Source organism: Micromys minutus (assembly GCF_963924665.1).
Source record: "Micromys minutus genome assembly, chromosome: 10".
In the NCBI taxonomy this organism is placed as follows: domain Eukaryota; kingdom Metazoa; phylum Chordata; class Mammalia; order Rodentia; family Muridae; genus Micromys; species Micromys minutus.
Window position 1 is genome coordinate 34,171,725 of NC_137979.1, and position 72,089 is coordinate 34,243,813.

Genomic DNA, 72,089 nt, shown 5'->3' on the forward strand with positions numbered 1-72,089 from the left:
AAAAAACGATTCTAGAAGACCACTAACCAACTATAAGCAACTGGTAAGCAAGTTAATGGGCACCACTGTATACATTGTATACATTGTAATTCCTTTCATGTTGTTGTTTGAAACAGTGTTTCATAGAGCTCAGGCAAGCCTTGAACTTCTGATTCTCCTGCTTCTACCCCGCAAGTGCCACTGTACATGGCTTTGGAATAGATTTTATTTTTCTAATTAAATTAGGATTCATTTGCAGAAATGTGCACAAACACCCAGAACAATATGCACACAGCTCCTACAGATGCTTCTTGAGTCCATCAAAACATGGGACCATCTTTACTCCCAGCGGGAAGACAATAGAGTCAGGTAGATCCCTTGGAGTTCAAGGTCAGCCTGGCCTACATACTGAGTTTCAGGTCAAAAACAAAAACATAGACTCTTCGGGGCTTCAAAAGATGCCTCAGCAGCTAAAAGCACTTGCTCTTGCAGGATGTCTGGCTTGGTTCTGAGCACACATATGGTGGCTCACAACTGTTTGTAACTTCTGTTCCAGGAGATCTACTACCCACTTTTTCCTCTAAGGGCACCAAGCACACAGATGATATACAGACATATATGCAGTTAAAACGCTTTTGCACATAAAATAAATATAAATAATTTTGAATGGGAGCAGGAGAGATGGTTTAACAGTTAAGAGTGCCTGCTGCTCTTGCAGAGACCCAGGATTCAGTTGCAGCACCCGCATGGGGCTCACAACCACCTGTAACTCCGGTTCCAGTATCAGACGCCCTCTTCTGGCCTCCCTACACACTGCATGCGCATGCTACACAGACATTCAGGCACACTAAAATATTAAATTTAATATTAAAATAAATTAAGATTTTATTTTAATATTAAAAATAAATAAATGGAGAGATGGCTTGATGGTTGGGAGCATTGGCTATTCTTCCAGATGACCCACGTTCCCAGATTTTATTCCCAGCACCCACACGACAGCTCACAACTGTCTGTAACTCCAGTTCCAGGGCATTTAACACCCTCTTCTGTCCAAGGGCGTCAGGCACACATGTGGTGCACACACATGCACGCAAGCAAATCACTCATACAAACAAATAATAATAATAATAATAATTAATAATAATAATAATAATAAAGTACATGCTCATGGCTGTCACATCTGCTCATACATCTGTAATTGCAATTGCTTGAGAGTACCCGATATTGCTCTAAGTAAATGAAACGTGTCGGTAGGACAGTGTCAGAGTATGAACACCTAGCAGACCTACCTGCACACTCATAAACTGTTCTCTGAACTCCAGTTGCAGCTTCTTGTTCATTCACATGGGTGGCTGGGGCGGCGTGGGGGGGGAAGAAGGGGTTAATACCAGAGTTTTTTGAGAGAGGGAGGTTTGGGTATCTGGTGACACATCACAGTTAGGACTACAAATCACAATTGTGTTGATAAGCGGGCAGCGGTGGTGATGGTGACTTTTTAATGGGTTTTCCCAGCTCAAGACAGAAACCGATGTTCATCACATTTATATCATGATATTGGGTAAAAGACAGGAAACTACAAAACATTTATTCTGAACACTTTATTATTCTGTTTGAATGGAGCTGTGAGGAAGAAAGGGTACAACCATAAGAATCACGGATCTGTCACTTGTCACAACAAACTAGAAAGCAGGAAGGTGAAATGAAGGGTCCCATTTCTGTGAACTTACAACCCCTTTCTCAGATAAACGGTGAGAGGTATAAACCTTGTGCGGGATCCCATGAATACAATTACCCCTTTTTTTCTCCCCGAGTCCCCCCACGGGTGATCCTGGTACCTAGCACCTGTGCCCGCTGTCTTTCAATGAATCCTCACCATTAGCAGACTGCATCAAAACGAGCAGTCTAGGCACCGCCAGGAGGTCTGATGCTGTGCCTGGCAGACAAGGGCTGCTGGCCTGTCCCTCCTTAATAGTCATCTCTATCTCTGACCCAGACACAATTTCCTCCTAACTGGTTGTGTTTGAAAGTGCACACAGTAAGAGAATGTACTTAGAAGTTCCTTTGCCCTCCTGATGACTCTGAACCTTTGCCCAGTTCTTCCAACCCCAACGTCCCTGATTCTGAGAACCCTAAGCTTCCAACAGACTTTTTGGAAGATTTTTACCACCGGGAACCGGCCTCCCATCTTTACAGACCGGGAAGTGTGTACACAGGTGTGAGCCAGCTTTGCACAGGTGGTCTTCCTCTTTTTTTTTTTTTTTTTTTTTTTTTTTTTTGCATCCTGGAGATTGGGAGTATATTTCCCAAGTGAGGGTGCCAAGGTTCAAAATGGCTTCTACCACTGGAGTGTGAGTGTGTGTGGATCTAAGCAGTTCCTTCCCCTGCAGGTCAGGTCCCAGCCTGGAGGTCTGGGTGCGGCCTGTGCCTCCTTCCTTCCTCTCCGGGTCCCAGGGGAGATGTGGCAGAAACTCCTGCCGCGCCAAAAGGCTCGGGGCTTCCTTCCGGGCCAGACCTGGGTGGGAAAAAAAATTTTCTTTTCTTCAATGGCTATGGGGGTGCCTGCTTTAGGTTGCACACAAGACTCCTGACACCACCACAGTGAACTTGTGTTTATAGAGCGCGACTCTAACTCCCAGCAAAGCGAACATCCTAGAATTAGGAACCTGAAAAAGTGGGCCTGGGTAACCCACCGCTACTATAGTCAGTCCAGCGCTGCTCAAGCAATGCATTCACTACTAGAAAGGAGGCTCCGCAGCCCTAGTTTTGGGTGCAGAGCCCAGGGCGATGTTATGTTCCGGGTTTAGGCAGAGGGCGAGCCCCAGGTGTCCTGCTCCCCTTGGCTCGGTGGGGCAAGTGGCTGCTGCAGCCCAGCAGCGGCAGAGCTCCACTTTCGCTGCTCCCTCTGGCCATAAATGAACCGGTGTCTCCTTTCAAGGGTCCCGCGGGCCTCTAGCACACTAACAGCGCGCGGTCCCGGTCAGGCAATCCTGCGAATCCAAACTACCAGGCCGATCGGAGGAGGGCCTGGAGAACGGTAACCGAGGTAAAAAAGAAATGGGGTACCCCCAATTCGTTCTAAGCGCGCCTAAAGTCACTGTTCTTCCTGGCGCCCATTCCCAAAGGATTGGATTCGCCACCATCTGGCTTGCTACCTGCAGACACCCTGGAGGCTCTCTGCTCCCCTCATCCTCCCCCATACCCCTTTTCCAAGGCACCCCAACTTTCTCCAGCTCTCTCACCTGAACCCCAGCAGCGCAGTTTCTTCTTTCGGGACTAAAGCCGAACCCGTCGCCAATGGAAAGCCCCCCACCCCCACCCAGACTTAGCTGCAAGCCACTTGCTTTACAAGTCCAAAGGTCACCTAAAGTTTGGCTGATAAACAGAATCAGTAGAGAAGATTTTGAGCCCCCCTGCGCGAGTACAATGGGCTCTGGCAAGTCCCAATCCCGCCCAAGTCTCTGGCTCCGTTGGACTGTCCCTAGGCTCTCCCACTTTCTCGGTTTTCCCCCCTCCCCACCACCATTTGCATCTTGCCGAAAGCCGAGCCCTTCCCACTAATTTGCATATCTTATATGGCCTAATGGTGGCGATCATGGCAAGTTAGAAGTTTTCTGACTCCTCTCGGAGGAGTCTCCGGGACCCCAGAGAGTAACAGGTGTCTGAAAGCTAAAGGGTGGAGGGGTTCCAAGACTTGGGGTTCTCTTGTAAAACTCCCCTCCACCCTCCTCTCTCACACCCACCCATCCCCTCAAGTCCTTCTTTTTCCGTCCTTGGAAAATGGTGTCCAAGCTCACGTCGCTCCAGCAAGAACTCCTGAGTGCCCTGCTGAGCTCCGGAGTCACCAAGGAAGTGCTGATCCAGGCCTTGGAGGAATTACTGCCGTCCCCGAATTTCGGGGTGAAGCTGGAGACACTGCCCCTGTCCCCCGGGAGCGGGGCGGATCTCGACACCAAGCCGGTTTTCCATACTCTCACCAATGGCCACGCCAAGGGCCGCTTGTCTGGGGACGAGGGCTCAGAGGACGGCGACGACTATGACACTCCTCCTATCCTCAAAGAGCTCCAGGCGCTCAACACGGAGGAGGCCGCGGAGCAGCGGGCCGAGGTGGACCGGATGCTCAGGTAGGCGAGAGAGAGAGGTACGCGCCGGAGCCCGCGCAGTCTCTGGAGTCCCCGACCCCGCGCCGGAGGCATGCGGTGCAGACTGCTGTCCCGCAAGCCCCCTTTCCACGGGAAAAATATCCCGGGGGCGCTCCGCTTTTCTGCTAACAATTGAACCTGGCCCTCCACCGGGCGACCTAGAACCTTGAGGCTTCATCTGCCTCCACCTATGCGGGCACCCTGAACCCAGGCACCTTGTTGGTGGTACCCAGGCACAAGAACCGAAGGTGCGGAGCCTTAGGTCACATGACCAGAGGGGCAGGTGGGTGCAGCGAAACAGCTGCAATTCCCCCAAGGACCCATCAAATTCCCCAAACCCCCAAGCCACGCATTTCTCCCAGAGAACTGCAGCTCTTTGCAGAGGGTCCCCGCAGCATCCGAGGCCGAGGCCTGGGAAGCAAGTTCTCTGGTTGGGTCCTTGCAGCGCCGGTGTGAGCTCCAGATTTAGAATTATAAAGTGGAAAGTTTGGAGTGGGGTCACCAGTGCCGGGCAGAAGAAACCACGAACGAAAGGGAGAGTAGGTGGGGTACGTGCTCCTAAGACCACCATCCTCTTTTGCAGAGGTGGGCGTGTACGCGTCTTGCTAGCGACACCCCAGCGGTCCTGGGGGAACCCAGGCTGCCTGGCGGCCTCTCGGGTGGCTGGGATCACTTGCAGGTCCTCTCGCCTGGGCCTACGCTTTGACAGCTAGTTACTAATTATCCAAGGAGCTAAGCGGCTCCCTTAGACTACACGTCGCTCCGGGGCCACTTGGCTTCAGAAAGGAGCCCCCTCGCGTGGCCTCTGACTCTTAAGCCCTGCGGCTTCAAAGTTTCAGAGTTCCGGAGTGACTGAGGCGGCTTCAGCGGCTCGGCTTCCTCTCCCGCGGCGCGCGTTTGGGGTGGGATATGACCTTGCATTTGAATTTGCGCTTTGGAAACCCGGCCGCTTGCCCTCTAGCTAAGGCAATCTGGAGGACTTCTAAAAAATTTTTTTTAACCCCCTAAAATGTTTTTGCTTTAATTCAGAAGTTTGGGTTTCTTCCGTTGCTGTTTCTCCATGAGGCAAGGATTTCTCTTTGGCTGGGTTTAGGGGCCTGGACGGTGTCAGGCATAAAGGGTACAGACTGGGGTACGGAGCCCCTCGGAAGGTCTGGGACTGCAAGTTGGCAGGAAAGTTGTCCTGGGGCCTGGCTCAGAAACCCGGCACCCCGTTGCCAGTCCCCTGGGGCCTAGGTCTTTTCTCTGGAGAGCCACCGTCTTGCTCACCTCCAAGCCTACTTAGGGAAGCCTGGGAGGCCTGGGGCTCCTCTCCATCGTGGTCCCCACGCCGGGCTGGACACAGCGGAGATGTAACATAAACTTCAGCACGTGGAGTTGGGGTATTATTAATTTATTCCTATAAATCATCAACAGAAAGTACACAAAGAACGTGATTAGGTTGAAAAGAGAGGCGGGTTATTCATTGGTGAAGTTGTAAACTCGGCTTAGAAAGGGAAGGAAATCAAAACGCAGGAGGGGGTGCTCTCAGGGCACACGCACGGAGCTACGAGGAGCGCCCCAAGGTCCCCCGCGCTGCTCCGGGCAGCCGACACCCGCAGAGCTCTGAGGGCGGGCGCAGAGCCTGTCTGAGTCAGGGGTCTTAGGACCTGGGCCTTCTTCCCACCCCCAAGCCACAGGGAGAAGAAGGAGAGGAGCCCAGACTGTAGCTGGGGTGAGGACCCAGGACACACCCTGAAGCTTTGTCCCGTCCGCAAGCTGGTGCCGCTTTCCCTCCCCTGGGCCTGGAGCGTCCGACTTTATTAAAGTAATTTTTCAAGAAATTGCTAGCGGCTCTCAGGTCACCGCACAGCCGACTGCAGGCTACCAGGCACTCTCTTTTGTTTTTCTCTTCCCGCTCCACCCCCTTGTTCCCCTGTAAGTCCGAAAGAAAAGAAAGGTGTGCGGGGGGAGGAGGGTCACTCGGTGGCCTGCCTGGTCGCCTTCACCCGGGCTGGAAGAGCCTGGTCCGAGAGGAAGGTTGCAAAATGCGGTGTCCAGTGCTCCCCGGCTGTGGCCCGGAGGCTGGTGTGCCCCAGGGGTTTAGGAGACCCGTGGACCACCTAGAGACCAAGGCCTCTGGTTCCCGCGCGCGAGCTGGGGCCCAGGGATTCTCTGCTCCGGGGCAGCAAAGTCACCTTTGAGGAAGGAGCGGACCGGACATTGAGGCCGCTGTGGGTTTGCATTTGACACCTGCGCCGACCCTACAAAGGCCGAGCGCTTCTTGCCACCGCGAGTTTATCCTAGCGAGGAAACTGTGTTTCCTAATAGCTCCTTACCTGGGCCTCAGAGCTCTCCCCTCGGGAATACGCACAACATTCTGAGATCCCAGACGTTTTTTAGTTTGTTGGGGGTTTTTGTTTGTTTGTTTGTTTGTTTTATTTTTTGTTTTGTTTTGTTTTGTTTTTTTAAGGTGTAACCACGCCACCTTTCCCCCAATTCAAATCTTTTAATTCCGGGCCTTAAGGTTTTGTCTCAGTGGTTTTTTTGTTTTGTTTTGTTTTGCTTTTCTTTTTCTTAACCATCTTGCAGTTAATTCCCCTTTTCACGGAACCACGCACACTTAGAACACACTATTACGCTGGGTTTCTTTTTTTAGGCACGTAGAATAACCGGTAAAGAAGCTAAACAAAGGGAAAATGGCCAAATGATCTGTTAAACTGATACAGTATTAACCTTTAAAACGCAAATACGGATTTCTCTAACCTTTGAAGCTATTGTTCGTATCTGTTAAAAATGTTTTTTTTCCACTCTTAAAAACGTCTGTGGAAATGTTAACCAACAATGAGCTTTTTAGGCGATCGCTGCTATCTGCGTGGTTATGTCTAAAATGTTGATCGCCTGTTTTTCTCCTGCTCGGGATGAGTTTTCCAGGTCTGATACTGGAGCGCATTTCTTCTGCTTTTGTTGTAACTATTTCATTATGTTGTTTTACTTTCTGGGCCTTTATAAATGCTTGAGAAAATCGTTGATTTATGTATAAATAATGTGAACGTTTACAATTTTCTCAAAAACATCTCATTCAAAGCCTGGCTTTCTCACGAATCCGATAGCCAAGGCTTTCTGAATAGTCACAATTCAAATGCCTATAAAATATTTCCCTTGATTGCTGGAGATTTTAAACACGTTAAACAAAATAATTGATTTTTCAGGCATCATTGAAAAATAATTGTTTTACCGCTGTATCTAATTTGGCCTCAGCTTTAACACCACATTTTATTGTTTTATCTGAACCCATTTTTCTCTTTGCTTTTTGATGTCTTGTTAAGTTAATATATTATATATACTATTTATCAACATGTAGTGAAGAATTGTTTCTATGGCTGCGTTAAATAAATCATACGACTACTTGTATTGTTCCTATAATACTTTTGATTTGTGCTGTGCATTATGAGACTTAGTCTCTTAGGACTCTAAGAGGCTTTCTTAGTCTCTTAATTTCAATGACAGTTCTCATTCTAAGTCACCTATTTAACAAGCCAGAAAAAGTAAGAGTAACGTTAAAAATGAGTTTTTTGTTTGTTTGTTTTTTGTTTTTTTTTTTTTAAGCCACCCTCCTGTTTATTTATAATGCAAGTTGTGCCTGCATTTGTGAGGAAGAGAAGCAGGTTTATTCTCAGCCCAAACATGAAATCCAGGAGAACTATGACCTCCCAGTGGCCTTCCTATATCCTATCCCTATATCAGAGGGATGAAATCATACAGGCAAACAGAGTATTGGGGACCATTAACGTCTTACTCACAATATGGAAATGCGTTTTATTATGGAGGCAGGGCTATGAATAATTAAAAAAAAAAATACCTGCTTTGTACGTGTCCTGTTCAACTCCAGGACAGCTTATTTGAGAACTCTTTTCTAAAACTCCAAAAACAATGTTCTATCTCACCACAAAAGGAATCACAATTATACACCTGCTTATGAAATATTTCAGTCTGATTGCTGGAGGTTTCTAGACACACCAAACAAAAATAGTTTTATTTACTATACAGGCAGTCTTTAGAAGACTGTTGCTTTTGTTCCCGGAAGTGTGCACACAGACCTGTTTTGACCGACTGGACCTCCTTTTCAGAAGGAGAATAATGTTGGAGAGGTTTGGACTAAAACTTTTTAAACTGCTCTGGTTCCCTGTAGGATCATCTCAGCCAACTTGGGCTCCAGGTATCTTGCACTCTCTGGTGTATGGGACTCTTTGTCTTTTAGTCTCTTAAAACCCACGGACAGCAGAACAAAGCAAGAGCATTTTCGTCCACAGCCTAGGAATGGTCTGGAGAGTGGGGAGTTGGGGTAGGCTTAACGATGAGCCTGTCTCAGAAGGAAAAGCTCTATCTTGCAGCTATTTGGTGGGAGGCACCTACTCCTCTAATTTAGTTTGCTTTTATCCCTCTACCTCTCTAGTTTTCCAGACCTACCTACTGGTGGGGAACTATGGGAAGTTTTTGCTTCTAGCAGGTGAATACTTTCCCTTGGGCATTTCGCACTCACCAGCATCCTAATGCTCTGGTTCTTTGTCTAGTGAGGACCCGTGGAGGGCTGCCAAAATGATCAAAGGATACATGCAACAGCACAACATCCCCCAGAGGGAGGTGGTTGACGTCACAGGCCTGAACCAATCCCACCTGTCTCAACACCTCAACAAGGGCACCCCCATGAAGACCCAGAAGAGAGCTGCCCTGTACACCTGGTACGTCAGGAAGCAACGGGAAATCCTCAGACGTAAGTGTTTTTTTTAACCTTGCCTCTACTTCAACCTACAGGGACTTTTGCCCTCACTCTGACCTCACAGGCTGCCTTAGTTTCCCCTTCATCAAGAAGGACTGTTAAAGTAGTTGGCAGTTCGAAGAAGTTGGCAGGTAGATCCGGCCTTACAGTTGCTACACAGTGGGTTATCTTGTATCATTTCTCTTTCACACAGCCCCTCCCTACACAGCTAGTCACACTGAAAAGGCTTTCAGCATGTGCAGTACTCTGAGTGTTTTAAGTCCTTCTTTCCAACACTCCTTTGCTTGTCTCTGGTTGACATACGAAGACAGTCTGAGTTTCCAAAGAAGAGATTACATGGTGGTCAACAATATAAATCTTCACGATTGTTATTTTCTTCCCCTTATGGAAAAAGTGTAAATAGCTAAGGTGTCTGTCACCTTATATATAGCTAATTTTATACTTAGCTACAGTATAAATCGCTAACATGGGCAGAACCTGGCCCTGTTCCTTGGACGTGGAGGTGGGGTAGTGGCAGGTGTGGGGCAGTTTAAAGCAGTTGGTCACATTTACCAAGATTAGAATTTGGGTTCAGCTGAGAATTACTCCACCTAGTGAAGACCTCTTTCTGTCTGAGGCAGGACAGTTAAAATGTCTGCACTCGGAACTCTGACGTTGTTGTTTTGTTTTGGACATATTAATTTCAATGAAATGTTATTCGTTCAGAAGAGATTGCTACAGAAAACCAACAAGGGATTCTGAACAAGTTTTGCAACAAGTTGTGTACACAACCCACAGGACCCACACCATCCATCCCCCACACTTTGTGTGTTGTAACACATTATTCCACACACTTTTCATGCAACTTCCAGATTTACCAGATTACCTTTGCAATGCTGCTACCGTGTAAAATCAGAACCCCAAGAATGCCTTCCGTTATAGCAACAGTGGTGTCTGTGGGGGTTAGATACCAAGTGACTGGGGCTGGTTCCCATCACTTCAGAGTTGTTTGTTTGTTTGTTTGGGTTTTTGTGTGTGTGATTGTTGATGTTGCAATCTTAGGGTTTTTTTTTTTTTTTCTTTAGTTGTTCCCCTACTTCCCCCAAACTCACTCTGTAGACTAGGCTAGCTTTGAACTCAGAGATCTGCCTGTGCCTGCCTCCCTAGTACTGAGATTAAACCTCTCTATCCAGTTTATACCTTGGTTTATTTCCATTCTTAACCCAAGGCTTTCTTTTTGTCCCAAGATTCCTTTCACCCAAGCTTGGGTCTTCACACTGAGGGGAGTTTGAACCTTGAGCTGTTTTTATTTGGGGAGATAATATCTTGCTATTACAATGACCTCTTTAGATCCAGCCCATTCTCTAGAACCGTTTTAGCTACCACCATCCCCACCTATTCTCCCCCACCCCTCTGCTGTGAGCCCCTGTGTCTCTGCCTTGAAGCTACCTGACATGAAGCAGCTCTGCAGTTCCTGCATAGCCCAAAAACATTCTCTGGAGACACCATCTGCAAAGGCCAGACAGCTCTGGTGGAAAACTGGCTGAGCAGTCAGAATGGTATTCACTCAGCAACCCCGGGACACACAGGGAGACACAGAAGACACTGGACCATCTAGCAGGATGCAAGTCCCAGGGTCTCAGGATGCTCAAGAAGGGATAATTGACCAAGTGGCTGGCTGGCTACAAGGGACATTTTTGTTCAGTGTTATTATTGGTTGTTACTGGTTTATAGTTACAGGAGACAGAACTTAAGGTCCTATTCCTTCTCCTGTAATTATCACACATATGCCTTCCATGGTCGAAGCACTATGCTAGTCTGTGGGCTACACAGGCTCCCACTCTCCTCAAGGAGTTGAAAAACCCAACTAATTCAAGAGAGCAGCTTTCCAAGCCCTCTAGAAGGCATGCACTGGGCATCAGGGCAGCTGCTATAGCACCTGGGGAAATCCTGGAGGACTTACTAGAGGAGGTAGCATTTGTATCAAATCTTAAGGGATAAAGAAAAGACACACTCGTGGGACAAAAAAAATTGAGAGGTTAAATAAAAGAAAGACCAAATGAACAAGTTGAGTGGAACTAGAAGGAGATGAAAAATAAAATTATATACAAAAATTTCATGAAAAAAAATAAACCAAACTAAGAAATGGCTTGTCTATAAACAGAACCTTCCAATGCCATTTTTTATGAGCATCAAACGTTTTCTGTTCTGTTTAATTTGAAACAAGTGGAGGAGAGTCTGTGATAGTTGGAAGCCCTGTAGGAGTCTAGTTCTTCAGACACTGGGTGTGGCTAGGTCAGGTCCTTCGGGTCTGTAGGTTCTGACTGGACCACAAATGCTCTGGGTTACAGCCTCATATAGGCTGCTGTCTCCCAAAAGAGCAGCTCCTGTACTGTGAGATGCATGCAGCAAAAAGCCTCCTCCACCAAAGTCAGATTCAGGGAGCTTGAGGTTGTTTTGGAGTGGTTCATACGCTAGTGGTTAGGAACACTCTGACAGTCTAGGCGCATCTCATTTTGGATAGGTCACTCAACCACGTTGAGCTTTGGCTTTTCTTTGTCTGCTATTGGGAATAATGTTGGGCTGCGAGAATTAGGTGAAGGGTTAGGTGTAGAGGGTGTTGTGCTGTAGAGATGAACTGTCATCTGTGAAGTCTAATGACACCTGCGGAGTTCAAATAAAAATCTCAAAAGAATCCCAGACATTTGGGGTTATTCTCACTGGCTTTGGCTATTATTCATAGGGGATTCTATAGATGCCTTGCAGGGCCCGCGAGGGTGAACAGGAGGAGGAGGAAGCGGGAGAGGAAGAGGAGATATTAAATAGTCCCCTCCCCACTGAACAGGGGACTTCTGTCTCCACCTGCACCCTCAAGTAACAGCACTTAAAGAGTTGCCTTACTGTACTGTGGGAGGAGTTACCTGACTGTGGGAGGAGTTATCTGACTGTGGGAGAGGTTATCTGACTGTGGGAGAGGTTATCTGACTGTGGGAGGAGTTATCTGACTGTGGGAGGGGTTATCTGTCTGTGGGAGGGGTTATCGGTTTTTTTTTTTTTTGTTTGTTTTGTTTTGTTTTGTTTTTTTACCCACATTGGCCCAGAGAAGCTGGTGACAGTCTGCTTTTACATTTAGCAGAGGCCATTTAGGTTTCTAAGAACACCATGGGCTACCAAGCTACCTTAGGTAGCTTGAGGACCTCCAAATTAAAGGCTCCAGTGACAGTGGCCATCTATCCACCTGGGAGATGATTCTGAATTGGACATTGGCCACTGGTTCAACAAAGCCAGCCATGCCCACAGCTGAGATCTTAAGTTCAGGCTGAGAGGATGCCACCGATTTTTTTCTAATGGGCCAAAATGGAAAGAGAGACCAAGATAGGTCATAAAATCCCATGTATACAGTCTGGAGACACTAGAAAGGGTTTGCAGATGGGGGTTACACGTTAAGTAGTGAGGATCTGTAACCCATTTATCCCAGATATCATTTAAAACGAGTGTCGCATCCAGAGGCATTACTGTAGTGCTCCGGAGGCTGTACCTGGACACGGAAAACAACAGACTGAGATAGGAGAGCACCAAGGTCCAGAACAAGGGTATCAGGGACTAGAAAATGGATTTATGTGTCCTGCACCTCCATGCACCCTGCTCTGTGAAGAATGGGGAAGAAAACAACATAGTTCCAGTCTTAAAGAGGACATCAAACCTCAGTCCAACCATATGAGCTGACATGCTGCCTCTGGGCCAGGCTTCTGTGTGTCCCTTTCATATATATATATACAGACTCTTCTGCCTTTCATACACACACACACACACACACACACACACACACACACACACACATATATATATATATGCTGTATCTGTCTTCAGACACACCAGAAGAGGGCATAAGATCTCATTACAGATGGTTGTAAGACACCATGTGGTTGCTGGGATTTGAACTCAGGACCTCTAGAAGAGTACTCAGTGCTCTTAACCACTGAGCCATCTCTGCAGCCCTTAAAGTCACAGTTTTAAAGGTTTGGGGCTTCCTGGTTTTCAAAGAACCTAACATTAAAATGCAGATGCCCAGAGTAGATGAAGAATGGAGGGCAGGGAGGGCCACACGTGCTCTAAATATGGTAGGTAAGTGTAACTTGTACCTTTGAACAATTTTCCCAACCTGAGACTTGACTGTGCTCACCCCCCTGTCATCAAACTACAAGTATTCAGAGCCAGGGGGTGGTGCACACCTTTAATCTCAACACTCAGGAGGCAAAGACAGGTGGGCCTTTGAGTTCTAGGCCGGTCAGGTCCACCCAGCAAGTTCCCGGACAGCCAGGGACATACAGGAAACCCCATCTCAAAATAAATAACAAGCATTTGGGATTCAGAGTATTGCTTCAATGTCAGAAGGTCACCAAGACAAAGAAAAATAATTAATTTTTTTCAAAACATTGACATGGTGACATCTGTCCAAGAAAGGAAAGGGTGACTTTGCTGGGGGACACAAAACAAGCAGGGAGGGGCCTGTTGTAAGGTGTCCCCCTCTGTATCCCCACATAAAACTGGAGTGAGCTCTAAAGCTTAAGGGAGAGGAATTAAGGTGTCTTTGTCCATTGGTCCACCTGTCTGTCTGTCTAGTGTCTGTCTGTCTGTCTGTCTGCCTGTCTGTCTATAGAGTGAAGGCTACAGGCTCTATCAAGTCTACTCCTTTCTCTTTTCAGAGTTCAACCAGACAGTCCAGAGCTCTGGAAACATGACAGACAAAAGCAGTCAGGATCAGCTGCTGTTTCTCTTTCCAGAGTTCAGTCAACAGAACCAGGGGCCTGGGCAGTCAGAGGACGCCTGCTCTGAGCCCACCAACAAGAAGATGCGCCGCAACCGCTTCAAATGGGGGCCCGCATCCCAGCAAATTTTGTACCAGGCCTACGACCGGCAAAAGAATCCCAGCAAGGAAGAGAGAGAGGCCTTAGTGGAGGAATGTAACAGGTAACGCCAGGAGGCCCTGGAGCAGGAGGGCAAAGGTTCAGCTCCTTGGTCCTATGATGTTGAGAGAGTGACTATCCAGCTAAGTGTGGCTAAATCAGGGCCTCCCAATGCATATTCTGCAGAACCCCAGTTTAATTTACTAGCAAATAGGTTTGAGACTCATCACAAGAGGAATCACAGTGTATTTTAGTATTTTAAAAGCTCTGAGGAAAACTAGAATGATTTCAGAGGGCTAAGGCACTTCCTGCCAAGTCCAGTTGCCTGGGTTCAATCCCTAGGCTTTACATGATAGAGAGAGAGAACTAAAACTTGCAAGTTGTCCTTTAAACTCAGTATATTTGCTATAAAACACACACATACACACACACACACACACACACACACACACACACAAAAGTTCAAAAGAAGAAAAAGACCGGAGAAGCCTTCAACCATGGAATCTCACCTCTGTGAAATACTGAATTGTTATTCCTGTGAGTGCTTATTGTAGGTGAGATACTCTAGAAGTCCTGGCATAAAATATGATGCTGGAGAGATGTTTCCACTCCTCATAGGCAACATCAAACTGTTCCTTAACTCTGGCTTTGCCTAATTGTATCCCCCATGAGACCAGAAAGAATCTGGGGCCTATCACAGGGTTTATAAGACTGCACGGCACACTGGCACACACCTGTAATACTAGAACTCAGGAGGCAGAGGGAGGAGGAGGATCAAGAATTTGAGGTCATCTGGGGTACAGCTGCCTGAGACCTTGTCTCAAGCAAACCACCAAGGAAATTTGGCAGGCAGGTAAGACTTGGTTGGATCTGTTTGATCCTCTGTGCACACTGACTCAATGAACTCCTTTCTGTATCTTAAAAAATACAAAACAAACAAACTACACACACACACACACACACACACACACACACACACTAAAGCAAACACTGGAAGTCCTTGGAGAATCCTTTGTCTGTGTCCTTTCTCCATATTCTTTCATTCTTATATTGACTCTAAAAATCGTTTACTCCGTGCTATGGCAGAAGCCTGTGGAATCCTTGCTAAGTCTCCAAGCTGGGCAACCTTGGCAGTGAAAAGATAAAGCCAGAAGGCCATCTGGGGAAGCAGGCCAGGTTTGGCACAAGGTCTTCGGGTTGAGGAAAGCCTCAACAGCGTGTTGGGTGTGCAAGAACGGAGCTCATGGCGGTCTGCAGATTTCATTGGTGCTTATAACCAGAGATACTCCTCCCCTTCTTAATACCCTGCTCCTCTTTGCTAGTTCTTTGCTCCAGAGCAAAAACGTGGAATCTGGATTCTCTGCACCCTTTTAGGGTGTCAAATCCCCAAAGTCCAGGTGTCTCTCACTGTGCCTGGAAGAGGCTCAGACAGAGCCAGCAAAGGACTCTGCCTTTCGTGTAGCAGTGAAGGAGGAGCCCAGAGGCCAATTGTGGGGCTGTCTCTTGAAACTGCCCATTCTTGGCTTGTCCTCATTTAATAGGAGCCACATAGGGGCTTGTGCTCTGCCTTTCAGGAAACATAGCTTGCTCAGGGCCTACACTAAAGCTTCTGCTGAGCCCTCTCAAATACTGGACAGGCCTCTCCCCGACCGCAACCGACATTCAGGCTATAATTTTTGGGGCTTAGCGCACACAACCCCCGGCCCCCTCATTCACCGTCTCTCCTCTCTGTCCTTTGTAGGGCAGAATGTTTGCAACGAGGGGTCTCCCCATCCAAAGCTCATGGCCTGGGCTCCAACTTGGTCACAGAGGTCCGTGTCTATAACTGGTTTGCAAACCGCCGGAAGGAAGAGGCCTTCAGGCAGAAGCTGGCCATGGACGCCTATAGCTCCAACCAGACGCACAACCTGAACCCCCTGCTCACCCATGGCTCCCCTCACCACCAGCCAAGCTCCTCTCCACCCAACAAGCTGCCAGGTGAGTAGATGCCAGGCTCTCGCTGCCTCGGAACTGGCTGTCGCCGGCCTCGCCAGTCTCGCTGTTCTGTTCACCGCGCTTCAGAGGAGTAAATACTTCGGGATGGTTACACATGCTTTCTTCCCATTGCCAGAACAGGCTCGTGAAAGAGTGTGTGCCTCTGGTCAGGTTTCCTCCCATTTCTTGCTCAGCTGCTTGGCCCTCAAAGGAGCCCTTTGCCCTTTTCTTCTCTATCTTCATTCTCTCTGTGTGGCTGCTGATTCAGCCACACTGATTATCTCCAGAGAAAGCTGCCTTTTGGGAGATGCCAGGTCCAAGCTGCAGGCAGGGAGATCACAGTGATGTATCACTCACCGGTCACTATGACCCCTCTCTGCAAGTCGGGCCATATCCTATCAGCCACTCTCCAGTTTCAGCAGGAATCAAATGGTTGTTAGGGAAAGGCCACTTGGGTGGCAGCCTTGGCTGTGCTGAGCCAGGGTAAAGATGGGGTCCATCATTTGAGATCATCTGAGATGAGGTGACTAAAGAGTTTGTAGCATGTTGGCCTGGATCAGAATGTCTCTGCTATGGGCTTTGAATATGTCAAGATAGATGCCCATATCCTCAGATGAGGAAGGACCCCTATGTGCTAAGTATTGTGCCAGCCATGTCTTCTCCTAAGAAAGCTGGCTCACCAGAAATGAGGAGGTATTTTGGTATCCATGGTTGTTTGGTACCCATGTATACCAAACACAACACGGCTTTCTGATCTGGAGGAAAGCTTGGAGAAGAAAAGCCAGCCATTGTTGTAATCCATAGTCCTCTGAGGTCCCTTCCTCCCTCCCCTGCGAATTTTTTGGTGAGAAAGGCTCAAGAACTGCAAGATGACCCACATGTCATCAGGACAGGGTCTGAGCCAGCAGTTGGGTAATATGCAAACATTGGTTTCAAGCCTGCCATTCATAAGAGGTATGGTCTTTGAGACCTGAAATTGACAGGCACGAAGCCTAGGGCCAGGCTAGGGTTTCTCTGAGTCCTGCCCTGAGAGTAAGGAAGGCTCAGACACCCCAGAAGAAAGGAGGCTTATTCATAAAAGGCAAAGAAGCTGAGGGTGGTGAGGGGAGAAAGTGTTGGTCTGACCTAAGTGTTCCCTAACCCCCTTACAGACATACAAAGCAAGGTTCAGCAGGTAGGTGGCGGATGGCTGGTACTGAGCAGAGCTGGAGATTTTGCCCAGCATGGTGATCCATGGAACTGAATCTGGAAGCTGTGGGGGCGTGGTTGGGGCAAGGAGCATTGTTGAGAAGACAATGGCCTTTGTGCTGGGACCTGTGATCTCCACACCAAAGTCAGGGAGCCTGAAAGCCAAACAAAGGGCCAGCGGCTTTCTGACAAGCTGGGGTTGTGCTGAGGTCACCGCAGGGTCGCTAGTTTAGGCTCTCTGTGCCCTGGCTGGAGCATCAGAGAATGAAGGTGGCAGGGCCAGGTATTAGAAACAGAGCAGAGGCAGGGATGAGGGCCAGAGACAGTCTGAGAAGGGTATGGCCCACTGAAAATGGGATCTCTGAGCTGCTCTGAAACTCTGGATCTTTATAAAATTTAAAAAGGTAGAGGGTGGGGGGATAGAACCCAGAAGAAGGCCTTCAAAGAAAGAGACTGCAGCCCAGAAAGAGATGATTTGTTGAAACTCACATGATGGTGATTAGACATCAGGTCTGCTGATTCTTGCAACACAAACATACATTAGATGCTAACAAAGTCCTGGCAATGTAAATTGGGATGCAGCTCAGTGATGGAGTGTGTGCCTAGCCAGCATGTGAAGAATGAAAAGGAAAATGCTGGGGACACATAGCCCTGCATCCTCAGAATTTATATACTGTAGGGAACACCCAGAAACAGCTGGGCATCAAGGTTATCTCTGGGAGCATCACAAGCTTTTCTAGGGAGAGAGCTCCTACAGCTGTCTCAGGAGGATTCCTATGGGACACTGGATGTTTTCAGTAGCTTTTTAAACCTTCCTTTTCACTCAAAGCCCATCAAGGGACTCATGTGCAGACTGGATTCCCTGGGTGCAATTCTGAACCTCAGTTCTAAGTAGACATGTGATGAGTGTGACTAATTCACATAAGTTCTGGGTTTCTTATGTGTCAAACAGCTGCTGGGTGCGTGCAAAGATTAAAGGGGTGGACATCGTAAATACCACCTTTCCCCACAAACCCCAGTGAGATCCTTCCCATCCTCTTGGTATTAAAGAGGCTAAATGGAGCCAATGGGAACAAGGACAGGCACAACAACCAAACAAAAACTGTTTTCTTTTTAATTCCTCACTCTTCGACATCCTAACAGGCAGAGAGATGCATTCTCATTCTGGGACCGACAAAGAAGTGACCACTGTGCTTTGCAGTGCTAGAATTGGAACCCTAGATGTCCCTCTCATCTGCCAAGATGACTCTTAGGACTGTCTCCGGGGCTAGGCAGACAACATGCTCAAGAAAGGCTTTGGGATACAGAGCCTCACTGTACCATCTCTGTAGTGGGACCTCCTCAGTCCCATGCCAAAAACATCGCTGACTTGGAACCTGAAACTTGGAACCAACACTCAGTGTCAGTGGTTGTCTGTCTGTTTGCCTGTCTGTTTGCCTGTCTGTCTATCTATCTATCTATCTATCTATCTATCTATCTATGCCTTGCTTATTCTCTCTTGCTCTCCATGTACATGTATGTGTATTGGTGTGTGTGTGTGTGTGTGTGTGTGTGTGTGTGTGTGTGTGTGTGTGTGTGTTTGTGTGTGTGTGTGTGGTGTCTAAGCCACAGGGTTAAACATTGCTGCAAGCCACTAAGGAAAAATACAAAGGAAGCTAAGAGAGAAGTAGCAGATTGCTGCCCAATGTCTTTCTTGATGGCTTTGAGGATCCTCTGTATTCATCCCTCTCCTGATATGCCAGAATCACAGACAAACCCTTTGCCTGCTCAGCATTTACATGGGTATGAGGTTCTGAACGCTGGTCCTGTGCTTGTATAGTCCCCAGCCCCTAACACTGCTAATCTCTAAGGCTGAGCTGGGGAGGGACACGACCCCAAGATCTAACCCCCCTGCTCTACATCATTTCTTCTCCAAACTGCATCACCTGAGCCAGGAGGTCTGGCAGCACCAAAAAGAAGACTCTTCCCCAGAGCCCTCTTCCTGGCGAGTTGTACCTCCTTTTTCTATGCAAGCACCCTCCTTCCCAGCCATGCTTACTTGTGCCCCACTTGCCCACGATGACCACAATGTGACCCTGGTCCTGGAATGTCCTACACAATAGGGATGGCAGGAGAAGCACTTTGCCTCTGTCAGCGGCTGGTTGGTTACAAGGTACCCTACAAACACACTCAGCAGAATCAGCTGTTTTCAGCCTTACCCCTCTTTGCCTTTACAATCACACACCAGCATGCAGCCAAGGGTTGTCATGGCTTTGTCCCCCCCCCCCCATGCATGCTTAATTGACAATTAAGCTGGGGCTTTGAACCAGCCTGGCTGCTGCTGATGGGCCTTCATCTTTCCAGTGTGTGTCACAGGGGCACCCTTTGTCTCTTCTTCTCGGGGGCCTAAAGTTACTGTAGCAGGGCTGCAGGCGGCCATTTATCTTCAGACTGGAAGGCCTTTATCTGTTGCCCTCCCTACTCCAGCTCTGGCCAGCAGGAGCTGTCCCTGGTTATAGGGCCCCGTGACAACCCATTCTGGGGCCATTGAGCAGGCCCGGAGTGATGGCCTTTACCTCCATTCTGGAGCTGAATCAAGGAAAAGGCCCCCAAAAGGTCAGAGGGCAGGGCTGTGGCAAGAAAAAGGAGCAGGTTGGAGACTGGTGCTTGTATTGATTGCCTCAGAGGAGGCTGGGGATGGGAGCTGGGCTAGCCTTGGTCCAAGGCTCATATCTGCAGCCTGATCTGGGTGGCCTTGCTCTTTGTACACCTTGATCCAGTCTAAGTCACCTGGCTGCCTCCCCAAGGAGGCAGGGAGGGACATGAGGTTCCCATCAGCCTTTGCTCTCCCACACATGTTCTCACTCTTAAATGATCTTTTCAGAAGGAAATGGGGACTTGTTCTTCAGCAAAGTCAGTGAGTCACAAAAGGGAGAAGACACCTCCCCAGGATAACTTTTAGACCTCTGGGCCACAGCCTAATAGGACATATTGTTTCTGTGGCCTCTGCTTTTCCCTGCCTTTGAATTCTCTCCCTTCCTTTCCCAGCCCAGCAGACTTGGCTTCCTTGACATGTATCAGAACTTGAAAACAGAGTCCTGCCTCCTACTTCTTCCTTAGCATCCTTGGTGGCTGCAGGAATCTAACCTCATAGCTTAAACAAAGCAGATTCATTCCTGGCCCGGGTACAAACGGCCTGTATGAATGCACAAACTATATATTGTACCCAAGGAGACCTCAGACATACCCAGAAGCAAGACACAGACTGAAGATAAAAAATTAGGATATGTTGATGTGGCACTTCCCTGGTACCAGGCCCTGAACTGGTCACCTCTGTACTTTGTCTCACTTTCCCAAGACCTAGAAGGATGGGTGCTGTCAGTATTGATACCCCTTTTGTCAATTAAGGAAGGTAAAGATGTTTAGAATGTGGAGTGATTTACCCAAGTTCACAGAGATAGTCAGCAATGGGACAGGTTTTGAACTGTAATACACTGTCCATCTGTCTTTATTTTGTTCTATACAGACACTAACAACTTTTACGCTTGAGAACTAATACACGCGCACACACACACACACACACACACACACGAGAGAGAGAGAGAGAGAGAGAGAGAGAGAGAGAGAGAGAGAGAGAGAGACAGACAGATAGACAAACTGACTGACTGACTGACTGACAGACAGAGACAGACACACACAGAGAGACAGACAGACAGCTCTCCCCTTTTATGCTGCTGCTCTCATCTGAATGACAGAGCTGAATTAGGGAGAAGACTCAGAACCTAGCTAGTTCACTGTTTCTTCCCCAGCCGCTGCCCCTGAGCAAGGTGAATTCTGTAGAAAGAAATGAAGACCTCTCTTTCCCAAGCCCTTTCCTATCTGTGTGGGGATTTGAACTGCCCTTGCATTGGGCCCTGTCTGGGGCACTTAAAAGCTTTAACAACTTAATGGGGCCTGTGAGACAGGGTAGGCACCTCAGCTCACCTCTGGGAGCTCCACCTCCTCCCTGGGCAGCAGACAAGAGGAGGGGTTTATGAGGCAGCTGTAAAAAATATTCATCTCAGCAGCAAGGGTTCCCAGAGTAAATGAGCCATTCCTATTGTCCCTAAGGAGGAGAAACAAAATTGCCTGGGATCCTGGCTTGCCCTAGTGGTTCAGAGGTGGATTCGGCTCAGTGTTCTACTTCTCAGGGGACTTAATCTGACTGTCATTTTATCTCCTGAATTTGGAGGTCATTTTATCTTGTGAGTACCAACCCATCAACTCCCACTAGATTGAGGAAGACAATCAGGATATTAATGAGATTAAGAGGTCTGCAAGGCATTCTGCTGCCAGCCCCCTAAGGGCCAGCCCTGGGCTGCATACAAAGACACTGGGCAGGGAGGGCTGGTGGGCTTTGGCCTCAGCACAAAGGGACCCCCAGCTGATAACAGACTCCTATCACCTGAGGCAGCCCACTTGCTATGCCTAATCCCTCTGAAGGATGCTTAGGGGATTGAGGACTCCTAGCTACCTTCTGAAGAGGAAGGAAGCTGCCAGGAAACATGGAGTCCAGCCTGCAGTTTATGGGAGAAGTGCTCTTGTAATCTGTTTGTGGAATGTTTGATAGGAAGTAACAGGAACTTGGAGAGAATGAAGCATTAGAAGGGCAGAGAGAAGCACAGGTCTATGCAAAGGGCCTTTGAAGCCACCTGCTTAATAGTCACACAAGAGCTTGCCGTATCCACTTACCCACTTTTCAACAGGAAGTAAAAACATGAATGTGGAAGCAAGAAGAGAAACCTGAGCGCATGTGTGTGTGTCTGTACACACGCAAGTGCTCACATGCACTTGCCTGTGTAGGTGTATGTATGGATATGGATATGTGTGTCTGTGTGTATGTGTATGTATATGTATGTGTGTATCTCTGTGTGTGGTTGTAGGTGTGCATGTACATGTGTGTGCATGTATGTGTGTATATCTACACATATAATACACATACATACAAACTTATATGTGTACATTTTATATATAATATAACATATCTTCACAATAAAGTCAAATAAACCATTCACTCCTAATTATCATCTGGGGCTATTCACAGGGACTATAGAACAGACTCAGTTAATTTTCCACTGAAGAGCCAAAAAGAGAATAAATAGTTCTGACTTTTTAAGCTATAAGGTCTGAGTCACAGCCCTTCAAGCCTGCCTCTGCAACACAAATGCAGCCATAGACTGCATACATGAGTGTGTGGCTGTCTCCCAACACAGCTTTATTTGTAGCTTCTGAGATTTGAATTCATGCCATTTTCATGTATCATGACACATCTTCCCTTCGATTTTTTCCCAACTATATAAAATTAAAAATATAAGAATCAGGGCTAAAGGGATGGCTCAGTGATTAAGAGTGAGACCTGAATTTAATTCCCCCCATTCATATCAAAAAGCACACGACTGCCTATAACCCCAGCTTCAGGGGCACCAACACTTTAGATGGGCACCAACACCTGTGGGCAGGTTCATAAACTTACACACAAAATTAATAACATGTGTATATATAATAAAATATATGTACATATACACACATGCATGTGTCTATATAGCTCTTGATACACCATATAAAAGCAGGCTGCTTAGGTCAGCAAAGCTCTCAATACAGCCCATCCGTATTACGTTCGGCTTTCTAGAGCGTTAAGGAAGGCATCAGTGGGTACTAAAACTTTTCAGGTGAGCCCAATGAGCCTCCATAAATTGAAAACTAACTCTAAAGTGCCCCCAAGTTAAAGTGCATGTTCTTTTCCTGGACATGTGTCAAAATGCACATTCTTGTTAGAGGTCAAGAGGCAGGAGGGGTAGCCTGAGCGTCTGCATTTTGGTGTTGGCAAAGGAGGTGGATAGCTCAGGGGCTTCACTGCCAGTAGTGAGCATTTTGGGCAACTCCATTAATAACTAATCTCCCCGGGCCCTCCAACCTTTCCTTGACTGACAATCCTACTTAATATGTCTTTATAAAGTTCTTCTAAATCCAGTGGGTGTACCACAGACCCACAAGTCATGGAGGAGACCTCAGTCCCAGTCTCACCTTAGTCACTTATTTCTGTGTGATCCTAGACAAGCTTCTGGAATTTGAGCCTCAGTTTCTCAGTGTACAATGAACACACCCACTTGCACAAAAGCTCAAGGAGGAAATGGTATGGTGGTGTCTATGCACACAGGGAAAACACCCAGACGAGGCAGGCTCTCATAAACGATAGCTGTGGTTATTTGGTACTGTGCATTATCTGGAAGAAGGTTTGTTGATGTTATTCGTGTTATTTGTTATGTGGTGAGGGGTCCCCTTAGTTCTCCATCTCTGTTGGAGTCTCGATCAATCTTGATTTTTGGAGAACTTGGGTATTTCCAACTAAATGATCATCTTGGTGCCTGAGGTAGACTCAGCTGGCTTCTTGTCACACAGTGGATGCGAGGCAGTTTCTCATCTTCCCTAGGACTGCTCAGTGCCACCCTCGAGGTGTATTTGGTGCCATGGGCATTAGCACAGTGAGAAGCAGCTGTGGACTGCATGGACTGATGTTGGGATTAGGGCTCAGGACCATCCATCGGAAGGTCAGGGGCAGCAGAATTTCCTGTACCTAGCAACATATTTTTCTCCTTTAATGAAAGTTGGTGTGAGTCCCTCTCTTCTCTGTTTAGGTATGACTAGACCTCCAAAGCTTCCCAATTAGAGGGAGGCTGGTTGCTTTCTTGAAGGAGGGTGCATTTGGGAAGCTTCCTGCCTTTTGTTCTGAGGAAGGGAACTGTGCACAAAAAAAAAAAAAAAAAAAAAAAAAAAAAAAAAAAAAAAAAAAAATTGGACTCTATCTTGTGGTGAGCACAGGAAGCTGACTTTTACCCTGTGCTCTAGACTCAGCAGCCCAACAGCAGCACAGTGTCCACTACAGACTAGCTTCAGCCTAATCGGGGAAGACTTTATCCTTCTAGTACTCCGGGGACATCAAGAGTGAAGTTTCTAGGGTAGCATATGCTAGATGTTGGAAGCACATCTTGGAAATGGGCTTGGTAACTTAATTGCTTTTCCAAGAGGAATCTATGTAATGTGAAATGCTACGAAATTTGCTGTTTACAGATAGCCCCACCCTCACTTAAGACCACACTGACATAGATGTACCTGTAAGCAAGGTGTAGCACTCACAACATAGGTCACTGAATCTGTCACCACCTGGCAGTGTGTTCTCGAATAAGTTCATCAGCTCTGTAGGGGTCCTAATGCATAGATAGGGTTGTCACAAGGCTTTAAAGTAATAACATATACTCCAGTCATCTTTTTGCTTGGCAAGAATAATTCACTTCCCTTGTAGAGCTCCTTGACCCCCAAGGCTTCGGGTCTTGTTGGGTTCTCGATAAAGGTGTGGCTTTGCAGTTTCCATGAACTTTGGTCATCATTTAGAACAACCACAACCATGAAACCGAAGCAGTGGGAAAATCTGGGGTTCTCTGATCTCTTTCCTAGAGCACAACAGAGTCTTCCGGGGAGCTCATTAAACATGGACTCGGTAGCTCCACACACACCTGTAAGATCAAAATTGTTGTTATGTAGATCTAGAGCATTGTGACAAGTGTTCCAAGACACTGGACGCACAACCAGGAGTTGCCTGTCACTCAGCTAGACAGAGCGGGAGAGCCTTCTGGAGGGTTGACAATGATCGAGTGCTTCTATACTCAGCTAGAATAGGAGAGGCAGCTGGAGTTGGGGAGCTCTGAACCCCAGAGGTAGCATTGGACAAGTCATTAAGCTAATTGAGGATTCTGACCATTTGTTACTTAGAGACTATATGTTGTTTCCAGTTGTGAGGCCCCAGCCTCTGCCACTCGTGTACAGAGAGAGGGCTGCCATTGTGGTCCTTTATTGTTAAGCTCATCATCGGTCTCCCTCCCTCTCTTTTTTTTCCTCTCCCTCACTCCATCCCTGTTTCAGGAACTTTGCTGTTAGAAGTCTTCCACCTTTATTAGGGACCATTAGGGCTTTACAACATTGGCAGATTGGGTGGGGCCAGTCACAATAAACAGATTTATACTGGGTATAAACAAGACACCTATAACTGCCAGAGGTTAGCACTTCCGGGGCTTTAGCGTGGCAGTCTGTAGGTCCTTGTCCATGGCAGAACACCTCTTCTTACTTGGCATCTGTTGGACTGTGATGGCCAAGAGGCCTGAATAATACTTGTGCAGTAAGGACGAGAAACTCTCCAAACAACACCTATAGTTTACATAGCGAGCGAGAAGCAAGTTCTTCCTTGATCTCTGGGTATTTTACAGACGGGAGCAGGGATGTGCAGCCTATCTTCTTTGTTATTTAGAATTTTACTCGAGGGATTGCATCCCTTCCTGTTGAAGAAAAACAAAACAAAAGGTCTGCCTTGTTTGCATAGTGAATTGGGGCCTTCAGACACCTGGCTCACTGTGCATGTAGTCAGAGTGATAGGACCCTGAGCTGAGCTGTATCCAAGCCCCTGCTGGATTCTTCACTGTCTCTTCTGCTAGGCCTGGTACCACGGTAGCCACTCTCCTTCATGGAATGATGTATCTGGTTATGAAGAAGTTCCTGACCAAAAACCTTAAGGCCTAAGTGCTCTGCATTGTAGGTTTGTTACTCCATTTTATAGTTAAACTGAACATAACATTCATTTTTTTAGGGCATCTGTAAATGGTATTTGAAGCCCAACTTCTCTTCTCTGGAAACAATGTCCTGATGTACCATCTCTTATCTCAAGTTTACAGTTCATAAATTAGTGGCAACATTAAATTCTCCCAGAAACGTCTCCAAGAGCACATCCTGGTCTTCTCCCTAATGTCCTCCTAGCTTGCTTTCTACTGACTTAGATGGTTCATCTGTTTTAATTGTTTTAGTTAGTATCATGGTCTACCACTTAGACCCTTTTATAATCTCTTTCCAATCAATACTTCTTGGACAAGAAGAGTGTCAGATTGAGTCATTCTGTTTCCACTGAGAGCTAGACTCTGTATGGCTGAGCTGCCAAGAGACAAGAAAATCTGCCAGAGTCTGAGTATCTCTGATGGTGTTCCCCAAACACTCACCTAGTATTCCTTGCAGACTAGAAGCCCGTATTCATCCGCCTGCCAAAGGCTCGGTGTCTGATTCCTGGTGCTCCCTGGAGTGAGCATCTACTCATAAGCTTGCTGGGTGATGAGCAGTGATTTGTCATGATGATGCTGATGATGATAGTGATGATGATGGTGATGATGCTGATGGAGCTGTCCCAGTGATAGTGATGAAGAGGCTGGAGTTTGACCAGACCCCATAGGGAGGCAGCTCTAATATTTGTCAGGCCTCAAAAGATCTTGTCCCTGGGCATCCCCACCCAGTGGGGGAATGGCTTGTGAATAGGTCATAGTGGAAGACCATCTCTTTTCTAAGGCAACTTTATTAGCCCTTCAGTCACAATACAGATGTCTGTTTATAAGTCCTTACTTTGTGTGGACACCCAGCGGCTCAGTCTTCTGATGGCTTTATAGCCTTCCTCACTTTGCCCATCCCACTAGGAATATCACCATTCTCCTTGTCAGCCAAGCCTGGGAGTCTTTGTTTCAGCCATATTACCCCTGCCTGCAAAGGCAGCGCTTAGAAAAGACAAGACCCCAGAAGCCAGAGTGCAGCAGGACACTGTCTGCCCCCACAAGCACTGGACTGACATGTCCAGCAATAACTCTTCTTAGGTTTTTACCTTGGTTCCTTTTCTTTCTTTTTTTTTTACAAAGCATATTTATATTGTTCATGTTGCCACAGTGAATGCCCACCAATAGATCCTTTTCCTTACCTCAAAAGTCAGCCCAGTGGACCACAAACTGGCTTCTAACTTGCTAAGTATAAACTTAGGCATCTCACTTATACATCTACAGAAGCCATGAGTCTTTCTTGCCAAGCAATAAGATGACATGGGATATGTGCCATCATTTTTAAGCCTCACTTTAGAAACAGTCAGCTTATATTAATGAGAGCACTTGCTTTTAAAGAGCTCTGGGACAGATGTTACTATTGGGCAGCAAGACTAGAGAATGACACACACACACAGAGACACTATTTTGGCACAGGATGAGATCTCAAGTGTCCCCCGCACCCATCCATGCCCTTGTCTGATGCCTCCAACATGAAATTGCTCAGACCTGTCAGTAATGTTTCTTCCATTTTGATTGTGTTTTAATATCTTTCCCTCTCTGTCTCCCTCCCCTTCTCTCTCGATACACACACACACACACACACACACACACACACACACACACACAATGCTTCTCATGGAGCCCTCAGTTAAGCTATTCTGTCTTATTGATTCATTCTGCAAATCCTTGGGTACCTGACATAGTCCACGTTCTATATAAAGTGCTGAGGAGGAGGCTGGAGGAGATGCTCAGTGATTAAGAGCGCTGACTGCTGTCCCAGAGGTCATGGTGGCTCATAGCCATCTATTATGGAATCTGATTGCCTCCTTTGATATGCATGAAGACAGAGCACTCATATGCATAAAATAAATAAATCTTTAAAAAGGAGTTGCTGAGGGGACTATAGCCTGCCTCGGGATACATATATTCTCCTGATAGAGGCAGTCAAGAAATAAGGGTGAAAACCTATAAAATTGTTTCAAACTATCTATGGGTCATGAAAAAGTGGCTTATCATATCAGGAGTCCATTTGGGGATTGTAGGGTAGAGGAAAGGGGGTCACAGCTTCAGAATGTCAGACTTGCTAGGTGGCCCCTGGCACGAGGTATGTTAAATCACCTCAGAACTGCTCTCTAGTGTGTCCCATGGGCCTGTAGCCACCGAGAAACCAGTGTAGACGTTCATCTGAATGAGGCCTGCCAGAGTTTTGCAATGCCAGGTAGTCTCTTTCGGCTGTGGCCTTGGGCTCCAGGCTGAAGTGATCTTACAAAGCACCTGATGTTTGCTTGCAGAAACCAGCTCTCTGGCAAGGACATTAGGACATAGTACTAAGACCAGCCCCGTGAAAGGAAGGCTATTGGTGTCCGTCCTGCCCCCATCCTTGCCTGAAGGTTATGTCTGAAGGCACCACACATGCACACTAGCACCTCTTCTCAGCTGCTTGCTTTTCTTTCTTTCTTTCCCTGCTGCTCATGTTTACTTTGATTTCTATAAGAAAACCAGTTTGTGGGCCTCCCTGAAGTGTCATTCAATGCTTTGCTCCTTGAATCAAGAATGTTTGCAGTCCTCCCAGACCTGTCTGTGTCTCTCCTGCCATGAATGGGCTTTCCACCTGAGGTCTTTAGGATCTAGAACTAAGGACCACCTACTGTTTAAATTGCTTTCATTTTACATCAGTTTTTTTTTTCTTCCTAGGCTTTCAGACTTTTAATCTCCTAAACCCCATGCAAACATGTGTCTTTATCCTTAGGGAGAAACGGTATACAGAATGGCAAAAGTCCTGTGCTTCCCGTGGAGAAACTGAGGCAGCTGTGCTAATTCATTTGGAAGCTTTGGTTTCTCGAGTCCCCAGTTTGAAGCCAAGGGATTGTTCACATTCTTTCGATGATAAATGAGTATCTGAGGAATTCACCAGGCTGCAGTCTCTCCTCTGCCTCTGTCCTTAATAAAAATGACTGGTGTTTAGGTGAGGGAGGTGGGGGTTTATGAGGACACATGGCTAGGTCACCAAGACTAGTTTAAGGCCCCCACCCTCCACTTAGCAGTACAAGGTTGGGGGTCCCTAGGAAACAGTTCTGTATGCCCACGATTAATGGGCACAATGGCTTTATTTTGGAAGAACTATTTCCTCCTCATGCTCCCTCCTATCCTAGTTCAGATATCTAGTTTTCAGACCCAATGGGTTTGGGCTGTGCTCTGCATGAGGTTAGGAACACAGAGGAAGAATGTGTGTGACAGAGCCCTGGCCAGTTGAGTAATGTTTACTCTGCCGGTGGCTGGGGTGCTCACTCGAACTGGCATAGGTCCACTAACCGGAGGAACATTCCTTCATTATCATGAACAGGAGCTGGCTTCAAAATGAAGTGTCAGGAGTGAAGGCATCCCACCAGGTTCTGGGTTCAGCTTACAGATCCCAGTCAAGAGATCCCTCAGGCTTCAGTGCCAGAGGCCAAGTGAAGGACAAGCTGAGCTCATATTACCCAAGAGTCCCCACTCCCCTCTCTCTCCTTATAGGAGAGGAATGCCAGACACGACTTCCTGGTTGGCATTGCTCCTGTTCACCTAGCATTGTGTCTCCCAGGAAAGCCAGTGTTTCTTTTAACATTATTTTATAAATCCAGCATCTATCACCAGAAGTAGAAAATCTGCATATCCTTCAGAGGAAAAGAAAGAGCAAAGAAAGAGTTGACTGATCCGAAACCATAAGACTTAAGGGAAAGAGAGACAGGCAGAGAGACAAACAGACAGACCGACCTAGTTTTAAATGTCTAGGGACTGATGCTTTGTTTGTTTCCAGAATTGAAGTCTTTGCTGGTTTTTGAGCGTCTTAGAGACATGGGCTACATAGTTAGGTCTATGAGCCATATGAGTTAGGTGGAAACCCCTGAAACAGATGTGTGACACTGGAGGTGGCTTTCTCTGGAGTCCTTCTGTAAGGGAAACATGGTTGTTTTTAAACACAGGAGGCATAGCTGGTGTTGTATAAACCAACACATACATCTAAACACACACACACACACACACACACACACACACACACTACTTATGTTGCATTCAAACAGTCACAGGGCTAATGGGAAAATTTTATGGCATGGTGACATGTCATAAAAAAAACTAAGCTTTCCATCAGAACATTATCAGAGTCTGCAGTTGCTAGGTGGCTAAAAACATAAATGCTCTCCAATAATACACATGACAGTTGGGCCTGAAAGGGTCCTGAAGCTTGCCTAAGGAAGTAGGTATCAGGAGATCACAGGTCGTTATTGTGGAGGACAGAGGATTGCCTGTAGTCAGAAGGAATTCTGGTTCCTGATGGGCACAGATGTAGCTTATAGCCTTTGAGGGATCAAGGCGGCTGGCTGATCGGGTGGTGTGTGTGCATGCACCGGGCTCTTTATTAAATTCTGTGTGGTCCTATTCAGCTTTGTACAAATTTCTGAATTCATCCAGTGCTTCTCAACTGTACTTCACTGTGTGACTTTCCAGCAATCTCCTGATAACAGGCCTGGAACAGATTCACACTTTCAATGCAGAACTGACCACACTTTCTCTTTTTGCTTGTTCCTTGATCAAAGCAGCAGTGATCTTCTTTCTTTAGCCTGTAAACAAGTACAGTGCCAGGTGCTCTGTTGGCAACAATAACTAAGGCATCTCTTCCTTTGAGAAGAAGAAGAAAGTAAACACATCAGAGAACAGGGAGACTCCTGATGGTGAGTCCCTAGAGCTGCAGTTCTCAACCTGGGGGTCACAATCCCTTTGGGGAGTCCAGTGACTTTTCACAGGGGTCAGAAATCAGATATCCTTTATATAAGAGATTTATATTCTGATTCATAACAGTAGCAAAGTTACCACTATGAAGTAGCAATAAAAATAATTTTATGGTCAGAGGTCACCACAACATGAAGAACTGTATTAAAGGATTGCATCATTAGGAAGGGTCAGAACCACTGCTCTTCAAAGCCTAGAGGACGGGACCATTAAGTAACAGGGTAAATGAAGAACATGTTCCCAGAGATGCCATAGGGAAAAGAACTGTCACCATAGAGGGAACAGGGCACTGTATAGACAGTGGTGGAGCCATATGATCTGAGGTGACCTCATGGACTGTGGTGAGGGATGGTACATTTTAAATAAGGTAGAATGAAGATGTAAGGCCCATCTGCCAGTCACAGGTATTTGGGATCCTTCAGGAAACAGCAAGGGGCCATCAGAAGCTTCTGAGCAGAGGACAGAGCAGTAACCGCTTGTGAATTACTTGCCTTGCAAGACTGAGGACCTAAGTTTGATCCCCAGTTACCTCCTCTGACCTCGTGCAAATTATGGGCATGGTAACAGTTCTATAATCTCAGTTCTAGGGAAGAAGAGGCAGGCAGATTCTGGGGCTTGCTGGCTATCTGTCTTAGCATAATTGGTGTGTTCCAGGTTTGTGAGAGACCTTCTCAGGAAAAAAAAAGATAATTATGGGATGGTACACATACACACAGAAACTTCAGGGTAGAGCTTGGGGAAGAGTATCCTAGATACATGTACTGGCATAGGAAGGCAAGGCCAGGGTTGCTGTCTCTTGGAACCACATATTTTCTATGTTCTTTTGATACTTCTAGTTAGTCTTGATGAGTGGAAATCATTGTCTGTTTCATAGGTTGCTGGAAATTTATTAATAACCCAAGGTCTATGATGCCCAGAGAACACCAGCATCCAGCATCTTGGGTAACTCTCTAGATTGCATTTGGATGCCTTTCTGTGGCTCATGGGGTCCATGATAGGAACCAAAAAATGACTTAAGCCAGGTAGTGAGGGGAAGGCTTGTGGCCATGATCTGACACAGCCATTTCTCCCATAGGTCTTTTGTGACAGTTAACCTGGTATCTTCAGCAAATCAAGGTTAACCCAGAGGCCTTGTCACCTATATCCATGACCTGAGCTAGGAATAGCAATTGAAGAAATAAAGAACAGTCACTTCCTAATGAAGTTTCCAAATGTTTGGGTGAAGACAGTCTAAGAGTAGAGGAGTGGATACTTGGAGCAACTGTTACATGTCTATTGTATAGTATATGCCCTGAGTACTTGCACATCTACTAATTTATTTTGACCTAAGGGGTGGACATTGTTAACAATAAGGAAACTGAAGTCCAAGGGAGGCTAATAACTTCCCCAAGCACACATGGCTATGGCATGGTGGACCAGGATTTAGGCCCAGGTCACCTAGCTCCAGAGCCCACACATTCTGTTTTCCTCATTCGTTATTATTTTAAGTGCTTTTCTGAATTCGTGAAATATACAAAGACTTTGGCTCTATTTTTTTCTAATAAGAGCATCTCTTCCTAGTGCATTGCCTGTGGACAATCTCATAATAACTGTCCATCCCTACTCCTAGAAGATCACTCCAGTCCTGTTACATCTATGAGAGGAGCATCAGTGGGCGAGAATGCAAGTGGACCTAGAGCTGACAAGCCTTCTGCCTGGTTCCCTCTACACTGCACTGATGACAGTCCCCTTGCCACAGCACATCATCCTCCATCTTCTAGATAAGGAAGCAGGAACTCACCCAGTAGATAGATGGCAAAGCTGTGATCAAAACAGGGATTCTCTAGTTCCCAGCCAGAAATCATGAAGGGGAAGTTCAGAGACCCATCTGTGCTTAGTACAAATGCTAGAACACAGCAAATGGGTTCTGCTGCCCAGCCTCTAATGAGAGGCTTTGGACTCTTACCATACCACCTTGTGAAGGATTTTGTTTCCCATGGATATCCTTAGTTAATTATTTTAAAATAAATAACTGTGTAGCCTGAGGTAGGGGAAAAGCCTCCCTGTGACCCATATTTGATCATCAGAGGGCTGGCTCTTTTTCTTCAGCCAAATTAAATAGGCTAAGTCCAGAGACTGTTTGACTTGAGACTGAATCGATGGTGGGGACAGGCTGGGAGGTAAGCACACACCCGACTCCCAGTGTTATCGCGGCTCTCTCTCAGGAGCAGGGTATCTTGGGAAGGTAAATAGCTGGTCAGGGAGTCAAAACATGCAGGTGAAATTGGATTGAAGTCCAGATGCTTCCAAAGGAAAGAACGGCAGAGCAGCAGCCAAGTCTTTTGCCAAGTTGCTTCCTAGGCAATGAGCAATCAGTCTGCTAAAGCAGGACCCTCTAGAAATTGCTCTCTGCCAGAAAATTTCATCTGTGCTAAGGATGACCTTAGGAGTCCTAGAATTCGGGAATCTTCACATCTAGGTCTTGAGGTCTATTCTACTACCAGCTCACTTTGCCATGTGTCTTCACCAGGGGTATTTAGCATAGTGCTGGGAGCTGGACAGAGGTTGCCTCCAATCCTCAAATAGCCCCAAAGGCTGAGCACTCTCTTTGTTTCTTGGGAGGAGGCAGAGGTGCAGAACCAAGGAAGGATTTGAACTCACTTGTTTATAAATCCCAAAGTCTGTCCATTGCCCCTTGCTAGAAAATTTTTCCTGGTTGGAAATCTGCCTCACCCTTGTGGGTTGGTCTGCCTCTGCCTTCAGAGATAACCATGCCTTTAGAAGGTTCAACTCTTTCTCCTGCTTTCCATCTGCCCATCCTTCTTCCATCCCTCCATCCTTCAATAGAAGTTGACTGGATGGCTATCAAGTGCCACAACCCTGGTAATACAACAAAGACCAAACCAAAATGGACCAAAGTATCTTACACCAGGCTGGAGAGGTGGCTCAGCTATTACAGGCTAAGGCTCCCAACCAGATAGGCAAAACAGTGTCTTTGTAATATGATATTTATATATAATCTTATATTCTACAATTAAGGTAGCGGCCACGCCATCTTCAACCCAGGGAGGATGGCTGATTGTTCTTGTGAGTGGACATGGAAGAGTAAACAATGTTGTTTTCTTGTCACCCACCACTGAAAACAGGAGGTGCTGAGTCAGTGTCCAGGGGCCCTGGTGACACTAACTTTCCTATTGGGTTCATGTTGTTTTGCAGGAGTGCGATACAGCCAGCCGGGAAACAATGAGGTTACTTCCTCTTCGACAATCAGTCACCATGGTAACAGTGCCATGGTGACCAGCCAGTCGGTTTTACAGCAAGTCTCCCCGGCCAGCCTGGACCCAGGCCACAGTCTCCTCTCACCTGACAGTAAAATGGTGAGTACTCCTGGGCCACTGGAGCTGATAAGATAAGGAGCAAGACAAACACAGCTTCTCACAAGGCCTGCCTCAGACAATGAACCATTGTAGCCCCGCCGGGGAAAATGGGGGCTGTCCAGAGCAGAAACCAAAAGGGAGGCTGGTGACCCAACCTTTGGCGGGTAGAAGAGGTGTTCAGTTTGAACCCAGCCAATAAATCTGGCAGAGCCCTGCTCTTGTTTTATTGATTGAATGCCTCATAAAGGAGCAAGCCGGGTGGGACGCTGTTTGTTTTGGGGCTGCCAATGACATTTGTGTTGATAAAATGTTCATTCATCCTTCCCGTCCAAGGCCTCCAAAACCAGATTTTTTTTTAACCCAGAAAGCACCTCACTCTGAAACAAGCCCCCAACTCCTTTCCTGACTCCTTTGGTCCTGATGAGGACAGTGTCAGGATGTAGAGGACAGCAGGAGACAGGACTCCTGAACTGGGAGGGAGGACATAATGGCAGGTGTTGTGGCTGGGGTGGTGGCTGGAGTAAGAAACAGTGACTTCAAAGGTTCAGTTGCCAACTCTCAAATTTCAGCTCTGGCACCTCAGAGTGGTACGGCCTTGGACAAACTACAACTTTGGTTATCTTTCCTCATCTATAAAATGGGGGTAGCCTCAATCAGATTGTTGCGGAAGTGTGAGAGCATATATGAAAATGTCCGGTGCAGTGACTGTTGCATGAATGGCCGTGCTGTCCCCTCAGTGTCACTAACATGCTTTCTGAAGTTTTCTGTGCTTCTAACCACAGCCCCACAACCAGATGAACCCTTATCTTTCTCAGAAAGGTTCAACTGAGTATTCAAAGTTCTGAATCACACACACACATGTCTAACTTTTATTGAATTTGTTCTTTGATAGTTTCATAAATGTGTATAAGACATTCTGATTTCTGTCACCCCAGTCTCTCTGAACCCCTCTTTATACCCTCCCATCCCCATCCTAGACATATTCTTCTATTCATGGCTTTGCCAACCCAAGGGCACGGGAGAGGACTTTTGAGACAACAGGTGTATTACAACACCAACTGTGAGGGTAGGAAATGGAAAACTTTATTCTCTGGGTCATGCTCTGATTCATGGGAGGGAGGAGCTGAGGGTTCCTGACTTCCACGCCAAAGGCGGAGCCGCACACATTCCCGCAAGGTGTCTGACCCCACCTGTGACCATAGCTGGTGGGGGCTGGTAGGTGACAGGGAGCATTTGCCGTTTTAGACCTTGACGTGTGTGCTGTGTAGGCAACACAGGAGAAGTGAGTCACAGGTGACCAAGTCTCCAGTTCCTTAGAAGAAAAACAACATGTAGGTCTTGAGGGGAGCCCTGGTCTGGACAACTCCAGTTTCAGGAGACCTGAGCTGGCCTCCCTCATGGGAGTCTATGTAAACAAACCAGATGGGGCAACCAAGTAGGAAGCATTTCTCAGTTCCCCCATGTTCTCTCCCCCAACTCCTGAAAGACCCTTCTTCCCTGACAAGTAACATGTGCAACCTACCTTTATGGTTTCTTTTGTTTTTTTCTTTAGTGTTTTTAACCATTATTTTTATGTTACGTGAAGGAATGTTCTGTGTACATGTGTGTCTATACACTCTGTGTGTGTGTGTATGTGTGTGTGTGTGTGTGTGTGTGTGTGTGTGTGTGTGTGTGTTGGACCCTCTGGGGCTGGAGTTACAGAGAGTTGTGAACTGCCATGCAGGTGTTGGGAATTTAACCCAGGTCCTCTAGAAAAGTAACCAATGCTCCTTGACCCCTGAGCCATCTCTCCAGCCCCCCAGTCTTTATGATTTCTTCACAGTCAAAACATGTACAAGTTAGAGTTGAAGCCTTATTCAGGCTACCCTGGAAAAGAGGCCTTCACTTCTCAGTGGATTAAAAACTTCTAGATGTGACCGAGGAGGTGGTTCAGTGGTTAGGACAACTGGTTTTTTTCTTTCAGAGAACCAGAGTTCAATTCTCAGCACCCACATGGTAGCTCACAACTGTTTGGAACCCCAATTCTGTGGGATTTAATGCCATCTCCATGGGCATAATGTGATGCAGACATACATATAGGCAAAACATTAATGCACACAGAATTAAAGTGAGGACAATAATCTCCCAGGCTCTGGGTTAAGGATGAGCTCAGCGGTAGAGGTGCTTTGCCTAGAAGAATAAGCACCAAAAAGTAAAATACAATATAATTCCAAGTCTTAGCTCTTCCTCCTTAAAGGCCCCTAGAGTCTCTCTCTGTGCTCTGTTGATCTTCCTTCTAAGGTACAAATGACATCATGCACATCCAGGCTGTCCCATACGCAGCCTGCAGACACACTCTTAAGCTTTTCTCAGCATTACCCTTGCTAGGCCATGCGCTAGATTGATCATTGACCAAGAAAACACACCTCAGTGTTAGCAAACATCTGGAAGTGTGTTTGCAGGGACCGGCTTTTCGCTTGTCTCCAACACCCTGGTTCATATGTTATGTCACTGTTGCTGGTGCCCGAAGTCAAGAGTCTGTTCCTGTTAATATGTAACAAGTGCATCCCAGGTTGGGGTCCACCAAAGCCAAGTGGAATATGGTTAGAAAAGGACACGGTGGGGCTGGGGAGATGGACTTGCTGCGTGAGCATAAGGACCTGAGTGAGGATCTCTAGAAGCCACTGAAAACTGAGCACAGCAGGGAGTAGGGAGATGAGAGGCCCGGGGAGTTCCTGGAAGATTGGAGACCAGCTCATCTAGCTAGCCTGGCCTTAGAACAGCAAGCAACAGGAGACCCTGTCTTGAACAAGGTAGAAGGTGAGGACCACACAAAGACATACACACGTGCACATACACACACACCATACTACACATCACACACCATACCACACATCACACAAACACACCACACATACACATACCTAAACACATATACACACACATATCCACACACATACCATACCACATATCATACAAGCACATCATACATCACACAAACACATACACACACATATACACACCACACACACACCATACCACATATTACATAAACATATCACACACACACACACACATACTCACACACACATACACCACACACCACACACACAAACACATATACACCACATACATACTTTTTAAAAAATAAGTAAATTAGGAGCATGGGCAAGAGAACCCAAATGTACAGTCTTGGCTCTGAAATTTACCAGCATAGGATCAAAGAATTGCTTAGCTTCAACATCTTCGCCTGAAAACTGAGTGAAATAATGTCTATGTGACAGGGCTGGTGTAGAGATTGCTGACAGCTCTGTTTGGGAGTAAGCCTTCCCTGCTGCCCTGTGCCAAAGTGGTATAGGTACTTCAAAGCTGTAATTTGTGTATGCCAACTTTTTTTAACTCCTGCAATACTTCGCCGGTGTAAAGTTAGACCTAATGAGCAGACCACCTGCTTTCAGTTACCACTTGAGGCCTTTCTTCTCTTATTTGAAAATTAAGTTTAGAGACATTTCTTAACCTCTCTAGACTATCTTCTTTCCCCACCAGATAAAGCTAATAGCAGCAACCTTACATGTTGAAGCCACACAAAGGAATCACTGTATCAAAGGTATTACAGAATCCAAGCTCTCCATATTGTTGTGTTAAGGATCATCATGGTATCTTTGGCAACTCTCTGGCTTCTATCCATCCTGGAAGCAAGCAGGAAGTAGTGGCTACTTCTTCAAGTGGGAAGTCACTTGACCAAGGTTGCCAAGCACAGTGAGTGGATGAGACTGAAAAATCCAGCAAACCTTGGCTTGAGCTCGGGCTTACAGCTCATCCGTTTCTTACTACATAACACAGGGACAAAAGTCATAATGCTTGCTCTGTTTGTGCTGTTCTGGACTGAGGACTTGGAAAGTGAGTTACAAACAGGAAAGCTGCGCGGACGTCGTTTTTATCACTGGCATCCACATTTTTGTGGTGCTATCAAACCGAAGTGCTGCAGAAATGAGCTGTGCTCCGTTGACTTTCCCTAAAAGACCACATTACACAAGGGATTTGGTTTGAAGGCAGGTCACAGATTTTTTTTTTTAATGACTCTGACATTCTGAAAAACAAGTTCAGCAAACAGGCTGGTTCTCTCTTGTTTGATGTGGTCAAAATTCCTTATTGGTCATGTGACCTCTAACTCATTTCATGATGTTCATTTTAAAAACACAAACAAACCTATTCAAAATCCCACCCCCTTCTTTTTTTTTCCAAGTTAACCTTGGAAAGTGTGGGGTTGATCAGAAGGACCAGGCAGGAACTCTCATCTTTTCAGGTAGAAGTCTGAGACCTAGAATCTAAAGAGGTCTAGGGAGCTGAGTGTGTGACAGACCCTAATGCCATAACCCCTCTTCAGGGTTCCTGACTCTCTCAGCAATACTACGGTCTGCTTAGGAGGAGAGGTGGTCTTTTCTTAAGAAAAAACTAGACTTGGATGCTGGTAGTGACCTTAATCCCAGTGCTAAGGAAGCAGAGGCAGGCAGATCTCTTGATTTTGTGGTCAGCCTGGTCTATAGAGTGAGTTCCAGGACAGCCAGGGTTACACAGAGAAACCCTGTTTTCAAAAAGCAAAAAGACAAACAGAAAAAAAAAGAGGAAGAAGAAAAAAATTAGAAATTATTTCAAAACCGTAACTAGCAAACTACTATATTATAAAAACGTGTACATATAAAACTGATTTTTATATAATTATAGCTAGTATGAGGACATTAGAAATATTTCTGATAATAGTAGGGTCAAAACAACACATTTTATTTAGAACTGTTGAGAAAGTTTCTGTCAGTGGTTGTATAAACACATTTGTTAAATCCAGGACAAGTCCCTGATAGGATCTGATGCTTGGGGAGATGGAGAGTAGGGAAGTGTATTAGTAGAGACAAATGAAAGAATGAACCAGAGTGGCCATGTGCAAGTCCATCTGCGAGAACTGGTCACTTCCCCTCGAGCCTGATACTAAGATATAATATGGAAATGCAGTGAAGACTTGGTTGTTCAGTCGTTGTCAAAGACATCAGCTCCTTGTCTGAAGTAGAAGGAGGAAAAAGGAAGGAAAGAGAGAGAGAGAGAGAGAGAGAGAGAGAGAGAGACAGAGAGACAGAGAGACAGAGAGACAGAGAGACAGAGACAGAGAGACAGAGAGACAGAGAGACAGGGAGACGGAGAGACAGAGAGACAGAGACAGACAGAGAGACAGAGAGAGAGACACAGAGAGAGAGAAAACAATTGTAAAGGATGTTGAGAATTTAGAAAACCAGAAAAACCTTGACTTCTCCAACCCTTAATCGGAGACTTTCTTCTAAGAATATATTTTAAAATGGATCCTACATCAGACCGATCAAAGCTCAAGTAACAGGCATACTGCTTCCAAACTTCAGGATCTCAGAAAGTTGCATATCTACTCTTGGTCTCAGATTTTCTTCCGGGAAATGGTCATGTCAGAACTCCTGGGACTGAGCAGATGCATAATCAGGGCTTAGGGAGAGCTCTGGACGCTTTCCTGGCTCTTAGTCTACCCTCCCTGGGGAGTCGTAGGTCATTTCTTCAGTCTGATTTTTAGCAGTCACCTATGCCTAGCATCAGTACTATAAAGGTGGGAAATCGGGACAGAGGGCACATGAATAGCGAGCAAGTGGCCGTCATGTAACAAACGAACGGAAGAACTTCTGAAGTAGGCCAGCAACTCTAAGAGCAGACAAATTCAGGTGCCAGGAGGGCAGGTCCCTGCCTGACACACTCTCCTCAGTATCTGCCTCACGGTTTAACTTTTGTTGTTGTGTAAACAGAGTTGAAAAGCCACAGCATCCTGAAAGCCTGCCTCCTTGGTTTAATCCCCTCAGGCGGCTTTACTCAACAGTTCTTTGCTCTTTCTCCAGCAGATTACAGTGTCCGGAGGAGGACTGCCCCCGGTCAGCACCTTGACGAATATCCACAGCCTCTCCCACCACAATCCCCAGCAATCTCAAAACCTCATCATGACTCCCCTGTCCGGAGTCATGGCCATTGCACAGAGTAAGTTCTGCTCTTGGTCAGCAAGGCTGGGAGCAGGGAGAAAAAAAAAGTGGAAAGTGAATCATTGTGATGGGCAAAAGGCACTAGAGGCCCCTGCAAGAGTCCCCTTCTGCTCTTAGATGTTTTTTCGGGGGGGGGGGGGGGGGTGGCTGAGACAGGCCATCATTAACATGCTGCCTTTGAACTTGCAGCCATCTCCTTGCTTTTGCCTTGTTGTTGGGGTCACAGGCATGCTCAGTTGTGCCCAGCACACTTGTAGATTGGATGTTTACTTCTCTGGCTTTTTTTGTCTCCTCTATAATGTTTACAGCATGTATCCCACAAGAGACATTATTCTAATGACTTCGAATCCAGGTCACAATTTCCTAGTTGTATAACCAGGTCAAATCATTCAACTTCTCTGGAATTGGACTTCCTCGTCTATAAAATGCATTGTTAACACTATCCAATGATAAGGAATATAGACGTGCTTGTAAATCTAGAAAGCAAGACCTCTCCTGACTGTGGCCTATCCATTTATTTCCTGTTTATTCTTATCCCTTTGTGCTCTCTAGAAAAATTTTGAGGTTGGCCCTTAGGATAAAGCAAGGTTTTGATGGATTTTGGAAGAAGTCATTTCATGTTATAGACAACTCTTGTTTAGGTAATGCTAAAAATACAAAGGGGACCCAGAGAGGGCCACTGGCCTAGTATCTTTGAGCTTTCAAATCTTTAAAGAGAAATAAACTGTTTAACACATGCCTGAAGAACTCAAGGAGGCCCTTGTTCTACAGCCAGCCTTGCCCTAACTGAGGTGGGCCATTGCTGGCCATGGGAAGGCTGAAATTGGTGAGGCAGGCTGGGAAACAGATGGTTATCTTGGGGGCAGGGGGACATTTTTAAGCTTCCCTGTCACAGGTTACCTATGACTTCATTGTGACTACTCAGGCAAAGTCACCGTCTCAGACCATCTTTGTGACATCGGGAGAGCTTACTTAGATAGAGCCAGAGATACCCAAGAGTCATCTTTTTTTTTCAGCTTTGCACTGCCCCATGGTCCTCTTGGCATCCCGAGTCACAGCTCTATGCTGGTTCCTTCCTTGTCTTGTTGATGCCTTCTTTGAGAGCAGAACAGGTCAGGACCCACTGAAAGCACACAGATTTATTAAATGACTATGTGCAACTCTCACCCTGTCCTTATCCGCTGGGATGGAGACACGCTCAGCATTTTTATTGGCAAAAGGGAAATGGGAATTAAGAAGTTATCAAAAAGATTTCCAAAGTTAAAAATTCCTTGAAACTGACTTCCATTTATTTCACTGGCCCTTGGACTACAGCAACCAAACTAATACTGGGAGTTAGATAAAGAGCGAGATGCCTAAAATCAGGTTGCTTACCTTCTAAAAGATTTCATGGGGTTGGAAGAGATAGCCCAGCAGGTAAAAGTGCTTGTTTATTGGTGACCCGAGTTTAATTCCCAGCACCCACATAAAGGTGGAAAGAGAGAAGTGACCTTACAAGTTATCCTCTGATCTATATACATGTGCATGGGTCTCTCTCTCTCTCTCTCTCTCTCTCTCTCTCTCTCTCTCTCTCTCTCTCTCTCTCTCACACACACACACACACACACACACACACATACACACACACACACGAGGACGCTATGGGTAAAATATCTACTTCCTTATTTCTTCAAACAAACTAACACACAAATTACATGACTTCTTTCTTCCCATACTAAGTCTGACTGACACACACACTTATATTATTTTAGGCGCTATCTAAGCTAAAGCTTTCCCTACAGCCGCTCTGTATTTTCCAAGTTTGTTCATCCCATCATGTGCACCCATGCGTCTCGGCTTCCTCACAGCATCCCCTGAAGCCTGTGAGCAGGGTGCACACTGACCTTAGCCACATGTGCTTATGTGCACTGGGGTAGACAGAGAAGAAAGAAGGGTGAGGAGCGTCAGGAAGCTTGGCCGAGTCTCCTTTAATAAAGAGTTGATTAGAGAGGTTTCTTGTTTTCCTGTGTGTACAGGGGACTTCCCTCAGGACCGCAGGACCTTGGACAAGTGACTTGCCACTGCCAAATCCTCATTATCTTTGTTTCTTCCAGATAAAAAAAGGCCAAGAGTCACACACCTGGGGAGCTAGGATGACATCAGTGGTGCTCAGTTCAGGGACAGAAGCACACCAGGATCTCAGACTGTTAAGAATGAGATTCCTGAACCCCACCTCTGTAGGCTTTGACTCACTGAGTCCTTGGGCGGGGCTCAAGAATGTATATTTCTTAAACAGGTCCTCTGGGTGCCTATAAGGTTCAGCCCTATTTCCAAATTATACCCTCTAACGCTATCCAGTCTAGGCAGGTTAAAAAAATCTTTTCTGGTCAAAGATTTCCCTAAAAGAGCAGTGGTCACAGGCTCCTGAATAAACACAAACTCATAGGGTTTCTCAGGAGCCAGAGGCCGACAGTAAGAGGAGGGAAACTGAAATAGACATTCAGCATATCTTAGGCCCCGGAGGGGGGGATATTCTAGTGATATTCTGAGGGTGATCAGAAGATCCCCCCCTACCAAGTCCCACCCAAGGGAGCCAGGAAGAGGGTTATCTGTTCTTCCTTTCTGTTCGAGAGTCTCACCTTTTAAGTTTCTGATAATGGTATCTTCTAGAGCTCCAAGTGGGCAATTGTTGAAGACTTTTGGCTATCTCCCTGCGTTATCTCTCACAATCCTACTTTCGAAGTGTTCTCCTTTCCAGAAAGGTGCTCTCTCTCTCTCTCTCTCTCTCTCTTTCTCTGTGTGTGTGTGTGTGTGTGTGTCTGTCTGTCTGTCTGTCTGTCTGTCTGTCTGTCTCTCTCTCTCTCTTTCTCTCTCTCTCTCTCTCTCTCTCTCACACACACACACACACACACACACACACACACACACTGTCACCCTGCACTTACCTACATCCGGCCTTTTTTTGAATCTCCCCTTCATTCCATCCCCTGACTTCCCAGCTCCAGGACAGAAACTGGAATACCTTCTGTCCTCAGCCTCTGACCTCTGATCTTGTCTCACCTCCCCAGGATCATGTCAGGGAGCAACTAGAGTATGGAGACAAAAAGACTCAGGCCTTACAGTAATGTCTGGGGTTCAAAAGAAGTCTCTGGATATGAGCATGATACCAAAGCTCAGGTTTTACATGCCCCCAGAACAGAAGGATGGCCAGGCCTAATGCCACATCTGTAATTTACTGCTTCCTCCTCGAACCTATTTCTTCGGGTACCAAAATCCCTAGTATATATCCACTTCACAGACAGGCTGAGTTCTTGCATTTTCTTCCTTTCTCTGCTGCTGTGCACAGAGTCGGCACCTGACCTCTCTAAGGGGGCTTTGTGAGCTCTACTGTTCATCCTCAGACCTCTTCCTTCCAGGATTGCAGAGGAAGGTTTGGTTTCCTTTGACTGGAAGCCAGCGGAGTGCAGGGGTGGGGGATGGGAGAGGTGGAAGACAAGGAGCTGCTGTAGACTGCTGCTCACCTCTAGAAAGACAGATCTGGGTAATAAGCCATACCCTAAAGAAGATACCCTTAACTGAGCCAGAGGGCACCAGAGCAGATTTCTCATGATCCGGCATGGATGGAGACAGCAAATAACATCCCCAGGGCTCTGGTGACCTCAAGGGAACTGAATTTGAGATGCCATAGGATGGTTGGTTGGGGGGACTATTAGACTTCAGAAATATATCTCTCCAGTTCTTAGTTCCCTTGATTTTGAAAGTCGCTTTCCATACATACCCTTCTATAACAGGCGCACAGGGCAGGGGCTTCATCTGTGACTGATGCCCCATCAGCTCTGTTCACCGCTGGCACCACTCTGACTTTTCTCTTTTGCTCCCATAGGCCTCAACACCTCCCAAGCCCAGGGTGTCCCGGTCATCAACAGTGTGGCTAGCAGCCTGGCAGCCCTCCAGCCCGTCCAGTTCTCCCAGCAGCTGCACAGCCCTCACCAGCAGCCCCTCATGCAGCAGAGCCCAGGCAGTCACATGGCCCAGCAACCCTTCATGGCTGCAGTGACTCAGCTACAGAACTCCCACAGTAAGGATGCTCATTCTGGGGTTGCAGGTTTCCTGGAAGATTATTGCTTTAGTTTTCCCTATCAGCAACCAAGGCCATTTCTCAAGGCTCAGCTCTTGAGTGCTGTTCTTGCTTTTCTGTCCTCTTCCCCAGCCCCAAGACTTCCCAAGGGGGAAGTTGACAGAGGAAAATGTAGGTCTATACGCAAAGAGAGCTGGTAAGCACATGGAGCACACTGCACTGTCCCATCCCAGCCCCTTGACGGTCTCAGCAGTCAGTCACCACCTTCCCCTAAACAGTCAGGGTTGGCATGCTGGTTGGGATCTATTTGTCTCTCTAAAACAGGTGAATCTTCTAGAGTCCTCATGCCCATAGTCTGTACACACTGAAAATCTCTTATCAGAAAATGTGACACTGGAAGTCCAGCTCCTTGCTAAAGCACTTGCTGAACAGCATTAGATTCTATGTTCAACCCCCGACACTGAAGAGAAAACAAACAGAGCTAGAGAGAGACTTCAGTCAGGAATGTGCTTATTATTATTAATTATCCCTAAGTTTGGGCTGCAGAGATGGCTCAGCGGTTAAGAGCACTGACTGCTCTTCCGGAGGTCCTGAGTTCAATTCCCAGCAACCACATGATGGCTCCTAACTATCTGTAATGGAACCCCATGCCCTCTTCTGGTGTGTCTGAAAACAGATACAGTGTACATAAAATAAATGAATCGAGAGAGGGGGGAAGGGAGGGAGGGAGGGAGAGAGGGAGGGAGAGAGGGAGGGAGGGAGAGAGTTTCTAAGTTTGAATCTCCAGCACCTACATAAAAAAATCTCAGTATGCTGACATGTACCTATACCCCAAGCTCTGGGGAGATGGGACCAGGTAGGTCCCTGGGGTTCACTAGCCAATAGCTTAGCATATAGTCAGTGGAAGACCCTGTCTCAAAATGTAACATGGATCTCAATAGCTGAGGTCACCCTCTGACATATGTATGCATGTAGGCAGACACACACATCCATCCATACATGTGCAGCCACACATACATGAACATAATTACAACATAAAAACCAAACAAAATAAAGTCAGCAATGTGCATGGAAAATATCGCCTATCCTCTACCAAGTCAAGGAGCAGAAGTCTCTGTCCCTTACACAGAGGGTCCCCACATTCAGCTCTTATGTCTTCCCTATATTTACTTATCTCTGCCTCCTGAGCCCAGGCTTCCACTGTTTCGGCCAAGTCTGGCTGTAGTCTTAACTTTCAAGTTTTGGAAGGAATTATAGAAGGGATAGACATCTTGCCTTCTTCAAGAAGTATCCAGTCTAGACTGGTCTTGAACCAGCTTTGTAGCCATAAACTGGCTACTCTGAGTCTCATTTTCTTCATGCATACAATTAAGAGCACTAAACACTCTTCCAGAGGACCCAGGTTCAAATCCCAGCAACCACAGTTATATGTCTGTAACTCCAGTGTCTGACACCCTCACACAGACATGCATGCCTACAGGCCCAACACCCATGCACATAAAATATAAAAGTAAATTATTATAAAAAACATGGGTGATCTGCCTTTCGTAAACATAAAGTGTTGCATAAATGCAAGTATGTTTACTCTGTCACTTTTAAAAAACAAGGGGGGCAAAGGGGATTTGAGTTGTTCCTCCAGCTGCCATGGACAAAGACCTGTCTGAAAACAGCCACATTCAGCCTTCTTTCCTCAGGGCTCAGTCCTGACTCAGGCCTGCAGGGCTGGTTTCTAAGCAGCACCTCACACTCCAATTGCATTATCTCTGGCTTTTAAAACTCTGCCACAGCCTGCAGAGTCTGCGACCCACATGAGCCTCATTTTTCTTCCTGTGGAGTCGGTGCTCCTCTCCCTCCTCACCTCACAGGCCTGAGAGGAATAGCATCACAGGGTCACCATGCTCCGTGGGATTGCTCATACCCAGTAGACCTGACTAGCCTCAAAGAGAGAACCTAGAGAGGCCAGACCAGGAAATAACCAGCATCCAGTGACCTTCACCTCTACTTTGTACTGGAGACCTCCTTGGTAGGGTCCATGTTTTAGGAACATGCTGGTCCCTCCCTCGTGGCCAGGAATCTACATGCCTTTGTTCATTAGGTGACCTAGAATTGACATGATTCTTCTGGACAGCTAACATGAGTCACAGGGGTCCAGATGTGGTAGGCAAGTATTAAAACAACTAAATATCAAGTCACATGCTCCTGGAGGTCTTATCTGAGTTGCCTTCTTTTGTTTATCCCTCATATTTGTGTGATGTCATGAGGATTTGATATCATTGTAGTGGAAATTGAAGTAATCCAGAATTATACGGTTAATTACATGTGCATCTAATTACGATTGTTAACCCATCCACAACTGTTTCCAAGAGAAAACAAGGAGTTTAAATTGTGTCAGAATCAGTAAGCACACACCTGGGCAGATGCTTCATGTTGACCAGCAGGTGTTGTTCTCAATATGCATAAGGTAACTTGTTGATGCTTAGGCTTCTAAAATTTTACCCAACGTCAGGGAAACAGAATTGTGCACCAGGCTATATATTTAGTTCAAAGCAGTGGTATTTTCCCACAATAGATAACCTTATTTTACAAGGGAAGAAACCAAGCTAAGATCAAGTACCTTGATTATGGAACCCGAATGTCTCCGTAATGCAATGCTTTCCCAACACAACAACCAGCCCAGGGAAATGAGAACTATAGGGTGGTTTACTCGGGTATACGACTGTGTATATATACTGAGTTTGTCTTCTTTCTGTCTCTCCAGTGTATGCACATAAGCAGGAACCCCCTCAGTATTCCCACACCTCCCGGTTCCCGTCTGCGATGGTGGTCACAGATACCAGTAGCATCAACACCCTCACCAGCATGTCTTCCAGTAAACAGGTAATGCCAGCAGGATGAGGCTATGGTGTGTGCATATGTGTGTATGCATGTGTGTATGCACGTGTGTGCTCATAACTCAGATGCTCAAGGTACCAACAAGTGAGTACATACTCAGTTATGATTTTATTCTCAGGGGATTTTTTTTTCTTCAGTTAGCTGCTAAAACAAACCCCTGAGGTCAGAGGGCAAAACAGATGGGCCACAGACCAAAAGAGCTTATTGCCCCCCACAACAAGAGTATTAAATGAAGACTGGAATTGAATGGGTCACCGGAGTCTGGATGACATAATGCTCTTAGACACTGGAACTGAGCATTCCTCACTGGGATGACTGGTGATCCATGCAAAGGGTTTTTCCAGGATGGGATGGGAAGTTCGGGATGTCTGGTGAGCTGCCAGATTTGCAAAGGTGGTCAGTGGTGAAAGAGAAAAGAGAATCAGGGGTCCTGGGACTGGTTCTTAGTCTAGGACCCATACCTCCCACAGTCACTAGAAGCCCAAGGAATAACCTAATCATGTTAACCCTTGAGGACTCCTAAGTGGACAGTGGGACCCATCTGATGGTTTATCAAGAAACGTAAATTCAACTTCCTGGTGCAGAGAGCATGGGGGGAATCCACAGCTGCTTTGTCACTGCCTCAGCAGATGAGTAACTCCTACCTCCCATAGAGGTGACAGAGTAATAAAGACAGCTACCCAACAGGGAGGGCTGCGGCTCAGGGAGCTGGACTACCACAGGTCACGGAGAGCCAGAAAACAGAACAAGATGTCTGAACATGGTTGTGGATTCCAGAGTAACACAATAAGACCTTTCAGCAGCCGGGGTCTATGACTGTGGGAACTGTTTGGCCTCTATCGATTGCTAGATAAGGAGGCGACAACCTTGAACTTTATGTCAGAAGCACTCCTCAAGGTTTGATCATGTTGATTGTGACCCCCCCAACACCCCCATAAGTCATACCTCACCCACTGCCACTAGCTTCTGATCAGACTCTTTCACAGGCTCAGGAGTCTCAACTCTCCCCTTGACCCATCTTCTTCAGGCTCTAGAGAGAAGTAAGGCAGGTTCTACCATTCACTTTAACTTGAGTTTCATCTTGAAAAGGACAGTTGGAACATCTACTTGTTTCGAGGATTTGAAGCGGTTGTGTGTGTTAAGTGTCTGGCATATCTCCAGTGCTAAATGCCTGGTTTGGATCGCTGGGCTTGGAAATCGGGGCGGTAGAAGGAGAGGTGTGTGGGACCCGTTCTACCAGTCTTCTCTCACCCAACAGAAGATTAAAAGACAACCCTCCATTGCCCTGCCCTTCGACTCCTAACTCCCGTGCCATTTCCCACTCTTTGTAGCCACCAGGGAAAACATTTATCTGTGCTCACCAATCTCAATCAGGGGGTTAGCCAGGCGCAGCAGCCCTCCTTGGGAATACCTTCCTCTTTTAAAGTTTCATCAATCCATCTGCTGCTTGGGCAGCCCTAGACAGGGCAGTGATTAATTATCGCTGTCTTTCCCACATTGACTTTGATGCCTGCTTGTTGAAACGAGTCCTCTGGGTTCGGGAAATGGTCTTTTAACCTGCTTCAAGAAGCTCCCAGAGATGCTGCCGTCAACCCCCACGTGGCTTCTGCCCTCCGCTGGGCAGGGTGTCTAGCCAACCTTGAAGTTGAATGAGCAGCTTCCTTGAAGGTGTCTCTGTATCGCAGGACATCTCATGAGTGACCAGACCCTCATCTCTGCAACACTGAAGATGATGATTATACTAATAAAAGCCTCGGGTGGGCATGTTGCTACATGCTTGTGATAGCAGGACACAGAAGGCTGAGGCAGGAGGAGCACTGTCTCAGAAGACAAATGGAATGCTTTATAGTTTTGCTTTGTTGCTTTCATTCCATTGCAGCCTTCTAAGTTCAAAGACATGGATTGAAACCATCCCGGAAAGTGATGGACTCAAGGTCATGCAGACCTCCAGACTTTGACTTCCAATCCTGAACTCTTTCCATTTAAACACCTTCCCCCTCTCTTAAAAATTCCCATGGTAATCACCAATACTTTTTTGTTGTTGTTGTTGGAAGTGGTTAGATGCCAGAGTGAACATTAAATGTGTACTTAAGTTTCAAACAGAAAACTTCCTTCCTACAAACCAAAGCAGAAGGAGGAATGGGAAAGGGTGGGGTGAAGCGCAAACGATCTACAAGCTCTCTGTTCCGTGAGGCACCAGGACCATGAGCATTTTTGTTGTTTCTTCATTTTAAAGCATTGCTTTCCACGAGGTATTTCAAAACCGTCGATAGGTGTCGGACCCGTGAGAGATATGGTCATGTATGTTAGGGGAACTTCTAGGTTAAACAGAGCCATCTGGAAAGGGCTTCTTAGGACAGTCCGTGTGCTGATAATGTATATAGAACCAGCAACTAGTATGTGCCATGCTCGGGTCACAGGGACACACCCTGGGGACACAGTGCTATTCTGCAGGCTTTGAGTAGAAGTAGAAAGAGCTGGGACACCTGAGTTAATTCTGACTCCACCAGCTCCTGCTGTGCAACCTGGGCAGTCTCTTCCCACTGTGATTGTTGATTTCTTTATAAATGAAGAAAGTCCCTCCCTGTCTTACCAGTGCTTAACAGGTGTCAGGGACTTAGTCAGATGCAGGGAGAAGCTCCTTTTATATTACAGAGCCATTCTCTCCCCTTCTGCCTTCTTTACTATTTACCTCAGTGCTTGATCTACATGTGGTCATAAGGGGCCCTGGCATCAAAATGTCCCAAGATTTGGGCCATTGCTCCTGAAAGTCTGACATCTTGTGTGTATGCTCTAGATTATTGCTTCCCTTACTGCTACCAGATACTCAACTTCCTACCCACCCCCACCCCCCAAAAAAGCAAGTGGATCAGGAACCACCCATAGTACCAAAGCCTTTTGTGTTTTGCCAAATGCTTGGACATTGTGAATTTTCAGTGAATGAGTGGGTGGTTGGAAGGATGGACGGATGGACGGATGGACAAATGGATAAATGAATTTAGTACTGTTAATTTTTTAGTACCTCCAATTTTCCAACAAGCATTTAAGCTGCTCTTCTACCATATATTATCTGACTAACTCTCATCCTCCTTCTGCTAAGTAGATAGTTTTTGCAGAAAACTAAGGCTCTATGATGAAGAGGGAGATGAGTAATTTCACACAGTGATAAAAGCCAGACTTCTACCAGACTATAATCTTTTTGCTTCAGATCTGTTAACAGCATTTACTTCCCAATATCTTTTTCTTTCTTTTTAATTTTATTGTAGCTTTAAAAAAATAATTGTTTGGGGTCTTTTGGGTAGCCTCTGAACCAATGGCTGCTTCCTGGAAGGTGGGAGAGAGTGTTTATGTGCAGAAAGGAAACTGATTGAAAACTTAGATCCTAGAGGAACGATCCCTGGCTGACTTGGAACTCACTGTACAAACAAGGCTGGCATCCATTTTGCATCAGTCCTCCTGTCTCTGCCTCCCGTGAGCTGGGATTTGCAGGCATGTGTCACCATACTTGGCCTCTGATAGCAATGGTTAAATCTAGATCGTGAGCTTGTAGCTGTCTCATCCCAGCACTTACTGTTGCTACTACAGACCTGCCCCAGGGTCTTACAGAGCGAGTTTCAGGATTCCCAGGCTGCCAAGAGACCTCTGTATCTCCTTCCACCTGTCCTTTGTGGAGAATTTGCCTCTTCTTCAACACTTTGGTGGTATAATTTACATTCTTGAAAGGGTTTGTGTCTGAGCTTCTATGTAGTGAGTGACACTCTGAAGATCCAGTGAATAAGACGGTACCAAGCAATGACTTCAGTAAGAACCAGAGTGGGCAGGCTGTAAGATGACTCCTGTTCACATAGTCCACTCTACCCACTGTCTGATTTCCTAGTTTATAGAGAGGTCAAGAGAAGCCCCCGGGAAGTACTAACAAGGGAAGGTAAGCTGCTTCACCATGAGCCCCCAGTAGGTGCCCCTCTTTGTCAAACTTCCTTTATTGTTGGGGTTAGGGACACAAGGTCTGATGATTAAGAACACCAATCCTGGAAGCTGGCCAGATCCAGACTCAAAATTCTACCACCTTCTACCCACAAGCCCTAGGGGAAATATGTCAGGCCTCAGTTTCCTTCTGTATACAATGAAATCTCTTTCACGAGATCATTGCAAGGACTGACTGCAAGAAGATCCTAGTGGAACATTGCCTCTCCATGTTTGATCCAGGGGAACATCTAGCTTATGGAAGCCAGGTCACATCTGGTTTCTGCTGCTAGTAACCCTGAGTGTCTCATAACCCTGGTTATGAGAAAGAGGTTTATAAATGACCAACAACATTTTTTTCCTGTAACCTGACTCAGATTTCTTTATAAAGATGTATTTATTTTTGTTTTATGTATGTTTATGTTCTAACTGTGTCTATCTCTGTGAATCATGTACATATGGTGCCCAAGGAGGCCAGAAAGTAATGTTGAATTCCCTGGGACTGGGAGTTCTCGATGGTTAGGAGTGCTAGATAGGTGCTGGGGACTGAACTCCAGTCCTCGGCAAGAGCAGCAAGTGCTCCTAACCACTGAGCTATCTCTCTAGCCCCAAGGCAATGATCGTACATCATGGCTAAGTGTGCAAGCTTTGCCATTGTAGGTCCCTATGGATTTTGCTTAGTGTCTGTATAGATTGTAGTTCCTGCATCTCTAAAATTATAATTATCACTTTCATGCAATAGAGCTACAATTAGCCTAACAAATCAACAATAGAAGTGAGCTATTTTATGCACCAATCTCCTCTGTTCTCTTACTCCCAGTTCAGTCTTGAGACCAGTGCAGTCTTAGCTTCACACTCTACTGTGTCCTCACTGCAGATTCAGGGCCTGCTTTCTGATACCATGCCGCAGCCCATCCCGCCTTCCCTTGCCCCTTAGATTTTAAGGCATCGCCTCACTTTGTAGTATTCAACACTCCTCCTACCCTTAGCTGGAAACTCACCTCCTCAATGCTGGAGCACTGAGGGGCCCAAGGATCACTCCTTGGCCTCTTCTCACTGGGTCACACACCAATTCTGTGACTTTGGGCCAAGTGCACAGGCTGATGACACATGTGATCTGTCCCCAAAGGTGGTCCTGCCCACGGAGGGTGCAATGACAGCGTTGTCTTTAGTGAGACATAGGCATGCCTGACACATACAGCACACCTCTCAAACTGAGCCCACCTAAAACAGAAACTCTGCATTTGCCCAGGTTTCTCCTTACCCAGACCACCTCCTTGTTTTGTAATTCCACTTCTAAAACCCCTTGCCCTCCTTTCTCTCAAGAGACCTTAGTTATTTTCTCCATTACCCCGCATCCTGTCCATCAGTTAAGTTCTGCTAGGAGACCTTCAGAATTCATCCTAAATCTCACATTCTTCACCGCACCACCATAGCCCAGGCTCAGGCTTCTCTTGTCTCCACTTGATCTCTTTCAGTGGTCCTTGACCCCCCCCCCCTTCTGTTCTTGCATGCAACATTGTGGTCTGGCTGCAGCAGCCAGAGAGACCCCAAGAGAGAAACCAAGCATGTCCTTCCCCTGTCAGAATTCCCTGGTAATTTCCATTGCCGTCAGATGAAGGAGGGGACTTACAAGGCTCTGGGTGGTCAGGCTGCTCTCTCCATCCTCCTCTGCTCACTGGGCATAAGCGGGACCAGGGACTCAAAACAGCCATCAAGTGACTATGCATCGGGCCTCTTCTGCCAGGAACACAATTTGTGGAGTTTTTCCATGCTTGCTCCTTCATTTCGTCCAATTCAAATGTCACTACTTCCCTAAACAATATCTCTTTCCCCCAAATCAGCCTAACTTAGCATGTTTGCTCTCCAAGAGTATTTGCCTCTACCTAGAAGCTGTTTACGTATATGTGCATGTGATGTTCAGTGTCGTATTGTTCAAACTCTGGAGAATGTATGCTGTGTAAAATTATAGGCAGGTCATATTCACGCTGCATACCCTGGACATCTGGCAGGCACCTAGTTATGGGTTAAGTTAATAGCAGCCACTTATCTCAAAGGGTAGGTAGAAGCCAGCAAGATGGATCAGTAGGTAACGACCACTAACCTGAATTGGATCCCCAGCACCCACAAGATGGAAAGAGACACCTAGCTTCTGCAAGGTGTCCTCTGACCTCCACTCACAAGCTGTGGCATGTGAATGCCTGCGCACTGGCAAGAAATAAATAAATGTAAAAAGAAAAAAATGATAGACAGGGGTTATGCATACAAAGCCCTAAACATGGTGTCTGCACACAATGGAACTTCAGTGTGCACCATTATGTACCACCATTCAGTGCCACCATTATGTGACATGTCCTCTGGGGATGAGAATCACAGTTACCGCACCTTACGGACAGAGGGTCACCAGTGACCCTCTGGGCTGAACCCCCATGAAGCTGGGAGTAGTGGGTCCTCAGCGTATACCTTATCAGATGTTTATGTTTGGACTCTGAAAGGAGCAAATAATTCCAGGTCCCTTGACAACATTTAGGGCTCTGCCACCATTTTATTGTGTGAGCAAAGATCTGATAGCTGGGAGGCCCATCCCTAATGACAGGTCATAGAATCTCACTGGCGTCTCCTTATCGGCCCTTCGTGTTTGCTCTCCTATTGAAAGCTGAGAGGTCACAAGCCATTTTCTCTCTCTTCCACCTGAAATCTGAAAATTGGAAGGAAAAGGAGGGAGGAGGGGCTGATAGTGGGGAGTTAAGAGACTGCAGAGTGGGGGTGGGCAGAGGCAGGAAAGGGGGACAAAGGGTATCCAAGGGCCCTGACCAACACCTCAAGAATGTAGGAGGACCAGAAACTCAGCTCCTCACACAAATACATAGTTCAGGGCCAGTCTCAGCAGTCCTAATAGCATCAAGAGCAGAGGAAGAGGCCCCATGTGGGACATTATTAAGAATGGCCACATGAACATCTCTGAGGCAAAGTCACCTGTACTAACACAACCAAGCCCACTGAAGCCTCGCTTTCTATAGAGAAAGAAACTGAAGCGTGGAGAATACTTTGACTGAGAACAAAGCTAAGTAGGAGGAATTCTCTTGGATCCAGACAGACTGGAGGTCACCTAAAGGCAGCTGGAGCCTCTGGCTTCACAGTTTTCCTGGTTCTGAACCACTCACCCATCCCAGATCACTCTGAATCCTGCTTTCTTAATCTATCAAATGGACCTGTGACGATCTCATGGCACCGTGGTTGAGAGCCCTGACTAGGAAGAAAATAATGAAACAATAGGCCTGTGTTTGTATGAGTACATGTGGGGACATGTGAGTACACATGTTGACATGTGTATTTGAAAGGGGAGCCTTGAGAACTAGCTACTTAGGCTAACAGGAAAACCTTCAGCACTGACAAAAGGGGTGAAGAAAAAGACAAGTGGGGGTGGGGTGACGGTGGGAGGGTTGGGAGTGACTCTAGAGATTAAAAGAAGAATCATGATTTTCTGAAACAGTCACTTGAAGCCTGGGGCTCTGGAAGGGGAGGAAGGCTGTCCCACAATGGTCCTGTGGCTCCTCCTGGATCGTGGCTCTAGATACTCTGAGGTTTCCTTCCCTGGGCCACCAAGATGTATGGCATCAAACGGCTTTAAACTTTGACTTCTTTTCTTGATATCTTTGCCCAGTGATAACAACCCTTAAGAAAACTCCTTATGAGTCCCAAAGCCCTCTCCCTGCTGGAAACTTTGAGTAAAGGGGCATTCCCTCCCTACCTTCATACCTTGCCGATCCTGGTAGAGCAGCCGTGTAAGTAGAATCTGAGGAGTTCTTAGAGATGTGCAGTCCTGGGGCAGGTGAGGCGGCTCAGCCAGTGGAGGAACTTGAGGCCAAGCCCAATAATAGGAATTTGATAGTGGAACTGACGTGGTGGAGAGAACTGGTTCCTACATGGTTCCACCTGACGTCCACTGTGCACACATGCACACATACACACACACACACACACACACACACACACATGCTGCCACCTGACATCCACTGTTCACACACACACACACACACACACACACACACACACACACACACACACACAAATAATTTTTAAATTCTAAGTACAAACTCCTAGGCCTAACCCAGGCCTAAGAACCAGAGATGGATCTATGTTTTAGCTGGATTCTTGTTCTTGGCCATTTCATCTAAGTTTGAGAAGTGGTGGCCTAGGGTCCTTAGAGATCTTAGGAGGAGACATCTTAGGAGGAGACCTGCTTCCACAAGAGGCCTAGAGCTCCTGCCCCACTGTTGTGTGATCACCCTGAGCACCATTTAAATGCCATTCTCACAAAGCCCCACTTCAGGCTTAGACCCAGTAAATCAGGACTGTTTCAGGCTCCCCAGCAGAGTTTTTCTTTCAGGAGAGCTCCAGTACCCACAATGTGGTTGAGTGTCCAACCCCATTCCAGCCCTCTACCTCAAGAACTTTGCTGACCAAGTTGGGTGTCAGCTCTCTTGGAGAAGCTAAACTAATGTCCCGTGTACGTCCAGCTAAGCTCTTTCTCCCCTCTCTCTTCCCCCACAGTGCCCACTGCAAGCCTGGTGATACCCATGTAACCACTCACCTTGTGCACAGCAATGAGGACCCCGTTTTCCACACCATCAGTCTCTGGGCATCTGCCATAGAGAAATCCAGTGACCTGACAGGCACCTGGGAGCCCAGGAGAGACCCCTGCTCACCTGACATCCTGCCGGGCATCTCGGACAAGCCGCTCTCAAGAGGTGCAGCCCGAAGCCCAGCTTCCCTTCTTTGCAGTATTGTCACGATGCCTCTCCTAAGATGCCAAGTGCTCTTGTTTCTCCCAGAGATGGCCGGTGCAAAATGGTGGGACAGGAATGGAGAAACCCATGGAGTTTCTGCTGCAACCCTTCATCGAACAAACTGATGCAAAAACTTGAATCTGTTACGGAGATAAGATGAGGACCGAGGAGGATGTGTGCTATTGAACTGAGCCAGACACTGTAGACACCGACAGATCCCCTCTCCCCTCCCAGATGATCTCAAGATTTCTTCTAAAGAAGTAAATTTGTCCAATGGGTGTAAACTATAAACTACTGTAATTAAGTGCAATTTTCCTTCCACGTATCTACCCCTGCCCTGTATATAATACTGAAGTGTCTATCACTTTCCTTTGTAAAGGTCAGAGTTGAAAATCCAAGAGTGACTTGCTCCCTCCCGATTCCCCACTAAAAATCGCCCAAAGTGGGAAATGAATCTCTTCACCAGCATCCCTCTGGCCACAGGAATGGCATACTTTGGACAGACTGCCAGCAAACAGCCCTCCACCCCCATGTTAAGACGCACCTCTGAATCCCTAGAGGGGTGGGACATAGTGGCAGCAAGATGCCCTAGCTTCCTGTGGGCCTGGGCGGGGACACTGACTGGCTGCCGGCCATCTCAGGACGCCTCCCATTAAAGCAATTTATTTTGTCACTACTTAGAGTCTCATATCTCTTCCCCTGCTATGGCTTCACCAAGAATCCCCTGACTTGGTCTTCTTGAGATTTTCCATGCAGTCTACTGGATACAATGTTATCCTCTGGGGTGGCCTGCGCTCAAGTCTTGGAGCATTTCTATTAGTTTTCTCACACTTCATTGTGAGCAACGGTTAACTATATCATCAGACATGACAAGGACAAGTTCATGGCACCAATTCTGAGTCACTTATGGTCACAGAGACAAAAAGTATAAGGGAGAAAAATGCAGTGGGGAACTTCTGAAATCTCATTTTAAGCAGTAATTCCAGGCTTTTTCCTACCTTCTTGCCCTCCACTATCTAGGCCTAGAGAAGGGGCTCTTATAGTTGTTTGGTTCTCTCTCTCTGTTGAAGATGCTAAAGAATCTAATGCTGACTTGGGAGGAAGGACCTCACCCTGGGCTCAGTGTTGCCTCCTCTTCCATAAGTGCTTTTCTATATTCCAACATACTATTCCCAGAGAACGTAAAGCCAAGAAAACTATGGGACCAGTCCCTGGGTGGCAGAGTTTTCATATATCCCAAAAGAGCAGAAGATGGCCATTCTTGGAGGGCTAAAAAATTTGCTGAGGACCTACTGTGTGCCCAAAGCAGGAACAGATAGATATAAAATACTGGTCCCTACTGGTTCTTGGTTTACTCAGACTGTAATTTGAGGCTAAAGCAGTCAAGAGGAAGTTCATAGATAGGTTGGGGTGAGTACAGGACGAGGGCCAGCATCACACACACATAGACAGCAAGGATGCCTTTGGACTATTTGGGGTGACATAAAGGTGTACACGGTCTGGAGAGACACCTCAACTGCTAAGAGCACATGCTTCTCATGCAGAGGGCCCGGCTTTATTTCCTATCACCCCCTTCAGTCCGCTCACAGCCCCTGGAAGTACAAGTCCACGAGATCAAACGCCTTCCTGTCACCTCAGAGGGTGAGATGCTGTACGCACAGACAAGCAGGCACACACAAAAATAAAATCTTCATTAAAAAAAAAAAGTTAAGTGCATGCCCAGTTCCAGAAAGATCCAGGGAGAAAAGGCACAAAGCTTCAGCTTAAGCCCTGGGGCCAGGTCACACTCTTTGGAGAACAGCAAGCAGCTTTTGGCAGAGTTTAGATCAGTGAGTTTCAACATCCCTAATACTACCACCCTTTAATGCAGTTCCCCATGATGTGGTGACCCAGACCATAGAATTATTTTTGTTGCTACTTCATAACTGTAGTGTTGCTACTGTCATGAGTTGTAATGTAAATATGTGTGTTTTCTGATAGTCTTGGGTGTCCCCTATGAAAGGGCTGTTTGACACCCCCACCCAAGGATTCACACCCTATAGGCTGAGAGCTGCTGTTTAAATTGTTGCAATAGCCTTGAGAACCTAGAGGTCCTATTGATCCGAGAGGTCATCTGAACGCAGGCAGAGGAGAAGGGAGGGAATGTGGATTAGGCTCAGTCTTAAGGAAGTTTTCTTAACCAAACCCTATGTGACCCAAGATATATAGAATGGAGACCCAGGCAACTGACAGGAACACTGGCAGGTTCTTCCTAACTTCTTTTCACCAGCGGAAAGACGAAGAAAGGTATCCAATGTGTGGGAGTCCAGATGTAGATGTAAACTGCCCATTCTGAAGGTTTGTTTGCAGCTAAGAACCCTCATCCACTCTTGCCCTTACACATCAGTGTCTTCCAAGCACCTTCCTTACCCATGGAGCACAAACTTTTCTCTCAGGACCTGCTCATGTTCTGGGGAAGAGTCCTGGGTTAGATGCTTTTTTACTTTAACATCCATGAAATGAAATGAGATCCTTAATGATCTGCCTCAGATTGTACTAAACTGCTCTGAGCCCAATGGTTATGAAGTCTCCCCTCCAAAGGGGCCAATAGATAGTTTGTCCTGTTTGCTGAGGAATTCAAGTGGATTAAAATACAATGCAGCTGAGAGTCTTTGAATCCTTCACTCTCGGTAGGGGGCAGGCCTTTGGTAGGCTTCTTGGAGCCCAGATACCTTGATTAGGATTAGCACCACGGTCATATGTCAAAGTGCCCACGGTAATAATCATGCCTGATTCTTAAGGTCCTTTGAGGAATGACAGGGCTGATGGCAATGGCTGAGAACTCAGAAACCTGTGCACAGGGCATTGGAGTGTATTATTGCATCATATAGCTTCCTGAACCTGGCTGACGTTTTTAGACGTCAATCTAGATTCTTCTTATCACCTGTGCAGTGCGGGGCGTTTAGTTCAAATGCTTTTGTTTCTGTGGTATAAGGCAAATGAAGTGGTAAACTGAGGCTTAGGAAGAGCAAACCCAAGGAGAGAAGGCTTGACTGGAGAGGTTTGGTCTTCTGCAGGAAAAGAAGATAAAATGGGACACTCAGGAGGCTACAGAGAACTCTGGGAGACTGCAACTTGTCCCATAAGTGGGGTGGGGGGGTAGGGAACAGGGGACCCAGGAAGACTCAAGGAGCCAGGAAAGGCAAAGTCAGGAGGAGGCAGGAGCCAGCTATGCTGGAGGTAAAGTTGGGCTGATAGCTCCCTTTGAACCAGGGATTAGATGCATCAAAAGCCACCCGTGGAAAAGGAGCCATTGTCAGTAGCAGACTCCACAGGGATCACCTCTGCTTCCTCAACCCTTCACACAGGCTGCATGCTGATAACAAACAAATAGCAATCAGCTGAACTGACTGCCAGTAAGTCTCCTCCCTCCCCCTTTCTGTCTCTTCCTCTCTCTTCCCCTCCTCTGCCTCCCGGGTGCTGGGGTCACTCCACTGTGCAAATACTGAATTGTCTGCTGAGACCTCCAGCGTGACCGTTTATTACTGAATCCTTGGCGTGTGCAGGGCTTCACACACAGCTGGATGAACTCTTTTCCTGAGTGTAGAAAGAAGAAACCCTTTCTGAGGGAGAGCCAGCAGAGCAAACACAGAGGGTGCTACATCAAAGGCGGGGTCACCCAAACCCGTCACCTGAGGCTTACATGTGTATATTAATGCCCACACTCCACAGAAGAAAGTTGGAGATGTTTCTTTGGTTCTTACTTTCCTTCACTATATATACTATTAAATTCTCAAAGGAAGATATCTTTCCTGTGTCCTATTGTCTTAACATCTAAAATAAAACAATACAAGCTACTCCAAATTCATTATTAAAAGGATATGGCAAGGGAGAGGTTGTTTGTTTGCAGTTTTTGTTTTTTGGGACAGGGTTCTCTGTGTAGCCCTGGCTGTCCTGGGACTCGCTCTGTAGACCAGGCTGGCCTCAAACTCAGTGACCTGCCTGCCTCTGCCTCTGCCTCTGCCTCTGCCTCTGCCTCTGCCTCTGCCTCTGGAGTACTGGGATTAAAGGTGCACACCACCATGCTTGGTACAAAGGTATTTTGGGTTTTTGTTTTTGTTTTTAAGACATAAAACAACCCAACATAAGAGAAAGGGATGTGATTCTTAAGCTTCAGGGGTTTTTATGTATAGCTTTGCTTTTGAAAACATATAGTCCAAAATAATCTTCCCTTTTTATATATTCAAAAAATATTTTCTGGGCTGGGAAGATGGATCAGTAGCTAAGGTTCTTGCCACATAAATATGGGGTCCTGAAATTTAATTTCTAGCATTCACATAAAAAGCCAGGCACTAGGGAGACAGACAGGAATATCCCTGGAGCTTGCTTGGTCTAACAATCAGTTAGCTCCAGGTTCAGTGAATGACTCTTTCTCAAAAATTAAAATGGGAACTAAAATGATAGCTCAGTAGTTAAGAGTACTGGCTGGGGGCACAAAGAGGACAGGGATTCTTGAGGAAGACTGACAGACTCAACTAACTTTAACCCTTGGGGACTCCCAGAAACTGAACCACCAACCAAAGAGCAAGCATGGCTGAACCTACTCCCCTCCCCCAACACACACATGTGAGCAGATGTGCAGCTTAGTCTACATGTGGGTCCCCAACAACTGGATCAATCTGAATCTGTTGTCAGCTTGTGGATCCCATTCCCCCAACTGGGCTACTTTGCCTGGCCTCAGTGGGAGAAGATGTGCCTAGTCCTGCAGTGACTTAATGTGCCAGGATTGGGTGACACTGGGTGGCTCCTCCCTCTCAGAGAAGAAGTTGGGAGGGGTGAGGGAGGAGCTTGTGAGGGGGGACTGGAGAAGAGGGGGGCTGATGTTAGGATATAAGGTGAATAAATAAATTAGTTAACAGGGAAAAGGAGCACTGGCCACTCTTCCAGAGGACCCAATCTCAAAGCAGAGTGCCCACATGGCAGCCCACAACATCTGTAGATCCAGGGCCAGGAGATCCAATACTCTCTTTTGGCTCCTGATGGCATGCCATAAACACATACATCTTCAGGACAAATATATACATAAAGCAAAAATAAGAAATCTTTTTAAAAAAGAAAGTTAGTAGAACCCAGAATGGTGGTACACATCCTTAACCCAAGCATGTGAGGCAGATATAGGTGGATCTCTGAGTTTGAGGCCAGCCTGGTCTACATAGTGAGTTCCAGGATAGCCAGGGCTACAAAAAAAGACCTTACCCCACCATCACCAAAAAAGTGGGAAAAACAGTTGATGTCAACCTCTGTACCTGTGCATGGGTCCACTCAAACATACTCAAGGGCCACTTCTCCCTGGAGTTTCCATTTGACTGGGATGGAAGGCAACTATAACTGGATAATCAACATAATAAATATACATGAAGGGGGCTGGAGAGATGGCTCAGTGGTTAAGAGCACTGACAGCTCTTCCAGAGGTCCTGAGTTCAAATCCAGGCAACCACATGGTAACTCAAAACCATTTGTAATGAGATCTGATGCCCTCTTCCGGTGTGTCTGAAGACAGCTACAGTGTATATAAGAAATAGATAAATTTTTTTTAAATGTGTGTGTGTGTAAATATGAAGGTGAACATGCCAGGTGTTAATGCAACTGGAAAGAAGAAAGGAGACTCTCTTTTCCTTTGTGTTCCAACATGGGCTTCATAGGCCATCTCACCAGGGAAAGAATCACACGTGCATGGCTGGTGCGATGGCTCAGGCAGTAAGGGAGCTTGCAGCCAAGCCTGATGACCAGAGTTCAATTCCCTGGGACCCATGTGGTGGAAGGAGAGAGCCAAGCCCTGAAAGTTTCCCTCTGACCATAATGCACACTCATGCGATAATAAAGAATTTAAATAATAACTAATGATCACAAGAAGGGGCAGCTGAAGAAGACATATTCTTTCCTCTTTCTCCTCAAAGAGGCTGGAATGGTGTCTCCAAGCAAAAGATGAAGCAATAGCTTGAAACAAAAGAGAGTTTTGCTATCACATTGGGAGGGGGGGAGTTTAGGTGGAAGAGGTATTCTGCTGGGACTCCAACCGAGGGCCCTGTGCACTCTGCACTGTAGTTTTGAGGCTTTGATGGTATCTGTTGCTGAGATGGATTCTCACTGTGTCACCTAAGATGACATGAATTGGTGATCTTACTGCTCTTGCTTCCTGAGCAGCTAGGATAATAAGCACATACCGCTGTGCCCCATCTCTCAGCAAGTGAGCCACAACCCCTCTAGCAGCTCTGTAGCTCTGTGCCCTTCCATGTCCTCTCAGGGCCTAGTGGCTAGTTGGCATTCCTTGGCTTGGAGTCACACAACTCCAATCTCTGCCCCTGTAATCTCCCTCCTTTCATATTTTCTCTTCCTTCCTTCCTTCCTTCCTTCCCTTCTTCTTCTTCTTCTTCTTCTTCTTCTTCTTCTTCTTCTTCTTCTTCTTCTTCTTCTTCTTCTTCTTCTTCTTCTTCTTCTTCTCCCTCCTCCTCCTCTTCCTCTTCTTCTTCCTCTTCCTCCTCTTCTTCTTCCTTCTCTTCTTCCTCTTCCTCCACCCCCTCTTTTTTAGATGAATTTATTTTGCTTTGTGTTTTGCCTGCATTAATGTTTGTCTGCATGGCACATGAGACAGCCTGGTGCTTTGGGAGGTCAGGACTTGGAACCCCTAGAACTGGAGTTACAGATAGTTATGAGCCACTGTGTGGGTGCTGGGAACTGAACCCAGGTCCTCTAGCAAGAGCAACAAGTGCTCTTAACCACTGAGCCACCTCTCCAGGTTCATCCTTCCACATTCTAAGGTATACTTGAGTATATTTAGGGTCCACAAGTATTACCTGAGATAAGTTTTCTTAACTACATTTGCAAAGACCCTTTTTCTCTTAACATTTAAGGGTACTAGGGTACCTAGAGTCACCATTTAGACCCATTCAAAAAATTAAATCCCAAACTCAGAAGACGTAGAATCTAAGGAGCTCCTTCCATGTCTTTTGTACAATGTTTCCCATTTTGATTTATCTTTTTTTTTCCCTTTTTCTTTTGGCTCAGGAAACATGGTTGATAAGGAGAAAGGTGCTTGTTTCTTAATCTTTATGAGATCTTTCAGGAGCCAAAAATACTTGAGAATGGCTCAAATCAGTAAGTAAATGAAAAACTCAAGGATGTTGCTTGTGTTGGTATCACAGAGAAGAACAACAGGCTGCCATGGAAGTTAGGGTTAACCATTCATCCCCTCATTTGTTCATCTAGCAAACATTTACCGCTGCCACACAAAGCTGGGTATCACAGTGGTTGGTGCTGGCCTAACATGCACTAGACCCTGGCCCTGATCGCTAACATTTCCAAAGATATAAATAAATAATAGCAGGCTGAGGGGATTGCTCAGTCTTAGCTCTATACTTACTAGCAGAGGGATCATTGGAAAGCAGTTGAACGTCTAAAAATGGAGTTGGCTGAGATAATAAAGGTGCATAAAACCCTTTGCCAGGCTCACAGGAAAGTGCCCTGTGCATCTTTGCATCTCATTGCACTTGGAGGACCAAGGGTAGTGTCACAATAGCTAGGCTCTATCCCTCCCTGCTAGGTGTCATTCCCTGCTAAATGCAAGCTCAGTGAGGCAAAGACATGGTGTTCTGTTCACTTTTGTCCCCAGCAGCTGGCACCTGGTACATAATAGGCACTCAGTAATAATGTGTGCGTGTAAGTATGTCATGGAGTTTGACTCAAGTATATGTGTTGCCACTGCCAGCACCCATGTTCTCTGGAGGCTTCCAGGACTCAGAGGAAGGAGCTTGTCACTGCTGTTCCCTCTGTAGATGGGGATAGGAGACAGGAAAGAGGAAAATGGTGGTTCTGGGTAGTGCTTGATGGCTTCTGTAGTGCTGTGGCAACTGTGATTTATTTAGGATGATCCAAAAAGTGAACGTTAAGAGCATAAAGAAAACTAATGAGAAAAATGCCCTCTCTCAGGTCCACATCAGCTTCTAAGCCTGAGGTACAGGCAACTCAGAGGAGGGTAAGAGGACAGGGAGAGGGAAGGGAAGGGGAGAAGGGGGAGGGGAGGGGGAGGGGATGGGGAGAGGGAAGGGGATAGGAAGAAGGAGGGAAAATCCCTCCACCACTTCTCAGGTCCAACCTTTGAATCCCATCTAATATTGCTACCATTTACAGAAAGATGATTGGCTCTCAGGCTTTCTTAAAAAGTATTGTTTAAAGATATTCATTTAACCTCTACACGAGTACCGCGCCCACATATTTAACTGTGTACTAAAAGGTGAGTTACCATGCACGTGCTGAGAACCAAACCCAGGGTCTCTGGAAGAGCAACAAGTACTCTTAACTACTGAGCCATTTCTCCAGACCCTGGATCTCAGACTTCTTAAAGACAGAAAAGCCCATTATACCTTGCTTTATAAGCTTAACCCAGGTCTTAAGTCCTTCGACTACAGCATACAGGATTCCAGGATGCTCTGAAAGAGGCCCTACCCTGGCAGAACAGGCAAGTGAGCAAATGTGTAGCAGCGTACTGGAGGAGGCCTTGCCTGGGCGGAAGTACAAAAGGTTCCTTGGTAGACTAGGGACTATGTCATATATAGAATGATACATATAGAATGAATGACAGCCCATGAGGAAGACAGAGGCTGGAGGAGACATTCTAGGTTGAGGAATTACAGCCTACAAAGTGCATGGTCCAAACCAAAGGATTCCTGAAATTGTTTTGACCTGTTTTCTTATGTCCATATTGACACCCACCCCTACTGGCCCCGTGCCCCTACATGAACTTCTCTTGTAAATCATGATCTAACACAGTGAATTGTGCTCTCTCAGCTGTGGGATTCTCAGGTCAAGGTAATGGGTCACTAGCCAGCCAGTGCCTTGGTGGAGTGACGGAAAAGGTTGAGAATCAAATCCAGGGGCCCCACATCTCAAATGAGCAGGGAGGCAGGGCATGGGGTAAGGCGCATGATGTTTACACTCAGAAACTGCAAAGCCACTCGCTTGCAAAGTGTCATTACATGTGCAGGTGGAGAGGTAATTTTCCTGCTACTCAAGGACTCTCGATCGGGCTCTGATTGGTTTGAGGGGAATTGTTTTATGACCCTGAGCCAAGCAGTGATAGATAGGAGATGTGGTTTGGTGGGCAGAAGTTTACAAGGCAGGAAATTGCTTCACTGGGCACAGCCATTCATAAGAAACACCTCTGGGAAAAGTAGCGGCTGACCCTGGGTGAGTCTGCCCTGGTCACTTGTTTACATCAGTAATCGCCGGTGTTCCTGGTTGCACAATGTGGCAGCGTCATTTTGAGTGGGGGAATCTTTGCCCCTTGGAAGAATAAACACATTCCTTGCTTGCAGTAGAATTAGCAGACCGCACAGGCTGCGGTGGCCCTCCTGGAGGCCATAATGTCATAGGAAGGTGACTTTCCACATAAGTAGTTGGACAACCAAACTCAGTTCAAATTCTGCCGCATTTTCCTTTAGTGCAGTGAGGGCTCAGATGAAAGTAAAGTGGGCCAGAGTTGGCAATCCTCTGTCAAGCAGATACAAGAGCCATGCTGGTTCCTGGTTTGGAGGTCATTGGTCAGCTTGGTAGCTGTGGGGTGGGTTGTGTGTGTGTGTGTGTTGTTTGGAAATGTTCCAAAGCCCCTGTTTCCATTGTCCTACTAGCCTTATGAGTCCATAGCTAAGTTCCAGAGTCCAGAGGTTTCAGCACCTGAAGATGTCTAATCTGTATTTGCTATGGGGAGGAAAGATAGGAGGCCCTGGCTGGAGTCTCCTGAACCACAGGGGTCTGTCTAGCAGGTCCTTGGCAGCCAGAAGCCCAGCATCCTTCTGTAGAATCAAGGATCACGCCCTCAGTCTTTCCTCTTCACCTTATTGGCAGCTCCCTTCTCAGTCCTATCCTGGCTCTGAGCTACAGCAGTGTGCCTCTGCTCTCTTGCGCCTCTGTATATGCTGTGTATACAGTTCTGTGTATATGCTGTGGAAGGCACTGTGCTGATTCCCAGCTCTGACACAAGAAATTTGAAGACAAATCTCATTTGTAAGGACACAGGCACACTAAAGGTCTCTGGGACAGCTGAGGTGGCAGGAAAACTTGGAGGGGAATTTTGCTTTAAGATTCTTATCTTTGTATGGCTAATCATGGACCATTTATCACTGTCCCTGACGTAGTCTGGGATCCAGTATCTGTACATCCATGCTATTGAGAAGAACACCCAGAAGCGGGAGCAGCTGTCTGAAGAAGAACCTGAGATGGTTCTCAACTAAAATGTTGTCTATTTCCCCGGAGACCACCCATTTTATTCCACTTCTCCCTTTAAACTTATAAGAGAACACAGACCAGACAGGTTGGTTTTTGCTTGTTTGTTTGGTTGGTTGGTTTTATTTTATTTTTCTGTTTTGTTTTGTTGTTGTGTGTGCTCCTAGCATCTATAGAAGTCAGAAGAGGGCATTTGATCCTCCGGAACTGGAATTAGAGATAGTTGTGAGCCAACATGTGGGTGCTGGGAATTCAACCCAGACTGTCTACAAGAAGGAAAAGTGCTCTTAATGGCTGGGCCATCAGCCATTTTTACTGTCTCTGCAACCTCAGAGTGCCTGCTGCATAGTGGTTCTCTACAAAGACTTGTTGAGCGGATAAGCATATGCATTAATGCATGGATGAATAAACAAACAGGTTTTATACATATGCATGTGCATTACATATACATACACATACACACATATGCATACACATACATACACATATACATATGTTTAACATTTTAAAGCACTGATCTATTAAATCCACAGCAAACTTCTACAGACTCAAACAAGTGAGTTGTTTGGATTCCTAGTTTCCTTCTGTGTATAAAACTGCATGTCAGGCAAAACAAAGCATGAAGAAGGCCACCAAGGAGCCAGTCGTGATGGCCACACACCTTTTATCCCAGCATTCAGGAAGCAGAGGCTACACAGAGAAACCTTGTCTCAAAAGTTCAAACAAATCAAAAAACAACATAAAAAAAAAGCCCACCAGGGTAACTCGAAGGACAGTTTGCCAGGACCCTGTGACATTTATACATTCAGAATAGACTTTAGCTGCTTCTGCTCCCCTCAGGATCCCAGACTTGCTGTTAACCTGCCCTGTTCGTTCCCTGTGACAGACCCCACAAAAAGATTCATTCAGTCATTATGTATTGACAAGGGTCTCATAATGTTGCCTAAGCTGGTGTTGACTTCTTGAACTCACAGCATCCTCCTGTCTCAGCTTCCTGCATAAATGGGATTATGATCATATGCCACCAAATCCAGCCAGCTAAAAGGATTAGAGCTACTGTCCAGACATTTGAAGAATGGAGTTCCTATATATGGACACACGAGTCCTATACCCTGCTAAAGCCACAGGTAAAGGAACAATGCTGTAGTTTTCAGCTGGAGGAGTGTGCAGTCATGATGACACACCACACATCAAGTCACCAGGTGGTCTGGGAGCAAAGGTGCAGCCCATGAAAGTTGTTAGAGGCCCACTCCTGAACACAGTACACGTGACTTGGCCGAATGTTACTAATGGTAAGGTTCTCTAGGGAGGGTACAAGACAGTGAGCCAAGGCCTCCAAGAAACCACAGAAATCAATCCCAGCACTAGGGAGGTAGAAGCAGGTGGATCACTGAGTTCAAAGCCAGCCTGGTCTACAGAGTGAGTTCCAGGACAGCCACGGGGCTACACAGAGAAAAACGAAACAAAACAAACAAAAAGAAGCCACAGGAAAAGCTGCTTCAATTCCTGGAGTAACCATTTGATCCAGAGCAAAGTAATCCTCAGCCATATTTTTAAGTAAAAGCAAGCTGGATAGGTCATGGTAGAAAGCATAAATTTACCTTAAAGACAAATTACAAAGCTTCAAAGAAATACCCTTTTTGTAGTACTTTAGGTCCATTGAGAAGTAGGCATCCTCTCAGAGGCCCTGGCTCAAAGGAGCCACACAGAAATGTGATGTACCATGTCCCCTCACACTGCAAAGGTCCTGTCAGTGCACCGATGTCATTGGTAGAGATGAGTCCCCTCCATCGTCCGGGCTGACTGTTGTTTCCCTTTGCCTCCCAGGTTCTCATCTGCAAATACCCTGTACACCTTTGTGTTAGTCCCTGTCTCGTCAGCCACAGCAACTCTCCACGTGGATGACACACTGGCTAAATATGCCATGGGATGAGCTCCAGATAGACACCTCCCCTTTTCTTGTTCCTGACGCCTCCAAGTGACAGGAAGCCCAGACAAAGTAGCATGGGCACAGATGACAGGGACAGGGAAACCAGGGCCCAGGGAAGCAAATTTTACTGATTTAGTTTTTTGTTTGTGTATAGGGGCTTGTTGTTGCTCTTGCTGTTGTTGCTACTATTGCTGATGTTGTTGTTGGAGACACAGTCTCACTGTACAGGCCTGGCTAGCTTGGAATTCACTCCTCACTCTGTAGATCAGGTTGTCATTTATTTTGGTTCCTGGATCAAAAGATTAGACAATTTCTTCCCAAGTAGAGACATTAGAAATGACCCTGGTGGGCTGGAGAGATGGCTCAGCCATTAAATGCTAGGCTCACAACCAAAATTATAAGAAATGACTCTGGTGTGTGTGTGTGTGTCTGTGTGTCTGTGTGCTTGTGTGTGTGTGTCTATCTGTCTCTGTTGTGTGTGTGTGCCTCTGTGTGTCTCTCAGTGTGTGTCTCTGTATATCTGTGTGTGTCTGTGTGTGTGTGTGTATGTGTGTCTGTGTGTAAGTGTCTGTGTCTGTATGTGTGTCTCTATCTGTGTGTATGGGTGTCTGTGTGTATATCTGTGTCTGTCTGTCTGTGTGTGCCTCTGTGCATCTCTCCTGTGTGTTCGTGTGCGCACACTCACACAAGTGCAGAGGCCAGAGGATGATGATGTTGAGTCTCCTCCTCTGTCACTATCTTATTCCCTTGAAACATCATCCTTCACTAAACCTGAGTTGCTTCACCTGGGCTGGCCAGCTCAGGAGCTCCCAGGATCTGTTCATCTCTCCTCCACAGAGCTGACACAAACGCACACAGCCATACCCCAGCCTATATGTGAGTGCTAGAATGAGAATAAGTAGATACGTCTCTGGCTCAAGGGTATCTTGTCTAAGTTAGTTCATTCTGAAACAAATGTTCTTAAGATTCCAGGCTCCTGACCACCAAAGCATATTCCCTGAGGTCCCCAGTCCCAGGCAGCCCCCTCCTCTGACCTTCAGGTAGGTAAAGTGCCACTGGGTCTCCTTAAGAATGAAAATGGTATCTCATTAACCCATGTGCCCCTACTGCTTAGTAAAGTCATTACACAGGGATGCTTTTGGCAAATATTTGTGGGTAGCGAGACAACAGTGATCCCCTGGTCATAACAAATACTTATATGATTGTAGTCTATGTGGTCCTCTGGGCAGAGGTATTTAATGATGGATAAGAAACAGTCTAAGGCTGGGGGAAGTATCTTAAGACCTCAGAAACACACACACACACACACACACACACACACACACACAGAGTTCTGTCTTCAGGAGCCTTGTAGTTTAGTAGGGTTATAGCTGCCACAGAAAGCATGTACCACAGTGGGCACTACCCCGTGCCCATTGTAAAAGTGCCACAGCAGAGGCACCTCTGAAACAAACAGTACAGTAACTGTCTGCTCATTCTGATTAAGTAGCCAAAGTGAAGACTCTGAAAACTATCAAGGTGGGTTCAGTTTCCTGTAGCTAAAGATATCGGGAGGGGCAAAGGTCATGCTCAAAGGTAGATCATCACAATCACAGGAATGCCCGTGGTGGGTGGGCTGATGGTGACCCTCCCATCACCCTGTAGGAAAGTGAGGCCCAGAAGACACCTGTTGAGACAGGTAACTCCCATTTATCCATTGTCCTGTGTTTGCAGAGGAGCTCCAGGGAGCTGGGAGTGGGGGAGACAAGGAATGGGTTACAAGCAGGTGAGCCTCCTTACAGACCTCAGTACAGAGATAGGGCAGCTGTCCTGAGCAGGATTTATAGCTCCTGATTTTAAGGCCTTATTGTAAACAAGCTTTTCTCAATTGCAGGAGCTGGGTAAAGGGGTATACAGGTAGGCGCAGACTGGAAATGGGGGCGAGAGGGAGAATCTAGCAATGTGTACTGTCAGGATACATGGATGGGAGAGTTGGAGATGGGTGGAGATATTTCTGACTAAATTGTCTTATGGGACATTGAACTCATTAATTACAATGATTTCCTTCTTGCCCCATTCCCACAAGCAAAGGTGGTAAACACGCTTTGGCACCTGGTGAAATCCTAGGACAAGCCCAGAGAGCCAGCCATGGGAGCATTGTCCTGGCCTGCCTCCTACTTATTGTTGATTTACATGCAGTTGGCAAGAGCTTCCGGTCATTACCTAGCACTTCTGAGGCAGGACGACTGAGGCGAGATCCAAGAAAATGGTGAACTTCCCACTCAGACCACAATACTGATGGCAGAGAGGGAGGGGGGCCGTGACGCTACAGTTAGACAGGTGGAGGGTGGGAAAGGAAAGGAGATGGCAAATGGGAACCTCAAGTGGATATACCTGTCTGTTCCCTGCCAGCACAAGCTGCCGCTGCCTCTCTGCTTTCTCTTCCCCTAATCCTCTCTCCCACTTCCTGCCTCCAGTACCCTGGGGAAACAGCCCTTCACCTGAACTACACTCCTACAGAGCAACCTGAAGAAAGGGAACAATTATTTTTTCCAGGTGAAGCCATTCTGGACTTGGACCTTCCCTATGACCCCCTCCTAAGTGGACTGTGAGCCCAGCACAAGGGGAAAGAGGTCTCTAAGAGGACCCCCAGGGTGTGCCTCCCTCCCCTGCTGCTCTTCGGAGACATCAAACATAGGCGTGTAGTTGGAGTTAACAAACACAGCAAGGTCTCTCCTCAGCTTCCCAACTCTAGCCTGAGCAAAACCCCCCCTGAGACTTCAAAGCCAGCAACCTGTTTGCCTGGCCACAGTACAGCAACAATGCTTTCCCTTTTGACCTGAGCAAGCATCCCTGGCATCGTTGCTGAAGGACGGCTGGCGGGGAGGCTAGGCCTGAGTCTGGAAGCCTGCTCTGAGGTGGGCATTCCCCACTGCTCACTCTGCTGAGTGAGGACAGGAGAATGTGTGAGTCAGGCCTGACAGGAAATGGGATCCCACACTTTAGAGAAGACTGCTCTAGTCAGGACTCAAACAGAACAGACTGCACCTACCCCCAAAGCAAGCTGTGACTGGCCTTGTCAACACACCCGGACATGGTGACTACAGTCTGCACTTGCTGATCCTCTGACTGCAGAGACTCCCGGGGACGTGGCAATGTGTGTGCCAGGTGTGTGTGTGATTCTATAAACGAGCATACATGAAAATCTACATATTCCAGTCGTCCCAGAAGCCACCAATGTGATCTTAACTTCTATTCTGAAAGCCAATATCAATGCTTGGTCTAAAATTAAAGGCCAGAGAAGGGTGTGGTAAGCGAGGGTCTGAGGAGGTGGCTCAATGGTTAAGTGCACTTACTGCTCTTCCAGAAGACCAGGGTTCAATTCCCAGCAACCATACCAACCGCCTATACTTCCCAGTTCCTGAGCTCAGATGGTGCATATAAACTCACACAGCCACACGCACATACTCACAAACACCTACGGGTGTGAGGGTGGGGGCATGCCTATCAGTGTTGGAAATGGAGAAACCTGGTTTGGGGCAGGAGCTATGTCTTACCCCCTTCCCCCAGCTACTTCTTCTGAACAGCTGATGAGGAACATATCCTTTCAGGAACTCTTACTTTAAGGACAGAAAGGCAGTCCTAGGAACCGGAGAGATGACTCATCAGTTCAGAGTTCTTGCTGCTCTTCCAGAGGACCTGAGATTGGTTCCCAGTGCTCATGTTAGACACACACACACACACACACACACACACACACTAAAAATAAAACTAAAGTGTGTCCTAGAGGTAACATTCAGTTATATGATTATATGATGTAATTTCTCCCTGAAGAAGAGCCCTCACCTTCTGTGCCTTCTCCACTCCATGCAAAAGGCAGCACTAAGAGTGCCCCAGCCCTTTGTGAAGATATGCTCAGGGTAAAGGAAGTATGGGATAGGAAGCTTGGAGGTGCGTGGACACAAGCATCACCCTGAAAGTGGGTTCCTTCGGGGGGACACAGCCACTTACTCTCCATGTCACTCCAAGAACATTAACATTCCTTTGTTTTGTTTTGTTGAAACAGAGTTTCTCTGTGTATCCCTGACTGTCTTAGAACTTGCTCTGTAGACCAGGCTGGCCTCAAACACAGAGATCTACCTGCCTGTGCCTTCCAGGTACTGCAACTAAATGAGCCACCACTGCCTGGCTGAGCATTAACATTCTAACCATGTTTCTTCACCTTTAAAGAGTTGGAACTTTCTAGAAGACCATGCCCTAAATAAAAAATTGTTCTTGACGAGGGCACCACTGTGATCCTAGCTTTGGGAGGTAGAGGGGCAGGAAAGACAGGACTTTAAGGTCAAGCTCTGCTACATGGTGAATACAAAGCCAGTGTGGGTGACATGAGACCCTGTCTCAGAGAGCACACAATTAAAACAGAAATGCTGGATGTGATCATTATAAGACGATACAATTATACTGAGATTAAGGACTATCTCTTAGACCCCCCTGTCTAGGGCTGCAGACCACACACA

General features: G+C 46.6%; 1 protein-coding gene across 4 annotated transcripts; it reads left to right on the forward strand.

Moving 5' to 3' along the window:
• Positions 1–3,756: 3,756 nt before the first annotated feature.
• Positions 3,757–55,191, forward strand: HNF1B (HNF1 homeobox B; the record flags this gene model as incomplete). Of its 4 annotated transcripts, none has more annotated exons than XM_080923407.1 (9): positions 3,757–4,100; positions 8,672–8,871; positions 13,563–13,827; positions 15,505–15,740; positions 33,524–33,684; positions 39,567–39,702; positions 43,567–43,761; positions 46,520–46,638; positions 55,171–55,191. In XM_080923407.1, 9 exons carry the CDS (start codon positions 3,757–3,759, stop codon positions 55,189–55,191), a joined length of 1,677 nt encoding a protein of 558 aa, XP_080779533.1. The 4 variants fall into 4 exon arrangements, with proteins under 4 accessions (XP_080779533.1, XP_080779534.1, XP_080779535.1 ...); XM_080923408.1 differs by having other exon boundaries at positions 39,570–39,702; XM_080923409.1 differs by having other exon boundaries at positions 13,641–13,827.
• Between the last annotated feature and the right edge of the window lie 16,898 nt (positions 55,192–72,089).